This window comes from Sus scrofa, chromosome 16, assembly GCF_054392235.1.
Source record: "Sus scrofa isolate SSC_HxYL_T2T_F1_AM1 chromosome 16, Sscrofa_HxYL_maternal_Yorkshire_Landrace_v2.0, whole genome shotgun sequence".
NCBI classification, from domain to species: Eukaryota; Metazoa; Chordata; class Mammalia; order Artiodactyla; family Suidae; genus Sus; species Sus scrofa.
In genome coordinates, this window is record NC_139398.1 from 13,704,729 (window position 1) to 13,776,817 (window position 72,089).

Sequence of the window (72,089 nt, forward strand, 5' to 3'; positions counted from 1 at the left end):
TTTTTTTTTTCTATTTTTTTTAAACAAAGTTAGTTTTTGGGATATACTACACACACTATAAATTCAGTCTTTTAAAATGCATAATTTAGTATTTTTTTTTAGTGTATTCACAGTCTTGTAATGATCTCTAGTCTCTAATTTCAGAACATTCTCAACAAATTCTCAAATTCTCAAAAAAAAATTTCATGTTCATTAGCAGTCATTCTCCATTTCCCACTATTCCCCGTTCCTCAGAACTGATAATTTATACTCTCTCTAAACATTTGCCTTCCCTGCACATTTCACATAGAAAGTCATCATTCACAGAGCAAGTGTTCTTCAGGGTCATTCGAGTTGTAGCATGTATCAGAACTTTAATCTTTTCATTGCCAAATAATCCAATGTGTGTATGTACTACATTTTGTTTAGCATTTTATTAGCTGATGGACCTTTTTGACTATTTATTATGACTGTTTGACTATTTATTATGAACAATGCTGCTCTGAGCAATTGTGTACATGTTTTTGCATGGACATATTTATCAAATTCTCTTGGGTTCTACCTGGGAGTGGGATTGCTGGGTCCTGTGATAACTTTCTTTATTTAGGCTTTTTAGGGTTGCCCTGTGGCATATGGAGGTTCCCAGGCTAGGGGTTGAATCAGAGCTGTAGCAGCTGGCCTACGCCACAGCCACAGCAACACCAAACCAGATCCGAGCCATGTCTGTGACCTACACCACAGCTCATGGCAACGCCAGGTCCTTAACCCACTGAGCAACGCCAGGGATTGAACATGTATCCTCATGGATCCTAGTCAAATTAATTTCCACTGAACCACAATGGGAATGCCCCTGTGATAACTTTATGTTTAACATTTTGAGAAACCACCAAACATTTTCCTAAGCATCTTCACCATCTTACATTCCCATCAGTGATGTAGGAGTGTTATAATTTCTCTTCATCCTGCCAACGCTTATTGCTATCTTTTTATTTTAGCCATCCTAGAGGGTGTTAAGTGGATTCTCATTGTGGTTTGGATTTGCATTCCTCCAGTGATTAAAGATATTGAGCAAATGTTCTCTGCTTATTGGCATTTCTAGATCTTTTTTGGATGAAATTCTATTCAAATCTTTTGCCCAATTAAAAAATGTGTTTTTTTAAATTATTGATTTGTAGGAGTAATTTATATATTCTGTGTAAGTCTCTAATATGACATGTAATTTGCAAATATATCCCAACATTATGTGGTTGCTTTTCACTTTCTGGATAATAAGCTTTGCTGCACCAAATGTTTTTCATTTTGATAGAGTCTAACAACATTTTGGTAGTATAGCTAAGAAATTTTGTGTAAGCCAAGGTCACAAAAATGGATTGTTATGCTTTCTTTTGAGAATTTTGCCATTTTAGCTCTTATATTTCCACCGATGATCCATTTGTATTAATTTGTATATGGTATGAAAAAGGTGTCCAGCCTCATCCTTTTTCATGTGAATGAATATCCAGTTTCCCAACACCATTTATTGAACAACTATTCTTTCTCCATTGGAATGTTTTGGCATCCTTGTTGAAAATCACTTAACAAAATATGTAAGATTTTATTTCCAGATTCTCAATTCTATTCTACTTATGTCTAGACTTATGCAGGTATTATAATCTCAATTTATTGTAGCTTCGTGGGAAGTTTTCAAACTGGGAGTTATGAGCTCTTCAATTTTGTTCTTTTTTAATATAGGATTGGTTATTCTGATCCCTTGCATTTCCATATAAATTTTATGACAAACTCGTCAGTTTATGTAAAAAAGGCAACCAGGATTTTGATAGAGATTGTGTTAAATCCTTGGGTCAGTTTGGGAAGTATTGCCATCTTAGTATTCGATTTTTCAACCCATAAACATGGGATACTCTTCTGTGTTTGTCTCAGCCTATCCATAACCAGTGATGTGGTTGGAGCAGCTCTTGTGGTTCATATTATAATTGTGAGGTGCCCTTCAGCAATAACCATCAGGAAACTTTGCACAAATAAAAATTTATTACGTACTGGACCTGGAAATTATATGTGTACCTGGAACTAAACAGCAAGGCCAGTAGAGAGAGAGAAAATACACAGTTCTGGGGTTCTGCTTTTATTCCAGTAGAGGGTAGGGACCTAGGGTTTTTCAGGCTCACTCTTTATTGGTGAATTAAAAACATTAGCGACAGAATTTAAAGCATGGGAAGAAGAACAAAACAAAACAAGGGTCCCAAATGATCAGTTATTGAAATGAAACAAGGTCTCTAAAACAAAGGAGGAGTATTTGGCCTGGCTTTCTATGGACTCCTGTGGCTGGCAATGTGTTTATTCCAGCTAGCTGTCTTGGAAATAGAGGGGCCTCTTTGAAGTGTATGCCTCAGCAGTCAAAGCTTAAGTTAGGCACTTGCATTAGGAAAGGAAAAAACAAAAAACAAAAAACAAAACAATACTCAGGGTTTACACTATAGATATTTTCCTATTTGTTTAGGTATCCTTTATTTCTTTCAACAGTGTTTTAGCCTTTCCCATTGTGGTTCAGAGGGTTAAGAACCTGACTAGTATCCATGAAAATGTAGATTTGATCCCTGTCCTCACCCAGTGGGTTAAGGATCCAGTATTGCTGCAAGCTGCGGTGCAGGTTGCAAATGCGGCTCAGATCCTGCCTTGCTGTGGCTGTGCAGCTCTGATTTGATCCTTAGACTGGGAACTTCCATATACCACAAATGGGGCCCTAAAAAAAAAAGAAAGAAAGAAAGCAAACAAACAAAACAGTATTTTATAATTTTTCAGTGCAGAAGTTTTGCAGCGTTTTGGTTAAATTTAGTCCTAATACTTTACTCTTTTTAATGCTTTTTCATGTTTTAAATTGAATTATTTCTTAATTTTATTTTTGAGATGTTCATTGGGAGTGTACAGAGGTACAACTTTTGTATATTGGTCTTGTATTTTGCAACTTACTGAGCTGGATTATTTGTTCTAATAGTGTGTTATGTGCATGTATAAATGTGTATGACTGTCATTCCACAGGAATCTCATATCTGTCTAGATATATAGAGGTTTATTTTGCTTTTTTCTTAAAATATGAATCATCCTTTTATGAATTTTTTTAGAATTTTTGGTAATTTTCCTTTTGTTAAAATTCCACATAGATTCTTGTAACACATCCATGTTAATATGGGTTTATTTTCCTTGATGTACTCTATACCATCCATACTGAAAATACCACAACTTATTTTGTTTTTCTTACTGATGGAATGTGGGTTTTTCAACACTTTTAACATGACAAAATGTTGCATTGAACATTTTTATACGTCACTGAATCTACAATTTTTTTTTTTTTTTTCAAGTTCCCAGTCTAGGGAGCTAATTGGAGCTACAGCTGCCGGCCTACACCACAGCCACAGCCACAGCCACGAGGGATCCAAGCCAAGTCTGCAACCTACACCACAGCTCATGGCAATGCCAGATCCTTAACCCACTGAGAGAGGCCAGGGATTAAACCCGTGTCCTCTTGGATACTAGTCAGGTTCGTTACTGCTGAACCATGACAGGAACTCCTGAATCTATAATTGTTAGCTCCTTCCTGTCTTCCTCCCTCTCGCCTTCCTCCTTCCCCCCTCCTTTTCCCTTCCCTCTCTCTCCCCTTGCAGCCTTGTGACCACTAGTTGAAGAAGTTTCGGGTAGCCTCTTAAGTATGAAATGTGTAGAGACAGAGGCTGAATCGATAGTACTAAATGACAGTGTGAGCGAAGCTCTGTTACAACAGCATATCTGACCAAGTCCATCTATGTGATTCAGGAGAAACCAACAGAAGATCTGTTCAGCTGAGTCCTTAACATTTACCAAACTGCCCCTCCGAAGCATTATAAGCTAACACATGACTGTTCTTTTAAATCACCATTTTGGGGGAATATTTATTATGGAATAATGGAAAACTGATGCAATCTTTTAATTAATTCCAGGTTACTAAATGGTGATATCCTAATTTGGTCAGTACTTTACTTATTATATGGAATACTTCTTCTTTAATAAGGAAATTCCTCACTTTGACTGTTCAGTTACCTACCTTAAGGAAGGTATAGTTATTGTAGAAAAGGAAAAACATGTGGAAAAATAAATTAGTTCCTTTCCTTTATCTACCTACCACTTTTGAAATTAATTGGTTGGTTTCTTAACACACTTTAAAGATATCCAATGCATTTCCCCCCATCGTTATGAACTCACAGATTTAAACATATAAAATGCATCTATACTTCAAGGTATATCTTTTTTTTTATTGGTTAAAATTGTGGACGGGATCTTGCAGCTCTTGATTTTCACTTTCCCAACCAGTTTTTTAGTAATAGGAATAAATTTCAAAAATCCACAAATGTTAACCTTGTTTCTCTGATAACGAGGAGTTAAAGAAAAAGTGCCCTTTGCCTTAATTTAGCAGATTTAAAATAATTTGTTTAGGGAGTTGCCATTGTGGCTCAGTGGAAACAAACTCCATGAGTTTGCTCAGTGGGTTAAGGATCCGGCGTTGCCATGAACTTTGGTATAGGTCAGAGACGTGGCTTGGATATGGTGTTGCTGTGGTGTGGCTGGCAGCTGCAGCTTGGATTCAACCCCTAGCCTAGGAACTTACATATGCAATGGGTGAGGCCCTAAAAAGAAATAATAATAACTTCTGTTTATTGGCCTAGACATGCCTGAATATTAATTTCAGAAAACTTAGCTATTTTCGATCTGTGTGACCTAGAGTGAGTCTCTTTTTTCCTGAGCCTTGCTTCACTCATCTTAAATTAGAATAACTATACCCAGTAAAATATTTATAATCATTAAGTTAAACCTCATGTGGAAAATTCCTCTTGGGATTTCTCGTCCACAGTAGGCACTCAGAGAACCTTAAAACTTTTTATTTTTTATCTTTTCTGCCCCTTTCCCTGTGGTAGAAATTGCTGCAATTCCTTTGTGGTACCAGACAAGTTGATTTGACCAACAATCAAATATCATTCCAGTGGAAAAGAGATGGGGTATGTTTTAATTTCTCTTTAATTTTTGATATGTCCTTATAACATCAAACTCTTTGTAACTGAATATATTCCTAGCAACCTGTTTAGTGTGTGGCACATGAATTTTTAGAAAATGTGTATGTGAAAAGAAAGCATATTTGAATGATGTATTTGGCTGTCCAGTTTACTCAATTAAACATTCTCGAGTACAGTCATTATATTTTGAGCTAATTATCAAGCTTAAAGAATTTAAAAAGAACTGTTGCTTCCTTTCACTTTCCATCCTTGCCCACAGGTGGTACCCTTGCAATAATCTTGGGTTTCATGCCCTGATGGGAGGGGGAGAACACGGAGGTCAAAGTGTACATGCGCCTGCTCAGTTGTGGAGATGGCTTCAATTTCAAAAGGAAGGATGTTGAAAATACTGGTTTAAATCAGATCTCATGAGTATCTTTGGGTTTTTATTCTCTCTGATTTGATGCTAATGCTCTAAATTTTCAGGAGAGAGAGAGAGAGAGAGAGGGAAAGAGAGAAACAGCACTCTGGTTTTTTCACTGCTCCCAGAGTTCCATTAGATCTTTTAGATCTAGTTAACACATTGGACATTTAGAAACAAGACTGAAAAGATTCTCTTTGGATTAGCAGCTAAGAATACCATCAAAAACCCTTTGAGATCAAATAGATTCTGAAAAGCCTGGACAAAGAGCAAAGATATTGGCCACTTGTGTGAGAGTCAGTGTGAGAATGAACCTGACACAGTGGGGGATGCAGTATGCATCTAATGTGGGATCAGTGCTGGCCAGACTCCTCCTTGGCTTCCACCAGCCCTTGGAGCTTTAGCTTCTCACTTTTTGTAGTGTCTTTCCTTCCTTTGAGTCTCCTCTCCTAACATTTCTCATCCTCAAATTGTCTTCTTCTTAAGTCCATATTCTCAAGATAGTATAATGACCTCAGCTTAACTTCGTGTAACAGGTCACATATCACTGAATGACAGTACTTTCCAGGAGTCCCCCTTCTGGCTCAGTTGATTCGCAGAGTCTTGGTGGTTCACAGAACATTGACCTCAGGCAACTAATTAGGGGGATTCCCATAACACGCATAGGGACACCCCTGAAGAGTACGTGAGAAGTGTAAGGAATGACGGATAACCCTGGTAGAGAAAGTGTGGTTCCCACTTTCCAAGGGAAGTAATCATGCTATCTTAGATAAATTCTTAATATTAAATTCATACTATTAAAACATACAAATAATTTGAAATTATATAAAATAAATAGAGCTATCAGTGGACAGCTCTGCTTACCTTACAGCCCAAGCCTTCACCAAAGAGGACAACCCAAAATATCTGTCTAGCATTATCACAAGATGATTTGAGAGACTTTGTAATTACGGATGACTGTGGAAGACCAAGCTATCACTTACACTTCATCATTAATTAAATTAGATCACCTGAGCATTGCTGCGGGACCTTTTAGTCCTGAAAGCTTGCAGAATTGCAAGCTGCATTGGACTGGTTTCCCACTGACTCTCCTGAAGGGCTGCTGTAGAAAACAGCTCTAGTTAAGAGCTGGCAGACTGATCTGCTGGGAAGCACGTCATTCTCCTCCTAGGTCCCATGTGAGACCCATTGGGAGAACGTTTATTACAGGTGGAGGAAGTTTTGCTGCTTCAGGATGACATCTTCTCTTCAATGACAGTAAGAATTAAACAGGTAAACTATCCACAGATCTCTTAATGAAAGATGGAACTGTAGTCAGGAAACTCCAAATCAAAATGTGGACTTTTATTTGGCTTTCATTCCTTCAGTCCAGCCCTTTCACAAACACCAGACATGAGGTGCCTACCCTCAGAAAAAAGAAAAAAAAAAAAAGAGAGAGAGAAAGAAAAAAAGGAAAAAGGATATCCAGATAGAGACATGACATCCTTCATTTCAGTGATGGTCTAACTTTGCAACTGTGTCGCTGCCAGTCTGGCATTTGACGAAACTCACCCAGTTACCACACATTTCTAAGAAGCATTTGACCCCTTCACTCATACGTGTGACTTCATCATCCAGACAAACCAGACTTCTGAGCAAAATTTACCAAATGTGAGATCTATATAAAAACAGATCCTCCTCTAAAAAACTTGACCCTTTCTGCTTGTAATAGACTCTGTCCCCTCCAATATAATAAAGGCCACGGGCTGCTGTTTTATGCCCTGAACCCAGCCCTACAGGGAGGTGATGGATCCGCTCCAATGAGCAGTGCTTCCCTTGGTCACTCAGCCTCTACATCTGTAAGTTTGGCAATGGTGAGAACATTTCTCTCTTCCATATGGTAGGGGAAAAAAGAATAAGAAAAAGGTCCGATGAAGAATGAGAATCAATAAACAGAACTGAGATGAGCCGAGCTGAGAGGAGGAAAATCCGAAGGGATTCCAGTGCCTGTTTTTGGTCTGTTCCAGGAGCAGACCTGCCTCCCTCCTGCTGAGGCTGAGCCCTTGGCTTCCTCTTACTGTGCTCCCTTGTCTCCCCTACACGCATTCTGGTGAGGCCAGGTCCAGTGGAAGGCGGAGATCACTATATACCACCTTGTATTTTTTTCTCTTTTTTATGGCCGCACCCACAACATATGGAAGTTTCAGGGCCAGGGATTGAATTTGAACTGTAGCTGCAACCTGTGCTGCAGCTGCAGCAAACGCTGGATCCTTTAACCCACTGTGCCTGGCAGGGGATCAAACCCACGACTCAACAGCAACTGGAGTCTCTGCAGTCGGATTCTTAACCCACTATGCCCCAGCAGGAACTCCTACACTGCCTCACTTTGATTCTCAAAGCAACTGAATTATAATTAGACTCAGTCTCAGGCATATACACTCAGAATGTGGGTTTTTATTTTAAACCGATCCGAATCTAGCATATTAATCAGCATGTTCTCCCTCTCTCTTATGTATGTAATACCATAAGTTAAAAAAGGACATTTTCTTGTGTCCCCAGGTTCTCCCTGCACTCTGAGGGTCTTATAAATCATTAATTATATCCCTAAAGTCTGGAGACCCGGTGATATGAAACGATTCTTTTGCATCCTCAAATGATTTGCAGCCTTGGTCCCACAGCACTTCTCCACTTGAGTCCCACACGGACCTATTCTACCCCCTACACCCTGACCTGCTGCCAGCCTCCACAGCTGGACTTACTGCTTCTTTTTGTCTATCAGACCTGACACAGGGTGTCAGTCCTCTCCTCCTGCGTCCGCTCTCTCAGGCCTTCAGGTTTCTCTCCAGTCAGAGCCCATTGTCAGCTGTGGATCAGTGCCCTCATGCCATAGAACTTGGTTTGAATCTTCCTGAACAGCAGCCATAGCTCTTCTCCCTCCTCCCCCCAGCCTGCTGCCACCTTCAACTTAGCTCCACCATTAGAGAGCAGAGAACCTTCTCTTCCTTGGAACTGACCTAGGAAAACCAACACTGCTGCTTGCCAGACATTTGTGAATGTCAAACTGAACAAGTAACTGGATGTAAATGTATTTATTTTAGAAAGCTTAACATATGACATTGACCTATATCATGATATGAGTTTTAAAAATGCATGCTAGTGTACTGATCAATCTTTCAGTAAAATTTAGCCTGGAGAGGGATGGTTACGCATAAGCAATAGGCCAGTTTAGAGGAGAAAATATTAAAAATGTTGCCAAAGGAAAAAAATGAAATTCTTAACAAGTCAGATAATGTTTGAAAAGGTAAAAGGTGTTCCCATCACAAGATGTTAATTGTGGCTGCTGTGTACAGTGAGAAATAGAAGGAATCTGATGTATTTTTTTCTTTCTTAGGCTGTGTTGTTTGTTCCCTAGGACTCTGCTCTCATCCAGGTGTTTTAAAACTGACATTTTTAATTCAAATGTCTTGTGTAAAGTATGTAAATAAGTTGAGCTTTCTAGCCCCCCCCTTCAACTAGAATTACTGCATTGTCTCTTTTATAATGTCTAGGCATCTTGCCCACCTTTCCAATTCTTAAAATTGTAGCTAGAAGCCTTGCAGTGACTTTTGTCAATACCCTAAGTACCTTATTAATTGGGTTTGAAAAATTGTATCCAGACTGGACATTCAATTCATTCAATTAAAATTAATGAGTATCCATGGGGCTGCTAGTCCAGAGTTGAGATTTTGCCAAACTACTTCTAACTGAAAGTAAAATATTCTTCCTTTGGATAAAGCCTCTGTCACAACCAGCCAATCAACATAGAACTTCTCATTGCCAGTGATTGCTCAAACACCACTTCATGCTGTTTACTGCTATTACCCCATGGAACTGGTGCAGATACCTCCAACAGCCATTTCTTGGTCATGGTGGTTTTAACACACAGGATAATATGTATATTTTAAGATGACATGATGCCTATTCCTCTGCAGATGATGAGTTGGCTCTGGGCTGGCTGGAAGATTTATTTGAAATTATGGGTAATACATGTTTGAAAAAAAATGTTTAAAAGGATGGATCAGAGAATGGAATTGGGGAGCATTTTTCATTGCTCTTTTTGATATTCTTGAACACCGAATACTCCCAATTTAGAAATTACTTCTGTGGTTCTAACTGAAGACATGATTTTATGGAAAGGAAAATACTGAAAGAAAATACTTGAATTGTGACCATTAATAATGTAATTTAATGTTATTAATTAATTCTTATGTAAGTAATAATGGTTTTCTATTCTTGCTAGGCATATGGACAATGTCTATGTGAGCTCAAAAGGGTATAAATTAATTTTTGAAAAGGAGGAAAAAATGTGTAACATGGCATTATCCTTCCCAGACTATAAGATGACTTGGGCATTGGGACTGTGTCATATATAATGTATAAAACACACACATATACACACAAATAATGTTATATATATATACACCCACATATATGTCATATATGCATATACATACATATAGATAATATACATATTTTCTTTCACTCATGGGTCCTATTTTAATACTTTACCTGAATGTTGACCATTCCGATATTGCTAAAATAATATAAAATAATTGAGGTAGAATTCACAATTATACCTATGGATATAATGCACACAGAAGCAAATATACTCTCATCCCTGAAATTCTGAAAGTCACTGATCTAAAGTACATTAGGATAGGCATTTTAGACTTTATCTAGTCTGGGAAGCTGACTCTATAACCAAAATGGGATCGTTATAGGTGAAGTTGGGGGAATGCCATTTATCACATTAGTCTAGAATTCCTTCTATTCTGAAACAAATACCCAGACATTATTTTTAGCTTTTATGATACATAACTTGCAAAGAGCTATACTTGGATGGCTACCAAATGAAAAATGTAAGCATAACTATGCAAACATTCTTTCCACTTACGAAGAATAAAGGCATATCATCAACATTAAATTGAATTACATGGTTTTAACTAATTATGATTTAATTAGCAGAAGCAGTTTTTGTAAAACAAGGGCTTCTACTTCTCATCCCTTTAAAAAAAGCTGAAAAAAAAAAAAAAAAAAGCCCTAACAAATGCTAATAGGCTTTTGTGATATTTGGTGTAAAATTTGGTGAAAAAGAAGTTGACAAGTCCCACCATATCCATAAAGTCCTTGTTTATCTGAAACAAAACACTGAGCTCTCTGGCTTTTTTTTTTTTAGGGCCGCACCTACAGCAAATGAATTTCCCAGGCCAGAGGTTGAATTGGAGCCACAGCTGAAGCCTATACCACAGCCACAGCAACTTGGGATCCAAGATGCCTCTGCAACCTACACCAGAGCTCAAGGCAAAACTGGATCCTTAACCCACTGAGTGAGGCCAGGGATTGAACCCGCATCCTCATGGATACTATTTGGGTTTGTTACTGCTGAGCCACAGTGGGAACTCCCATCATCTTTGTTTCATAATCGTATTCTGTTGCTCCCTCCTCTCATGTGCATGGGCCCTTGGAAATGCCCAAGTCAGCTCTCACTTCCCAATGAACAACTTTCAACGTACTTACTGTTCTCAACCCTGTTTTGAAAATTCTCCACAGAGGATACTTTTATTTTTTCCATGTGAGTAGATCTCCTCTGTTGCCATTTTTTTCTAACTTCTCTGTGGAACTGGTGCTGTTGCACTCAGCATCCACTAGATGCTTTCAGGAATCTCATTATTTCTCAGCTTCTCTACTTCTTTCCTAGTTACTAGCTTTTTAAAAGGAGACACTATAAACTGAGACTCTTGCAAAAGTGAATTCCTGCTTCTCTGATTAAATCGCTCATTCCTCTCAACTTTATTTATCCAGCAATATTTACTGGGCATCTACTATGAGAAAATAGACACCTGCCTTGCTTTTTCTGTGGTTTCCAGTCTAGTGGGAAAGATACATTTATGGACATTGTCATACAATGACTGTTTACTGATAGGTACTCCTAAGGGAAGGGTCTCAGTTGTATGACAGCTGTCTGAAAGGAGTCTGACTTTGATGCAGGGAGATTTAATTCCAGGTTGAGCAAGTAGGCCTGTGGTTGGGAGTAGAATGGTGTGTTTTAGGGACTGAAAAAAAAGAAAAAGGATTTGTAGGTATAAAAAAGGGGAAACTGTAAGATATGTGTGAATTGAAGTATGATGCTTTGAATGATTTATTAGGCAGCTGCTTTACTGTGATTCACAGGATCTGATGTCCATTCACGTGTCTATTGAGAGAAAAATGCAACAGGTCTCTAAAGTTACCCTTGGCTGGGGCATTTCCTTACCAGTGTGGACAAGTGTGTCTCTCCCTTTGCTTTCATTCTTATGAACATGGACCACTAGAGAGATAAGTCACCACCACTTATAAGATAGATAAAGGCTTTGGTTTGGCAGTTCCACAAGTTTCATCTCTCTCTCGCTCTCTCTCTCTCTCTCTATCTATCTATCCACCTATCTACCTAGTACCTATCTAAATTTTAGTATGATGACTGTGGTGTATATGTGTGTGTTTAGGAGATTAAGGAATCCTAGATTAAATAAATAGGTAAATTAGATAAATTAGGTCTTACCAATATCATCACGATTACTAATAGTGTTTGTTTAAGCACAGAATAGTCTTTTCCTATCCTCTGAGGAAGACAAATATGTATAGAAACACAGAGAACACAGGGGAGCCGTATTAGCCTGGGGGAAGAGGTACTGAAAGCAGTTAAAAGGCTATTCAATGCATTTTTTTCTACAGTAGTCCTCAGGAAGGACTTAACGCTTGCTAAGGCTTGTCCTATAAAAGAGGGATGTCAGATTGCCTTTCCACATTTGCACTTTGTTCAGAGACCATGACTTTAGCTTCTTAAGAAACTCCCAAGTAATAGGCATATACATATATGTACACACATATATATATGTATATACACACACATAGTAATACATAAATTTATAGTAATATATATATGAATTATGAATATAAATCCTTTTAATCTTGGCCAGGCTTATCAATAAATTTGCAGTAACAAAATTTTCTTTGGGTGAAAATGTGAAACTCACCTATTTATGAAAAGAAATTTATCTTAGCAGGGTAAATGTAAATAGTATTTTGGGAGTCTCATAATTTATAGCAACACTGCTAGTTCTGACCCACTAAATCAGTCCATCAATATTCAGGCAAAACCCTGAAATGTGTAAACACGATTTCCATTACACAGAGAAAATTTATAATGGTGCTATAAATAATGATCTGCTCTTTACAAGCCAATGTGAATTTTCATTCAATGTGATCTTTCTAACAACTTCCGGAAGATGATATATGCAAAAAATGGTTTTCTTATGCCAATTTTAATTCCAGTAAATATTCCCAATTAATTCTATATTCTAATATTTATACAGCACTTCATCACTTGCAAAGGGTTTTCACACTTGCACAATCATTATTTCATTTGAAATGAACAACAATCCTTGGTAAGATAGGTGGGTATAATAATTTCAACTTGAGGGCTGAAGAAGAGATCTCAAAGGAGTCAGTCATTTGCCCAACATCCAATAAAACATGATTTGCAGAGCTAATAAGAGTCATCAGCATTTGCTAAGCAACAGACAGCCTGGTCATGAAGATAGGTGCCCTATATTCATCCAACTGTAATGCTGGCATCAACCTTTCAAGCAAGGCACTATGACTACCAATTAACTGATAGCTGCGTAAGTGGCAAAGCTGAGAGCTAAACTAAGAACTTTTCATTCTGAGTCATAAAATAGTTTTTCCTCATTTGTATTTGCTTCTTTTCTCCTCATTTAATAGCTTACATCAATGAATTTTTTATGATAGCAGATTAAGTTGGGTCTATATTTTTCAGGTCAAATGATTAAATGTAGAATAATTTATAGTTGTTTCCTGGAGATTTCTGGAGACAGTATCATTTTTTTAAGTAACTGTTTTGAATAGTAATTTTCTGTCAAATTACCAATTTCTTCTCCTCCCTGCAGAGTGCTTTAATAGGAGAGTCAGCATATGGCAATGTTGCTTTAGGTGCTGCCACAGAAATGAGCTGCAAATGATTAAGTCACATTCATGCTTATTTAAATCATTTTTTTATTCAGGTATTCCTCTTAGTCAAGATTTAAGTAAAGAACTAGAGAAGAAATCCCGTGGAGCTTTGCCATCTTCATCATAATTATCATCATCCACCATTTCTTTCTTTTTCTTTTTGATCTTTTTTTTCTTTTTGGCCACCCAGCAGCCCATGGAGTTATATCTGACCTACACCACAGCTGTGGCAATGCCAGATCCTTAACCCACTATGCCAGGCCAGGTATCAAACTTATGTACCTGCTGCTGCAGAGACATCACTGATTTCTTTGCTTTACAGTGGAAACTCCTCCACCATTTATTTCTAAGCACATTACAAAATAAAGAAACTATTGTATTTAGAATGGATTAGCAATGGGGTCCCACTGTACTGCACAGGAAACTATGTCAATTCTCTTGGGATAGAACTTGATGGAAGATAGTATGTGAAAAAGTAGAAGAAACTGGCACAAAATTGTAAGTCAACTGTACTCTAGTTTTTTTTTTTTTTAAAAGAAGACACAATCCTTACTTCCTAAATCTAAAATCTGAAAAAGGGCAATCTAAGGGCTAAATATCCACAATGAAGTTGCTTTCAATAATTAATTCTGTTAACATTTACAAATATAAAAAAGCAAATCAGTTTTAAAGAAATGATTGAAATAAAAAAAATCGTGGAAATGTTTGAATGTAATCATTCTACCCAGGATGAGCTGCCCTAGTAATTTTTAGTAGAAAGTAAAAGCAAATGAAACTGTATAAAGTAGAAAAGACCTGATGTTGTTTTCCCCTAAGGATCAAACACACTGCCAGCTTCTGGTTTTTTAAAGGAAGATACTCAAATGCTCAAGAAATCATTTCTTTATTATTTCGTTATCTTTGAAAAGAAGGTTGATTAGGAAATATTACTTCAATTTGGGAGTGTTAGACTATTGATGATATCATAAGATACATAGTGAGGTAGAACAGGATCATGGATCATGTTTTTGGGATTTCTGATTAAAAAGAATAAATCACTGACTGTGGAGATTCGAGATGGAGCAAAAACTTCAATAGCTAGAATTTACATCATACCATATTATGATATCTCCAGAACATTGGTCTTTGATGACTTTTGCTACCTTTTTTTTTTTTTTTTTGGTTGGTTTGTTTTTTAATTTTATGGCCACGCCCATGGCATATGGAAGTTTCTGGGCCAGGAATTGAATTGGAGCCACAGCTGTGACCTGAGACCCTGCAGGTGGCTTCTTACCCCACTGTGCCACAGCTGGAATTCTGATTTTTGCTATCTTCATTCTGGTAAGCAAGAGGAAAATTAAAGATGATTTATATATTTTCTGATACTCTTGACTATTAATTCTAAAAAGCTGTCTTATGTCAGACTCTCATGTACATATTTATCTGCTTAATTATTTGCAAACACTTCTATACCTCATATTAAGCAATAAAAAACAATGTTATCAATGCAGCCTGGGTCTGTAGCTATTGCTTTGCTATGTGCATTTTACTTAGCTATATCTCTATTGCCACTTATTTCCTTTGGATTTGGTTTTCTGTTTCAAGAAACCGAATTAAGCAATTCCAGGCGTGGGAGCTAAAGGGGTCAATTATTTACTAACTGGAAGAACCTAGTAATATATTGGTTACCATATGTAGCACTGCCCTCTACTGGGTGAAGAAAAATCTGGTGCTATTAATGGATTTCTAATTACTTGAGTAGAGCATATATGAAAAGTTATCTCATATTTAACTACCCTGATTTTTTTAAACCAAAGAGGCTGAGGAATATAATCATAGAATACGAGAATCTTTGACTTCTCCATATAGACATTTTTACTTTATGTTCTTGTTTTAAGTAAATATATTCTTTGATTTGAATGTGAAAAGCCCTCACTTTGACCTTAGATCCTTTGGGGGCTTAAATATGTGAGAGATAGCTGGTATATTGTATTATAAACCAGTTGAGTAATAAGGAATTTAAAGTCAGCATGGCATTAATTTGAAGGATTTTTTATTTCAGTTGGCACCTGAGGAAGATAGTAATAGTATCTTTCATTTTATTTATAACTTTATTTTGTTGATAACTTTAGCTATGTTTATGATTAGTTTATTTTTGGATGGTGACAGAATGTTGTTTGCTTTTATGCATACTTTCTGTAAGATATCAGTGAGGAACTGTGAAGTATATATTTTTATTTTTCTCCTTACTCTGTTACAATGTAGGGGAGGGGTTTTAGAAATTATCATTGAACCAAATTATGTTAATTACCCCATAACCCAAAAGATAATTGTTTGATACCAGTATCAGAGTGCTTATAAACTCTAAGTAATATTGAATGACTATTTAAAATGTTATTAGCTATATTAATAAGTTAAAAAAAAACATGATTTGAAACAAACTGGGAGGAGATATGGTTAGCTATTTATATACATTAAAGATTTTTTTCAGAACGCTCAAAAAATTTTCATAGCAGAAAACATTTATGAAAATATTTTCTATGTAAAAAATACATAGAAATACATAAAATCTAATCAGCTTCATGTCTTCATTAATCTTGCCTATCATATTAATATGTTTTTCTCAAACTTTTAGAGGATATAGAATGGCAGCCAGTTCTATATCATATTCCCTTATGGTTACCTATAATGATATTTCATGGTCCTTGTTAAGTACTGAACACACTTGAAAAAATTAGTTAAGCTAAGGAGAAATTGATACCCTCCTATGAAAACTGAAGATACAGCAAAAGTATTTGCCAACAGCAACAAAGTGGTATCTGGTGTCAGGACCAATTTCTTTGAAAATTGTTTTTGGTGACTCTTTTCTTGATAAAATTCACTTTAGAACCTAAAGATGGAAAGCCTCCTAGATAGTGTTCAGTGAGAATAATTTTCCCTGCAAGAATATTTTATAGAAAAAATTCAAATAATGTCAATCCAATAAAGTTTTATCATAAATAAAACCGTATTCATAAATATCTCAAAGAGCAACTTCTTTTAAAAAATCATATGATCAGCAAGGATGTGGTGGAAATACTTTAAATTTTCACCTGGAGAAAATTTCATCTATTGAGGTTTTCTGGGGCTATTGAACACTTAGCCTACCTTCAGAGACCTTTCTAAAACTAAAGAATCCATGACATCACAAACACAGAGTACTTACATCCAATGACTGAACCATATCAAACTGTCCTTTATTTTACTAGAACAGGAATGCTTTATGGTTCAAAGGGGGTCATGAAGAGAACTTAAGGGATCTATATCCAACTTGAATAGAGAATATATACACTGTATCTTTTTTGAAATTTTTAGCACTTTTTTCATTTATGAATTTAAGTAGAAAACCATAGGAACAATGAGACGTTATCACTAATGCAAATCATCTGTTTCATATCATACTTGTTGCAGATACTCAGATTGAAACTAATACTCACCATTACTTTAAAATCATAGCTTTTTTTAGAGCCACTACTAGATCCCATTATTTAATACCTTGATAATAAAGCACATATTTCACCACGTATTTTTGAAATGATTTGACAATTGTGTTTATAACTGATTTTATTTGTCAATTTTTATGTCATGCATTTAAAAATGTTAATATTTAATTAATATTTTCCTTAAGTTTTGACTTTTCTTCTAGTCTAGAGTAAGAGAAGAGACAGAAATAAAATGTGTGCTTGTCTGGGGTTGGTGGTTGGAATGGAGATGGACACAAATGACATGACATTTCTTTTGGGGATGATGGAAATGTTCCTTATTAGATTGTGGTGACAGTTGAATAGTCCTGTGATTTAATAAAAACCATTGAATTGTATATATGAAAGAGGGAATTTTGTGGTATGTAAATTACCCCTCAATAACGGTGTTTACAAAAGGAGATGGGCTGGGGTCTAAAAACAAATGAACAAAAAATTGCATACATATGGACATCAACAAGGATATGAAAAAACCCTAAATCTAACAGCATATCACATTGGCAATAATATCTCAAAAAATAAATACAGAACCAATCCACCTGTGGTGAACTCAGGTGTGGCTGCTCACTGCTTGAAAATCGATACCCAAGAGAGAGGCAAGTGTTGGTAGAAAGGAAAGTTGCATTTAATCAGAATTCTGGCAATCTGGGGAGATGGTAGACTCACTGTCTGCAAAAGCCAGCTCTGAATATTCTGTTCAGCCTTGAAAGTTTTTAAAGGGAAAAGGGGACATAATCTTGATCAATTGCTAAGACAGGGGGTCAGACTCATGACCATCTCACCCTGTGTGCAGACTTGTCTCTGTCTTTTGATCTTTCTTTGGATGCTATCTTGTTCACAAAGTTTGTTCATGGGATTACTGAAGGGGAAGCGAAGAAAGAGATCTGGTCAGTTGTTGATTACTTATTCTTCATTTCTACTTCTTTGATCTGTGGAAAGAACCAACAGGTTAGGTAAGATATTGCAGGATCAATTTTGAAACATGTGCTAAGGCCTGAGATGAGTAGAACATGGGGGCTCCTGATTTAAAAGTTAGTTACAAAGTAGCTTTGCTAAACTGACAAGAAAAGGAATCTCTTGCTGAAGGCTGTTCAGAGAGCTGCTTACAAAGTTACTTTTGAACCATACCTTCCTCACTTAGTCTCTGGGAGAAATGTATTTTAAAGACAGAAAAGGAAAAAAAAAAAAAAAAAAGAAAACACTGGAATTTATTTAGTAAATCTTTGTTATTAATGACATGGAGGTAGAAATTCTTCAACAACATTAAACAGATGCAGAGTAGAAATGAGTACATGAGTAACTACATACACTCACTGCGGGAGGAGTTTATATATATAGATTAACTGAGTTGTTGCCCTGCATTTGAATTAGATACATTCATATATACAGTTGCGATTTAATACTTTACTCACCATTTTCTGATCATTAGGATGCAGTGACACTCATTCTAGGAGGATTTGTGCATCCTAGGATGAAGAATTTACTCAAAGTGATTATTTTTAAAATGTCAAGTTTGAAAGAAGGGAAATGCTTATGTGCAGAAATAGAGAGAGATGCAGAACAATAAGTGGAAAAGATACCATGGCCACTATTTATATTGGTTTGGTGCCTAGATAATGTCCTGGAGCTGGTGACTGTTAGTTTATTATTCAAATAAGAGAAGAGAAAAATGGTTGATTCCTTCATAGGAGGGGAATTAAAGTAAAACTCTTCATTAAAGCTAGATTTCTCTAAGTGCTGCCCTGTTTACGATGGAAAGACATGAGAAAATACATTCTGGCTCAGGGAAGTCTTTAGGATGGCTGCCACCAAACAAATCCTTGATTGGAATGGAGGGAAAAGCCAAATACAAGAAATCAAAAACTTGGAGTTCCCACTGTAGCTCAGCACGTTAAATACTCAGCTAGTATTCCCAAGGATGCAGGCTCAATCTGTGGTCTTGCTCAGTGGGTTAAGGATCTGGCATTGCTGCAAGCTGTGGTGTAGGTCCCGGATGTGGCTGGGATCTGGTATTGCTGTGGCTGTGGCATAGGCCTCAGCTGCAGCTGTGATTCAACTCCTAACCTGGGAACATAAGAAGAAGAAGAAATGGAAAACTAAGTGTGAATTTCTGCGTGTCAAATCAACATAAAAATAACTGAAAGGACCAAAGAAACCACATGGCTCTAAAAGGGGGAGGGAGGAAGAACACCTCTACAAGGACATGTATAGGCCAATCAGTCAATCAATCAACCAAACCATCCTCCATTGAAAATGAACTCAAAACAAAAAACAAAACAAACAAAAAAACAAACCCAAACCAAAAAAAAAAAAAAAAAAAAAATCCAACAACTACCACCACAACAGCTTAATGTGGAGAGGCATCAGTCAAACAAGAACTGGAGATCGTAGACACACTTCAAAGGAAGTTCTAAAATAGTCACAAAGTGGGTGAAATGATAAAAGGAGACACAGCTGTTTCACTGATATCTATGACTAAGTAAAAATAGACCCCTCCTATAAATCACTGTCTCAACATAACCCTTTTGTTCACAGGTTAAGAGTTGGAAATTTGGGATGAATTTGAGGTGGACACTGTTTACCTCTGATCCAGGTTGGGGGGTTGGAGGACCCACTTCCCACGCAGCCTCTCTTCCATTGTGCAGTGTCTCATCTCCCAGGACCCCCCATGGTCCTTATACATGCAACATGGTGGCTAGCTAGTTTTTCACCCTTTTAGGCTATTTTTGGGGTTTGGAAGACATAGCCTGACACAGCAGGTGGGATAGATGTTTCCACCCAGGGAAACAGAGAATTTGCCAAGCATGTGTGGAGTAAGCATGTAAAGAGTTGGAAAATAGGAAACCTAATATGATAAAGGAAAAGCAAAAGGAGATGAATGGTGTTCCCTTATACCCATTGGGAATTTCAGTAGGAGAAGATGTAAAAATTTCAGCAGAAACAGTGCTCAAGATCAAACTCTAGTTTTCCTCAGATGGGAAAAAGGACTTGGTTGGCTTGGTCAAAGTGTGCTTTGAATGGAGAGCAAGAGAAATTAAAAATTCATCCCCAGATGCATTGGGGTAAAACTGCAACATATCACAGACAAAGCAAATCATTAAACATTTGTTAGGCAGAAAAGCCAGATTACCTACAAAGAAATCACAGCATATCACATGCTAGGTTTCTCAGACGGGGATGAGGGAAGGCTGGAATATCCAAAGTAGGTTTCCTAGGAGAACTGGGAGCAGATTAGTCTATATAGTATCAGATTTGAATAGCAGTTAAAAATTATTCTGCCCAGAGCATATGCATTCTCTAAGTATATGATTTGAAGGTGGTAGAATTATATCATTGTTTTTAAAAAGTTAATAATAATAATATAACAACATGTGGTGCAGCGGAAATGAATCCAACTAGGAACTGTGAAGTTTCAGGTTCGATTCCTGGCCTTGCTCAGTGGGTTAAAGTTCCGGCCTTGCAGTGAGCTGTGGTGTAGTTTGCAGACGCAGCTCGGATCTGGCGTTGCTGTGGCTGTGGCATAGGCCAGCAGCTACAGCTCTCATTAGACTCCTAGCCTAGGAACCTCCATATGCTGCAAGTGTGGACATTAAAAAAAAAAAAAAAAAAAAAGACAAAAGTTAGTAATATTACTAATAATACTTAAGAGGTATTCTTTTTTTTTTTTTTTTGTCTTTTTGCCATTTCTTGGGCCGCTTTCGCGGCATATGGAGGTTCCCAGGCTAGGGGTCGAATCGGAGCTGTAGCCACCGGCCTACGCCAGAACCACAGCAACGCGGGATCCGAGCCGCGTCTGCAACCTACACCACAGCTCACGGCAACGCCGGATCGTCAACCCACTGAGCAAGGGCAAGTACCGAACCCGCAACCTCATGGTTCCTAGTCGGATTCGTTAACCACTGCGCCACGACGGGAACTCCGGTATTCTTCGTTTTAAGTACAAGATTTTTGTAAAGGGCTTTAGAGGTATTATATCATTTGACCCTTGAAACAATGTTGTGAGATGACCATTACTTGTCTTATGAACAAAAAAAAAAAAAAAGAAAAGTTAATTGCCAAAAGTAGCAGAGAGTAAGAGTGAGTATTAAAACCCAGATATGTTTCTTGCTAGATTCTGAGGTCTATGGCCAATCAATACTTCCCTAAAGGGCTCAAGAAATGCACCTTTCATAGCATCTATACCACGACTGCTTTCCATGAGGTTAGCAAGATTTTACTATCAGCAAATAGGCACACAGGGACAGTGGCTTCTCCTGAGATATAACTGTTTTTGGACAACAATAAGAACTTTGCTTATGGGGTGGTGGTAATGGAGTTTTGCTTTTTATCTGACTTTCCTAATAACAGAAATCCTCTTAAAAATGATCTCAAATGAAATTTTCTTTATGGAACAGGAAGTGTCTTACTTTACTATTAATTAATTAATTAATTAATGTTTTTACCTCTCAGTTTTATCCACTCTTCTTTCTATGCCTTTGAAAAAATAGTGGGTACAGAAAATTGTTTTTTAACAGTTCAGGTTAACCCAAATTGTAGTCTTTGCAACCAACCCTCCCTTCTTACCAGTCATGAGCTTTGCAATCAAATCTTTGAAATTCTTCCATGTTGCTGAGATTAATGTTTTATACACACTCTTAAATCCGCCCACATGGATTGGATTTTAAACTCTTCTGTACTAAACTGATTATTTTTTTGATGATGTTAACCTTATTGAAAATATATACATCTACTTATAATATAATAATGTAATATATTTAGCTATTCTTATACTTTGCAGAATCTGGGCAAGCGTTCAGGTACAGTGCCCTTTTAAAATTTCCCTTAATTTACTGCTGGATGGTGGTAATGGTTCAAAGTATTTATGTACTTTCATCTCCTGACTGGTATGCAATCCATTTAAAGTTGGATATGAAGGGAACCTCAATTTTTTTCTCTAATCCTGCATATTTTTTTTTTTTTTACATTTTTTCCTCCTTGAGGTCTCAGATTTATTGACTCCATGCTAACTGGTATGATTTGGAAACTCACTTTTTCTGGGTCTGGGTAGGGTACTTACCCCTGGCTCCGTTCTGGAAGGTTTGTGGTAGTCTCTGTACTGTTCAGAAAGGAGCACATATAAGAAGAATGGTTCTCTTCACCCATTACATTATAAGCATCACTCATATAGTTTATTATTATACTACCATTTGTCTTTTCCTTCTGGCAGGGAGAAGAAAATCAATTTACAATTCATCGTTGAATGAAAATACTGCAGTGTGTTATATGCATTTCATACACACACACACACACACACACACACACACACACACACACACGGTGGAGGGAAAAGAGTGAATCAGAGTACTAGAAAGAATATATCAGAAAGAAAATAAATAGATTCTTGTCCGCATTGTATGCCTGAGAGGCTGGCTGCATAATGAAGGGCAATTGACAGTAATTTGGGATTTCATGTATCTCTTCTACGGAAGCAAAATTTAATAACAAAGTAGGCAGTATTATTGACCATTTACTATGGGCCAGGCACTATTCAGACTGTCACATGCATCCACACGCATTTCACGGTTGCATGAAATAGCAATAATATTGCCACTGCAGTTTGAGAAACCTGAGACAGAGAAATTTAAGGAACTTTCTAAGTCAGGCAAGCTTTAGGGAAGAATGGAAGACAGGCACTTTAGCTTAGAGTCTAAACTCTTAACCTCTGTATCACAGCTTCTTCTCTTGAAATGTAGGTGATATAACTACACAGTCTTTAAATTCTTCCTAACACGGCAAAATTCTTAATCTCATTGAATGTCAACAAATAGAATAACATAGGATAGAAAGTAAAATCTCTAGAAGGTAAAAATTCTAAAAAAGCAGGATATCCAGCTGGGACAAGTCTGAAATGATTATCTTGTAAAGATAGTACTTAAAAAAAAGGCAATTTATTTTTTTTTTTAATTTTTTTTGTTTTGTTTTTTTTTTTTGGTCTTTTTTGCTATTTCTTGGGCCGCTCCCGCGGCATATGGAGGTTCCCAGGCTAAGGGTCCAATCGGAGCCGTAGCCCCCGGCCTACGCCAGAGGCACAGCAACGCAGGATCCGAGCCGCGTCTGCAACCTACACCACAGCTCGTGGCAACGCCGCATCCCTAACCCACTGAGCAAGGGCAGGGACCGAACCCGCAACCTCATGGTTCCTAGTCGGATTCGTTAACCACTGCGCCACGACGGGAACTCAAAAGGCAATTTATTAATTAAGAAATAGCATTGACATGGCAACAGTTTATCCTTCATCCTCATGTATTCAAGTAAAATCCATCTGCCAACGTCCTTTCCTTTTTCAACACCAAGTATGTCAAATGCAAGAATAATTAGAAAATATAAGGGAATCATGCCCAAAAACAATGTTCTGTTTTGGTCGGTTAAATCCTAATCTAATGCTGGCTGACTTTCATATTTGCTAATTTTTGAATAAGTAACAGCTCATCTCTACTCTCCTTTGGCATTTTCTATCACCAAGCATAGCGCCATTGTTCATGTATTTCTTCAAGTGAGAGCACTGAAGACATCCATCATACATTGCTTTCCCTCACCAAACCTAGCCACCCAACCATGGTGTCTGTCTTACCTCCTAAATGAGGAATTTATCTCTGAGGTCACCACTTTAATGCCAGCTATAGTCACCTCTCAACTGGCTATTTTTCTTAATGGTTTACTCAAATTCGCTCTTGGCTTCTCTTTGGCAGTCATAGTGATATTTTAAATCTGCAATCTTCCCTAAAGGGAAGAAGAAAGAGTTTAAGGAAGTTGTCCTCTAGATATAAAGTGTTGTAATTAAGACAGTTTGTTGTTGGCCTAGCAATGGGCAAATTTAAAAATAAAAAATTTTGGAGTTTCCTTTGTGGCTCAGCAGTTAATGAACCCAACTAGGATCCATGAGGATGTGGGTTCAATCCCTGGCCTTGCTCAGTGGGTTAAGGTTCCAGGGTTGCCGTGCGCTGTGGTGTAGGTTGCAGATGCGGCTTGGATCCTGTGCTGCTGTGGCTGTGGCATAGGCTGGCCTGGGAATTTCCATATGCTGTGGTTGTGGCCCTAAAAAGCAAAATATATAAATAAATAAATATTTTTTTATTGTAATATAGTTGACTAAAAATTTGTATAAATCTCAGGGATACAGCAAAATAAATCAGTTATACATAGACATATCCTTTCCTTTTCTGATTCTTTTCCTGTACAAGCTACCACACAGTACTGAGTAAATTTCCTTGTGCTATGCAGTAGGTCTCCATTACCTGTCTACTTCATATATAATAGTGTGTATGGGGAGTTCCTGTTGTGGTGCAGTGGAATTGAATCCGACTAGTATCCATGGCCTTGCTTAGTGGGTTGGGGATCCGGCATTGCTGTGAGCTGTGGTAGAAGTTGCAAACACAGCTTGGATCCCTCATTGCTGTGGCTGTGGTGTAGGCAGCTACAGCTCCTATTTGACCCCTTGCCTTGGAACTTCTGTATGTCACAGGTGTGGCCATGAATACCGGAAAAAAAAATAGTGTGTATATATTAATCCCAACACTATAATTTGTCCCCTCCCCTACATATTTCCCCTTTGGTAAACATAAGTTTGGTTTTGAAATCTTTGAGTCTGTGTTTGCTTTGTAAGTTCTATTATATAATTTTTGTTAGATTCCACATATTACTGATGTCATATTTGTCTTTCTCTTTCTGACTTACTTTACGTAGTATGATAATTTCTAGGTCCATCCTCGTTGATGCAAATGGCACTATTTCATGCTTGTTTGTGGCTGAGTAATATTCCATGTACCACATCGTCATTACCTATTCCTCTGTCAATGGACATTTATGTTGCTTCCATGTCTTGGCTATTGTTAAATAATGCTTCAATGATCATTGGGGTGCATGAATCTTTTCAAATTATTGTTTTCTCTGGATATATGCCCAGGAGGGGATTGTGGGATCATAGGGTAGTTCTATATAGCAATAAACAAATTGATCAAAGAAATATAGTAGGCTCAAAGTGTCACAGATATACACAAATGTGATACGTGACAGATTTGTTCATATAGATCAAGTAGGAAAGGATGGGTTACTTCATAAAGAGTCCTGGGGCAATTAGTAATCCTTATGTAAAGAATATAATTGGATGCCCTCCTTATATATTAAAAAAACAAAACAAAACACACTTCAGCTAATTCAAATATAAGCACAGGGAACCATGTCTAATCACTTGTGTTGAAAAATGATGGAGGATAATGTGAAAAAAAGAATGTATATAATGTATGGCCAGGTCACTTTGCTGTGCAGCATAATTTGACAGAACACTGTAAATCAACTATAATAAAAATTTAAAAATAAAAAACAAAAAATATATAAAAAGCAAAGCTTAAACAGTTTTAGATAAAATAGGAGAATCCATTCATGGCTTTAGTTTATGGGAAAATTTCTTGAACCAGAAACACAAGGCAAAACAAGAAAGGAAATGATTAATACTGCCAATCACATTAAAATGAGGAAAAACTCCAAAACTGAAAAGTGAAAGAAAACATTAAAAAAAAGTTGTAAAAAGCCAAATAATAGGCCAGAGTTGGGAAAATAAATTTGTAAAACATCAATTCAATGTACAGTATTCATGTAAGAGGTTATCAAATGTCAAGGAGATGCAAAAACCATCATAAAATACCAGTTCGTGTTTATCAGATTGGCAAAAATTTTATAATTAAATAATGTCAAGTATCAATAAGGATGTGGAATCATGGGAATGATTGTGGAAACGTAAGTATAAATTGGAACGCACCATTTGGAAACTAATTTGGTAAAATCTAGCAAAGGTGATATATACATGCATAGCCTGAAACCCTGAAATTACACCCGTAAGTACTTTACCAGCAGTAATGCTATAACATATACAAGGAAAGTTGTATACCACATTGATGGAATACTGTTGGTGATAGGCTAGAAAACAAGGAATACCATTTCTCCACTCCCCATTTAATGTCTCTTTCACAGGGAAATCCTGCCTGAACACCACACAAGAGGCATGCCCCACTTTTAGGAACATTACGACCCCAGATATTTTTCCTTCCTGGTGGTTACAACATGCATTTTTTTAAAAAAATTCATTTTGGTGGTTGTTTTAGTGGTTTTTTTTTTCTGACACCCTATAAAATAAGTTCATGAGTATGAAAAGTCTTATTGAAAGATTTGCCTGTGTATTAACACCATCAAATCACTGTTTTGTAGTTTTACACAGAATTTCCCCAGTAATTTTTTTTTCTGCTTTTTGCTTTCAAAAATATTAGTTTCTCTAGGAACTGGTGTGCTCCAGAGAAAAGAGGAAGAAATATTGATTTTTGCTATGCTTAATTTAGAAGAAAAGCAAATTATTTAAGAGAAAGTGACTGGGAAGTATAACCAGGACAAAAGTTATTTTGCCCCAGTTTAAGAGCAATTCCTGTAGTCCATGCTGCCTTGTGTTTTGTAGTTGGGGTGCATGCTCAAAAATTACAGGCACAGAAGCTTTTTTTTTTTTTAAACAAAAAAGTTTCATTTATATATTTTTAAAACAGTAGTGTTAACTGTGGAAAATGCTGTAGTTGCACAGCATTGCTTTCTTTTTCTTTTTGTCCATTGTTTAGTTCAAACTCTTGATGGAATGAACCATGTAGTAATAAGAAAAACAACCAAGAAACACATAAATGAACAAGAAAGAAAATGCTGTGAGGGAAATCATAGAAATTATCATTATTTTATGTTTGACATTTATATATTTTGTAGTTAATATTTGATGCAAGTATTTACCTTTCATGTTTTGAAAGAATTCATGAATTTTATAATGTACACATTATAAAGAATTAGACTGGGGAGCACCTTTGTTTTCCCAGTTTTGTTGAAGAATAATTGACATACATCACTGTCTAAGTTTTAAGTGTATAGCATGATTGCTTGATTTACATATATTGCAAGATGATTGCTACAGTAGGTTCAACTAACACTCATCTCCTCATATACATACAATAAAAAGAAAAGAAAGAGGAAGAAGAAATTATCTCCTTGTGATGAGAACTCGGGATTTACTCTCTCAACTTTCCTACATATCGTATAGCAGTGTTAGCTGTATTACACCCTTAGTATTTATCTTATAAGTGGAATTTTGCATCTTTTTGACCATCTTCCTCCATTTCCCCCCTCCCAACTCTCTGCCTGTGGTAACCACAAGTCTGATCTCTTTTCTGTGAGTTTGGTATTCAGATTTTTTTGGGGGATGGGTGGGGAGAATCCCACATATAAGTAAGTCATACAGGATTTGTTTTTCTCTGATTTATTTCACTTAATGCCTTCAAAGTCCATCTGTGTTGTCCAAATGATAGGATTTCCTCCTTTTTTTTAAATGGCTAAATAATATCCCATTGCCTATCTGCCTGCCTATCTATCTATCTATCTATCTACCTATCATCTATCTCATAACTTCTTTACCCATTGATCCTTCAGTGGACACTTGGGTTGTTTCCACGCTTTTGCTATTATAAATAATGCTGATATGAATATAAAGTTGCAGATATCTTTTTGAGTTAGTGTTTTCCTTAGGTATATTCTCAGAAGTGGAATTGTTGGATCATGTGGTAATTCTATTTTTAATATTTTGGAGGATACTTCATACTGTTTTCCATAGTGGCTCTACCAATTTACAATCCCACTGACAGTGTGCAAGTTTCCTTTTTTTCCACATCCATGACAGCATTTGTTTTCTCTTGTCCTTTTGGTGATGGCCATTCTAACTTGTGTAAAGTGGTATCTCATTGTGGTTTTGATTTGCATTACCCTAATGACTAGTGATATTGAACTTTTCATGTACCTGTTGGCCTTTTAAGCATCTTCTTTGGAGAAATGTCTATTCAAGTACTTTGCCCATTTCTTAATTGGGTAATTTGCTTTTTGCTATTGAGTTGTAGGAGTTCTTCATACATTTTCAGTATTAACCCTTTATCAGATTTACAAATATGTTTTTCCCATTCTTTTTTTTTTTTTTTTTTTTTTTGTCTTTTGTCTTTTTGTTGTTGTTGCTATTTCTTGGGCCGCTCCCGCGGCATATGGAGGTTCCCAGGCTAGGGGTTGAATCGAAGCTGTAGCCACCAGCCTACGCCAGAGCCACAGCAACGCGGGATCCGAGCCGCGTCTGCAACCTACACCACAGCTCACGGCAACGCCGGATCGTTAACCCACTGAGCAAGGGCAGGGACCGAACCCGCAACCTCATGGTTCCTAGTCGGATTCGTTAACCACTGCGCTACGACGGGAACTCCATGTTTTTCCCATTCTATAGATTGTCTTTTAACTTTGTGGATGGTTTCTTCTGCTGTACAGAGGCTTTTTAAGTTGATGTAGTCCCATTTATTTTTGATTTTTTACCTGGGATTTAGATGTCATATCCAAAAAGCATTACAAAGACCCACATCAAGGAGTTTTGTTCTACGTTGTTTCTAGTAGTTTTAATGGTTTTAGGTCATATTTTTGCATCTTTAATGTATTTGAGTTAACTTTTGTGAGCAGTGTAAGAAAACGTGTCCAGTTTCATTCTTTCACACATGAATATTCAATTATCCCAGCACAATTAATTCAAGAGACTAACTCTTCTTCATTGAGTATTTTGGCTCCCTTGTCAAATATTAGTTGACCTATATGCCTGGGTTTATTTCTGGGCTCTCAATTCTATTTTGTTGGTGTATTTGTTTTTATGCCAGTATCTGAAAATTTTGATAAGTATAGCTTTACGGCATAGATTCAAACCAGGAAGTGTGATGATTCCTGCTTGTTCTTCTTCTCCAGGATTTCTTTGGCTATTTGGGGGTTCTTCCGTGGTTCCATACCAATTTTAAGAGTGTTTAGATACTTATGTAAAAAATGCCATTGGAATTTTGATAGGGATTGCATTAAATCTATAGACAATTTTTTTTTGTGGTATTGACATTTTAACATTCATTAAAATGAATATGGAAAATATTTCCATTCCATTTTTTACACTTTTCAATTAGAGTTGTAAGTGGCTTATGCATTGCTATTACCATATTGCAAAATCTAACTAGTGCTATGTATTCACCATTAGTCGTGAGATTCACAATACCTTTTTTTTATGATGTTAATTAGTGTTCTTTTACTTCCATTCAAAGAACTCCTTTAGCATTTCTTGTAAGGCTGTCCCGGAGGTAACTCCTTCAGCTTTTGTTTGTGAGAATCTTTACCCGCTCCTCCATTTTTGAAGGATAACTTTGCCAGCTATGGAATTCTCTGTTATTTTCTTCCAATATTTTGAATGTGTCCTTCTATTCCCTTTTGGCTTGAAAAGTTTCTGTAGACACATCCACTGCTAGCCTTATTTTGTTGCTCTTAATTTTTTTCTTTTGTCTCTGACTTTTGACAAATTAATTATAATCTATTGATTGCGGCCCTTTTAGGGCCTGTTTAGGAATTCGTTAGACCTCATGGATTTGGAAGTTGATTTCTTCCCCTAGATTTGGGAAGTCTTCAGCCATTATTGCAATATATATATATATATAATACACTTTCTCTCCCTTTCTCTTTGTCTTCTCTTTCTGGAATTCCCATAATTCCAATATTGTTAATTTTCAGAGACTCAACTCACTTCTTTTCATTCTTTTTTCTTTTTTCAACTCTGACTGGATAATATCCAATGTCCTATCCTTCAGGACACTGATTCTTTCTTCTGTATGATAGAGTTTACATTTGAAACTATTGAATTCTCCAGTTCAGTTACTGTATGTTTTATCTCTAGGATTTCTGCCCTTTTTTTCATGGTTGCTATTTCCTTGTAAAATTTCTCATTTTGCTCATGTATTATTTTCCTAATTCGGTTATCTGTCTGTGTTTTCCTGTAGTTCTCTAAACTTCCTTAAGAGAATTAATCTGAATTCTTTTTCTGATGGGTTACAGGTTTGTACTTCTTTAGGGTCAGTTATTGAATCTTTATTAGTTTCCTTTGGTGGTGTCATATTCACCTGATTTGCTGTGGTCTTTGATTTCTTATGTTTGTATCTGCACCTTTGAATGACAAGTCTTGACAAGTTTTCATTGGTGGAGGCATTTCTTCCCCAGTCAGCTTAGTTTGGGTTTCTGGGTGTGTCTGCTGGTAATTTCCATGGGCACGTGGGGCCTGACTTTAAGGTCTCTTTTTTGCTAAGACAATTGTTTGAACTCTGAGGACAGGGTGGGGGTGTGCCATTGGCTTAGAACAGTTGGGTAGGACTGCTGGCGTGGTCCTCACCCAAGCGAGGCTGTAGGGCAGGCTTCCTTCTTGCCTGGATTCTCTGGTGGAGAAGCCACAGGCTGTGCTCTCTGTTCAAATGTCCCAGTGGTTGAACCTCACAGATTGCCCTGCAATAAACCCTGTGGTGCAAGGCAAGAGCAGGGGCTCCCACAAAGTGACCCACAAGCTGGAGGGTGATCTAGCTTGTTCCCCCAGATTCTCTTTTCCTCCTAAAGTAGCAGGAGGCTCTGGGGAGCCCTCTCCATGTGAAGAGGTGCTGGCCTAGGAGAGAGGCAACCTGTCAATTGTAGCCACTTCTCTTACCTTCTAATGCAATCTGTCTTGGTCTCTGAGGTATAGGGCATGCTTCAGCATCAATCCTGTGTTCTGGAATCCTCTCAGTGGCGTCTTGTTCTTGGAAGGTTCTTAGTTCTTCTCAGTTCATCACTTGGTGATGTCACTCCCTCAGGAGCCTCTTTTTAAATAATTTATGTTATATTATATATTGAAAGAAGTTATATTGTCTTGCAACAGGACATGAAAGAATTATCACTCAGTGGGGGACAATGAGATGCTACTGCATTTTGAATTCTCATTCCATGGCTTTCTTTTGTCACTGAGAAATGAAAGTGAATCCCAGCTCAAATATCTTTTTGTAATTTTTATGGCAAGTAGTACATAAATTGCAAAGTATTGATGTACTTATCTCTTTCCCTAAATTTTAATAAGTTTTTTACCCTTCATCTGTATATTGAAATATACATTGTTCATATCAGGCTGGATACTCCTAGAAATTATCTCAGTACATAAGCAGTATCCAGTAATATTCTTGAATAAATGAATATCTATTACTGGCATTATAATGTGCTGATTTAGAGGAGAAAATGAAATACTGATTCAGTATTCACAAGAAATCTCATGAATAAACTTGTAATCTATGAGATTTAGTTCTCTAAATTTGAATTATACTTATGTGACTAATTATTATCCAAAACTTTTAAAATTAATCACATCAATTCTTCTCAGAGGGAAAATATCATTATTACTGAGAATTGCCATTAAAACAAACTTTTCCAAAATTTTAATTTGTATTTCAATTTGTTATAGAACAAAGGGTAGCAGAACTCATTTTAAAAAGATTTTAGAATATAAATAATGTACACATAATGAGACATGATGTGTTAGGGCACTAGCAACTGAGGATGGTCAGAGGTCTCAGACTAAGAAACCAGACAGCCTGGAATCCAGGCTTGGCAAACATAATAAAAGTGTGAATTCACGTAAACAGATAAAACTTCCCAAATTTCAATTTCTCATCTGAAAAATGGATATACCAATATTGCCTACTTCACAGTGTCATTGTGAATTCATATGTCAAGTGTTTAGATTAGCAACTATCAAAAATATATGTATTATCTGTAAAAATGTCATCACTACTCTTATGGCACACTAAGTGTTAGAATTTAGCATTAATCTCCTTAATAGGCACTTATTATATAGATATATCCATATTATATATGATATAATAGTATATAATATGTCTAACGTATAGGCATATTATATATAGATATAGGCATATTTGGTAAAAATAGGCTTATTGTATTATAAACTAAATATAAACTATGACGAATTGCATTCCAAAGTTTTCTTTGAAGCATCATATTTAAGGTTCTAATTAAAGATACTTGTTTTGTAGCCTTGGACAGTCATTTAAAGCATCTGCATTTTTATTTATGTTTTCTGCCTTTGTCAAGGTTCTGTTCTGTGCATCTGAGCCTATGTGTGAACCTAAACGCTCAGAAAACAGAAACAGACATAGAGAACAGTTGTGGTTGCCAGGAGGGAGCGGGGAGAAAGTGGGATGGACAGGGAGTTTGGGGTTGGTAGATGTAAACAATTACATTTAGGATGGATAAGCAATGAGGTCACACTATACAGTAGAACAGGGAACTATATACAGTCCCTTGGGCAATAACAGGATGGAAGATAATATAAGACAAAGAATGTATATGTATGACTGGTCACTGTGCTGTGTAGCAGAAATTTACATAACACTGTAAATCAATTATACTCTAGTCAAAATAAAATAAAAATTTTAAAAGTCCCTGGCTCCCATTATGACTAAAATTATGAAATGTCAAATGGAGAATCTAGAAGAACTTGTTCACTATTAATACCTTTTTTTTTTTTGGTCTTTTTAGGGCAGTACCCTCAGCATATGGAAGTTCCCAGGCTAGGGGTGGAATTGGAGCCATAGCTTCCAGGCTATACCACAGCCACAGCAATGCAGGATCCAAGCTGCATCTGTGACCTACACCACAGCTCACAATAAGACAGGATCCTTTAACCCACGGGGCAAGGCCAGGGATCAAACCCACATCCTCACAGATACTAGTTGGGTTTGTTTCCACCGAGCCACAGTGGGAACTCCCTATTAATACTTAAAAAAAAGAAAATTTCCTGTAAACTTATAAAGCTCAGTTAAACTGCAGTAATTTGAAATATAACCTTGGACAGAAATTGGAGAACATAAAGACTGACATATGGAATCATACATTAAATTATATCTATTCAAATAGTCATGTGATTATCTAAGTTTCTTTTTAAAATTCATTAGCTTTATTTTAACTGTAGACCTCACCAGTTCTCAAAACCGATAAAAGATTTTTAAAACCCCCAAACCTTACATTTCATTGTATGCACTCAGAGAAAGGGGAATTCTCTGACACACATTAGCAGGCAGTTTCTTTCTCCTGATTTAAGGTAGATTTTTAGCCACATGAGAGAATGAGAAAGTTTCACCCTTGAGGCTCACTTCGCAAGCCTGGATTATAAGAGCCTGGAAACCCCAGCTTTTTGTACCAAGCATCTACCCCAAGAACACGCAACAGTTATTTTCTTTCCTTGTTTTTGCTTCACATTTCCTACATTCCCTTTTCTTTTCCGTTGCTTCTCATCTTATTCCTTGGTAAATTTCAGTTATCATCCTAGTCACAGCAGGTGAAACCTTGGACCCCCTCCATAGTTGATTTTGTACGTCTACGAGATGCTCTCTTCTCTGACAGCAGAGGCCTGGGGACAAGGTTTCGGGGTGAAAGGCCTGTGCAATGATATTTACTCACAGGAAATAATGAGTCACTTGCTGGCATTTCTGGCCCAATAGAAACTTCATGTTGGAGAAGTGGGATCCTGGAAAGAAGATACCTTTGTTATTGTTAAAGCAGAAAGGAGGAAAAAAGAAAGCTGTTTAAGTTTTTTTATTTTCTTCCTTTTATTTTCAGAGTTTATTTTTGTTTGTTGTTCTGAAGAATAAATATTCCAGAAGGTTTTGGTTCTAGACCCCAAACATGAGACTTCTGGAGGAAACTAGGACCTGATAAAAAGAGACAAAAGTACTTGTGGGAAGCTGGTGTTGCAACAAAGATGGGTACTGGCCTGTGCAGTTTCCCAGCACTCACCCTACAACAGTGTCTGCATCCACTTGAAAAAGTCCAGCAGGTTCTAGCTCAGGACAGTGGTGCCTATACTATTTCTTGTTCTCACTCAACTGTCACCCTATCTTAAATTACATTCTGTTCTCCCAGCAGCACCATCTTTCTACTCCTCTCTTGCTGTATTTTTTCTGATCAGTTCTAGCCATACCAGACCATTTATTAACCCTGGATCTACCACGCTCAGCCACTCTGCCATTTTTTTTTTCTGCTGTTTTTTTTCATCTCAGAATGTTCTGCCATTCCATCTCTACCTTGACAGTGAGAGAAGCTCTGATCATGCTTCGTTCCAAATGTACCTTCACCACGAAGTCATTTCTGATCCCAACTGTCAGAATTAAAATTTGTCCTTTATGTGGCCCCAGCAAGTAAGCTGGCACTCAGTGTTACTTAGAGGCCGTTATGCAAATATTTACGTCTGCCTGCCTCACAAGAGTTCATGCTTCTTAATAGTAAATTACTCTTTTCATTTTCTTCTCTCTAGAGTCTAACACTGTAGATTTCATAAAATATTCACTCAGTATTCTCCTGATACCAGTTCATCAGTAAAACTTTAGGTAAAAATTCACCCCCTTCCCTGAAAATAAATGCTTCATTTTGAATGGAACATAAACATGTGGGTTGGTGAAGTTGATACAAAAATCAATATTAATAAATCAAATCTACCAGTTGAAGCTCTGCTTCCCAAGCAATTGAACAACAATTCTCCAACTCTATTTTGCAAGCTATTTTCTAATACACAGAAATGGAGAGCCTCTAAAATTTAGGTCAGTTTACCTTCTGCTCAGCAGGTATACAACTGCAGATTTCGGTAACTTGCAGAACAAAACTCTCACATTTTTTTTAGGAGTTGTTTCAGATTATAAACTTTTATGCTTTCCAATTTATAGTTAGACTCTCACTTTCCTGTGGTATGGTTTAAGTATTTCTTCTGATTTACCATTGCCTTTCTAAAATATATTTTTGGAAATATAGACTATATAAATTTTTATAAATAATATTATAAGTTTTAACTAGGTCTAATTAAGTATCTGTCACTTACAACAAAAGTAATAAAAAAAAACAACTGTGAAGTAGAAAAATACTAGTACTTATAACTTCATTATTATTAAATCCATTTTATTCATTTAGATGTCTCACATTTTCATTCAGTTACTTCTAGAAATGTGTTTTATTATTCAAGCCATAGAAAATGGAATAATTGTTCCAGTTAATCTCATTTTCACACACAAAAAGAAAGAAATATATTTCAATATGTTTGAAAGATAACTAATTTTGTAGATCCATTTACACAATTAAAAGGTTCATAAAAGAGAAGTTCCCACTGTGGCTCAGCGGTAAGGAATCCAACTGTGATCCATAAAAATGTGGGTTCGATCCCTGGCCTTGCTCAGTGGGTTAAGGATCTGGCATTGCTGCGAGCTATGGTGTAGGTCACAGACAGAGCTGGGACCTAGTGTTGTTGTAGCTGTGGCATAGGCTGGTAGCTGCAGCTCTGATTTGACCCCTAGCCTGGAAACTTCCATATGCAGCAAATGTGGCCCTACAAGAAAAATAAAGGAAAAAAAAGTCCATAAAAGTTAAAACTTTTACACATAAAATGGAATCTGATTTTTTTCCTAGTCATAAAAATGCAGTTATTCAGTAATGTTATTAATCAATATTAAATATTTTACACTAACCAGACTTCTTTATCTAAAAAACAGTAACTCATATTTAAAAAAAATAATAAAGCACCTCGCTATAGAGAGTAATTGCTTGGATATTTTAACTTTGCAGTTTATTTTGAAAATTTCAGTGAGAAAAAAGTACAACATGCCAAAAAGGTGGCTTTTAATTTTGAGGAAGGATGAGGTAAATTATAAGACTGGCTATTCCTTTTTTTTCATCTTTTTTTTGCCATTTCTTGGGTCGCTGCCGCAGCATATGGAGGTTCCCAGGCTAGGGAACTTCAGATGTCGGCCTAAGGCAGAGCCACAGCAACTCGGGATCTGAGCTGCTGCTCGACCTACACCACAGATCATAGGAACGCTACATCCTTAGCCCACTGCAAAAGGCCGGGGATTGAACCTGTAACCTCATGGTTCCTAGTCGGATTCATTAACCACTGAGCCACGACAGAACTCCTAAGACTGGCTATTCCTTAGTCTTTCAGAAGATCATCCATTATATAACAACAATAATTTTGACACCTTTGAACATTTAGCTTTTCTCATGAAATTGGAAGTATGTTTAAAGTAAAGACACAGTTTTACTTAAAATTTTTTAGATTGGGCAAGTATTTATAGGTTTTAATTAGGGTATTTTGCAAATTTACATTTATTTAGAGGACATACCATTACAAAATTCAGAGATCATTGGATTTTATCAAACCGTAATAATTCTGTTTTTGAATTAACCCTACCCCTTTTTTTGGCCACACCCATGACATGCAGAATTTCCTGGGCCAGGGATCAAATATGTACGGTAGCAGTGACCCTAGCCACAGTACCAACAACTCTGGATCCTTAACCTGCTGAGCCACCAGGGAACTCACAAATTAATACTCCTTTTTACTTAATGTATTAGTTAATAGTTCAAATAATCTCAATAAGTTTCTGAGTACTTAGTTTAGTTTTAAGGAAAAACTTACACAATAATATATGCTACTGAGCTTTGTAAAGAATTGGGAAATGTATAATGCATTTTCTAACAGAACTGTCCAGCACAAACTGAGAACCCCAAACAGACTTAATTAACCTCAGATGCAAAATAAAGCAATTACTCATGATAGCATTCCATCATTAAAAAAAATAGAGTAATTGTAAAACATTTAATTATGTAAGAGATAAAATTCCCTAGGTATAATTGTTTGCCGGGAAATATACCAAGTTTAGAAATCTGTCTGCAAACATTCTTTGATCCTCTAGATAGACAGTCAATTAAAGTAGCTTCCATGTCCAAGCAATTCCACTGCAGTGGATCCACCCTCTTGAACATGCTGGCCTTCACACTACTTCAGGCCACTCAAGACCTCTAGATATAAAGAATGGGCTATACCTAGAATGCTTTTCTCAAGGCCACCTGAAGCTATGTTAATGCAGGTCAAATGCTGCACGGATACCTATTACCTAGTAATATGAAGCCCAAGTCACTGCTGATGGTGGTGCCCAAAGTGGAAAATGAATGAAAGTCAGATAGCAGTGCATGGACGCTTATCTGAACATAAAATGAACGTAAAACACCTTGTCAAGAATGCCAGAGGTGGGGGTTCCCATTGTGGCTCAGTGTTAACAAACCTGACTAGTATCTATGAGAAGGTGGGTTCAATCCCTGGCCTTGCTCAGTGGGTTAAAGAGTCTGGCTTTGCTGTGTCTGTGGCAGCGGCCAGCAGCTACCGCTCCAATTTGACCCCTAGTTTGGGAATATCCATATGCCGTGGGTGTGGCCTTAAAAAGTTAAAAAAATAAAAAAAAAAAGGAATATCATTGTGGTAGAGAAAGGTGGGTAGTTTGAAGATCAAGGATAATTTATTTTTGTTTATTTTCTAGGCTAAAGGATAGGGATAATGAATCTCTGGAATGGCAAACACACAGAACACACACAGAGGGTAAACTGACTATATTTATCATATATCAAAATTTTTTTGTATGTGTGGTAAAGTAGTGGATGTTTTGGGAGATGCTACTTAGTCTTTTCTTTCAGGTTTAAGGCTTCAAAAGCTTGTACACTGATGCTACTTGTTTAAATGTCTTCTCTGTATTCTACATAGTCAACAAGATCATTTTCTAGCATTTTGAATCAATATTTTTAAAAAAGTGAATTCAGATCCACACTACAAAATTATACAAAAACATATTTTTTTTTTACACCAAGCCAAGATTTGTTTCTTGTACCTGTAAATATTTAATCATGATTTTTTTTCTCCCTATGAAATAATTTGGAGACAGCTTATAGGAATAGAAGCATTATGCTGTAAAAAAAATGATTCCTATATTTCATAAAATCAGGATTAACTTAGGTATAATAATAATGGTGGTTAGATTTATTTAATAATGATGTTGGCTAAATTTAACTAGAAAAGTGTTAACAGGCATTTAAAGAAAATATGGTTCTCCTCCAATATGTTTGATGAACATTGAAATCAGCAGAAGTAAACTAGCTTGTTCACTGAATCTATTAGTTTCATATTGCTGCTGCAACAAATTATATTTCAAAAGTGATTTTAAACAACACAAATTTATCATCTTAAATTTCTGGATGTCAGAAGTTCAGAGTGGGTCTCATTGGACTGAAATCAAGGTGTCCACAGGTCTGCCTTTATTCTAGAGGTCTAGGGAAGTATCCACTTACTGCCTTTTCAAGCTTCTAGAGGCCACTTTCATTCCAGGCCCTTGGCCTCTAACTCCAACTTCAAGGCCAGCAGATTAGCAGACAGGGAATCTTCTGAATTTTAACTCCTCTTTTGCTTTCCTCCTTGTCTTTGAAGGACCCTTATAATTACATTGGGCCCAGCTGGGTCATCCATGCTACTCTTATTTTATGATCAACTGATTAGCAAATTCCGTCTGTAACTCTAATTCCCCTTGCCGTCTGATATAACAGATTCACAGGTTCCAGGACTAGTGTATGAATACTTTATAGGGGTTTAAATTTTTTTAGGTCCTTTAATATGCTAATATCAACCCCTAAGCATTTTGCGGGAAGATTAAATTATATACTGTTTCTGAAGAATATTTGACTAGGAAAACTAACTTTCTTTCTTTCCTCTTTTTTAAAACCTTTTTGACACCTTCAGAAAAGTTGAGTGGAACCAATACAAAGGCCATTCCAGGAGTTCCCTGGTGGCTTAGCCATTTAAAGATCTGGCATTTTCACTGCTGTGGCTTGGGTTCCATCTCTGGCCTGGGATCAGAATCTACTGCATGCTGTGGGTGTGGTAAGAAAAAAAAATTCCATATTCAAACGTTTCTTCTGGTTCACAGAAATTAATATTGAAGCTCGAAGTCTGCAGCCTTCATTAACCAGGCTTTCTCAGCCATAGTCATTCACTCAGGAGATATTTCTTGAATGCTGTTTTTTTTCAGGTTCCCTAGAAGCAAGGCTTGAGATCCTGGTTCTATTTTAAGTGATTTACTGTGGGCATGTCCTCAGAGTGGGGGATGAGGAGAGTAGAGCAGCAGGGAAGAGAAGAAGCTAGGCAAGAGTGAGGTTTGGGACTCTAATCCCACTGGTTTGACTCTAAACCCCACAGAGAAACTGGAACACAAACTGAACTGAATGTTCATCATCTTAGGTGGTTGATGCAAGGTGGACACACCTTTGTCAGCCATGTTGCACATTATTGGCTAAGTCCCACATGTGCTAAGGATTATGTAACCTCTCAGGTAAGAGTGAAGGAACTCCTCGAAGATGGCCAGCTCTTTGGTCAGCTGGGGGATGGCTGCACTTGCCAAAAGAGAGGATAGGGCTGCTTTTGTTGGCATACACTGGGTGCTTCTTGGAGAAATCAACCCTTGTTCAAGGCATTGGTTATTTCATAAGGAGCAGGACAAATGAATTGCTGTTTTCTTGGAGTCTACTGTCTAACAGTAATATGGTAAATATATGCAAAAATGGTATAATTTCAGGCCATGATAATTGACATAAGGAAATGAAACAAGATAAAAGGATACTGATCACACGGATGTTTGGAGAGCATTCCCCCCCCCCCCCAGAAGTTGTTTATGGACAACCTATCTATAAAGAGAACATGTGAGCAAAGACTTGAGGATGAGAAAGATTCCAGCTCTGGGGAGATGTCCAGGGAAGGGTGACTTTCAGAGTTTGCAGCAAATGTAAAGGCCTTGAGATGGGGATGAACATGCCCTATTGATTCATCCTGAGAGGTCAATAGTGATAGAAAACAGAGCTGAGGGTTTAGCTGGGTAGATGATGTGGCCCTTTGTTGGCCATGGGTATGTATTTGGGTTTTATTTCAAATATAAAGTTGCATGTAATGGAAAGCCATTCAGGGGTTACAAGCAGGAAGATTGCTTTGTGCATGAGAAGGAGGCAGTGACAAAAATCATAGAGTGCTGATTCTTTTAAATTTTAACATTTATTTAATTTACATTTAGAACGTCCCTTTGTAGTTGTATAGAGATTGGACTATAGTGAGTAAAGAGTGAAGGACAGGAGAAAAGAAAGGAGGCATCTAGAAGAGGCTGAGTGAGAGATGATAAGCATTGGCCAGGTGAGGACCAGCCTGGTAACGCGTGACAGGTGATCTGACGAGGATGTATTTTGAAGGCAGGGCATTCTGATATTTTGTGTATTGGAGATGGGGATTCAAATACTCAAGTTATTGCAATAATAATCATCTCTATTTGACAAGATTTAGAAGGCTGAGCTTGAGCAGGTTTGGTGAGCAGGGCTGGGAACACAATCTGTGTTACAGGACACATACATTTATGTATAAAATATACATATTTAATTTATGCTTTTGATTAATTATGAATGTGTAATTGAGAGATGAGCTACTGAGGTTGTTTTGGATTTCCTCACAAATAGAAATAAAGGCAGATATCTTAGATTTTGGATTATCTAAACTATTTTTGTTTCATCACCATTCCAAAATTAACCCTTGATGCCAAGACATTGCCTTCTGCAGGCCATCCATCTAAGGCCCTGAAAAGCACCATCTATGTTAAATTTAAAAGAATCAGCCCTCTATGACTTTTCCACTCCTTCCTTCTCATACACAAAGTAAATTAAATGTGGCAGCACAGACATCTCAATAATGAATTAATTCTACATTAAGGATTAGCTGTCTGTGTTTCCAGAATTTATCAAACAAGAAGCAATTTGGCTAAGGGGAAAGAACACTTCATTTGAAGTTCAAAGAACTGAGTTTGAGCTCTCTCTGCATCTGGAACATATAACCTTGCTAAACAAGAGAGCCTCAGTTTCTTTGTCATTCATTGGTGGTAAGAATATTTGCATTATTTTGCTCAATGTGCAATATTTGTAATAGCAGATATGATAAAAATTATTCTTTATATATATGTATTATATATGTATGATACCATGCAACCCTTAATTAATTAGAAGTAGGAAAGCTCAAGGACACCTGGACCAGTCTGAGTTCTCCCTTTGTAGAATTCTTCTCGACTCATAAAACTGGCCTTCTTTGTGTTTCTAGTCAGCCTCCAAGGCTGACTGCTTCCCCACAGGCCAGGCTCTTGGCAGTGTCTCTTGATTCTTGAATTGGCTCTTCCACCTTCTTGCACCACTTGATTAATTAACCTTCCCTAGAATGTTTTCTAATGACCCATCCCCAGTTTATCCTTAATGAGTGTGATTTGATATGTATCTGCCTTCAACTCTAGCCCCAGAGGGTCAAATATCAAACAGCATTCACAGATTGATTTCTAAGTATATCTACATGAAATTTCACAAGTGAGTTTTCCTTAATGATATTTCTGTAGCCTTTAAGGGGGAAGACTCTATATTCAGGCTGCCTGGCACCATTACTAATTATTACTAATTATCGATCTTGGTAAAACTTTCTATGATTCATTGTGTTCTTTTGTAAAATGTAAAAATCAAATGTAAAGCACAAAATAAATGATTCTCTTAATCATTTATTTTCTGCTTAAGCAGAAGCAGAAAAATCATACGCCACTTGAAATACATATAGAAATTTTGCAAGGGTGGTAAATGGAGATCAGATCATGAGTCACCCATAGGAAACATTGCATTTAATACATAATGATTTTCAGGATGTGCCAGAGCATTTTATTTAAATCCAATATTTTTTAGTTAGCAATATTGAGAAATCGCTCAGTTCCTTAAATGTCTTGGAAAAGTTCCTTAAATGTCATTGGATTATGCTAATTTCATTTTGTTTTAAATTAGAGTTACATCCTTTTATTTTATTTTCTCTTACTTAACCTAGTTTAGTTGATTATAACTTGTCAGTATTTACTTCGGCTTAAAAATCACTATCTTAAAAAGCTCATAAGGAGGAGTTCCTGCTGTGGAGCAATGGGTTAAGAATCCGACAGCAGTGGCTCGGATGCAATCCCTGGGCCGGGAACTTCCACATGCCAAAGGTGCGGCTATAAAATTTCACAAAAAAACTCAAGAAGTCGTGAGAAAGATATGTCAAAGATGAATGCATATCTCCGAATCTTTTTCATTTCTATCTATACATCGATCATCTTTCCATCCATTGACGTAAATAATTTTTACTTTCATTGATAACATCACTGTTTGCTCAGTTTACTTAATAGTTACAATTTCTGGCATATAATTGGAGCATATACTTCAAAAAAGCCAAATAAAATGTTCACGTTACAATTTCATCTGTGTATGAATACTGTTTGTCATTCATGAATTTTTCCCTTTTTTTTTAAAAATCAAGGTATAATTGAGATACAGTAAAATCAGGCTTTTTAATTTATTCCTGGTGTTTATAACAAATTCATATGTTGAAATCCACATGATGGTGGTAGAAGGTAGGAGCCTTTGGGACATGATTAGGTCATGAGAACAGAGCTCTCATGAATGGGGCTAGAGTTCCTATTAAAGAGACCCCACAGTGCTCTGTAGCCCCTTCCACTATGTGAGGTCACAAGGAGCAGTCAGCAACCCCAGAGAGGGCCTTCACCAGAATGGGACCATCTGGGTGCCTTCATCTTCAAGGTCCAGATCATAATTGTAAGAAGTGAAATAACCACCCTGTCTGAGATATTTTTCCCCAGCAATACAAATGGACTTGGAGACCTGAGATTTTCAAATAGACACGGGAGTTCCTATTGTGGTTCAGCAGTAATTAACCCCACTAGTATCCATGAAGATGTGGGTTCGATCCCTGGCTAAGGATCCTTAGCTCATTGGGCTAAGGATCTGGCATTGTGGTGAGCTGAAGTGTAGGCTGCAGATGCGGCTCAGATCTGGTGTTGCTCTTGCTGTGGCTTTGGCATAGGCCAGCAGCTGCAGCTCCAATTTGACCCTAGCCTGGGAACTTCCATATGCTCCAAGTGTGGCCCTAGAAAAAAAAATTCACATGAACACTTGACCGGAGACTTCATTTTCCTTCCTAGTAGCCATGTTGTGCAAAGGTGAACAGGGAGCTGCTTAGGGTCCTGTTTCATGAGATATAAAATATTTTAATTTAAAATGCAGACTAGGAGTTCCCGCTGTGGCACAGTGGGTTTATGATCCAGCTTGTCTCCGTGAAGGTGCTGGTTTGAACCCTGGCCAGGCATATGGGGGTTAAGGATCTGACATTTCTGTAGCTGTGTTGTTGCAGCTGTGGCTTGGTTTCGATCCTTGGCCAGGAACTTCCATATGCTGTGGGGGTGGCTGAAAAGGAAAAAAAAAATTCAGACTAAGTCAAACCCCCAAATTTTTAGAATTATGTATTATGCATAAAAATTAAATGATTAAATGATATTTTGTTATTCTATGTAATTCCACGGACATAAATTTCTAGAATAGGTGCAAACTTTATTTTGATGCAAAGTAGATCTGTGAAGGATTGACAAGCGCTACTCACATGAGCAAAAAAAGAATTAGCACATGGAGTTCCCTTATGGCACAATGAGTTAAGGACCTGGCGTTGTCACCACAGAGGCTTGTGTGGCTGCTGTGGTACAGGTTCTATCCCTGGCCCAGGAACTTCCACATACTGTGGGAGTGGCCAAAAAAATTGCATAGCAAGCCTGAGATTCTGCCCCTTGGCAAGGCCTGCTTGCAAGTTTGTCACTTGTGTGGCATCTGGGGATTTGCTTTCTGGGAGGGTCCCAGCCAATCTCTGATAAGAATAGATCCCTGGCCTAAATTGTTCACACAAATAGTTGGTTGATTCTGAATATCTGCTTTCTTTCTCAGAGTGTTAAATGTTCATACATACTCAACAGATTGCATCTATGTGATCAACCCCAATAAAAACCGCAGGCACCAAGTCTCCTGAACCTCCTGAATTGGCAGCTTTCTGCGTGTGTCCTCACAACTTGCTGCTGGGGGAGTGAAGCTCATCCTGTGGGACCCCTGAGAAGCCCTGAGGACTCTTGAAAGCTCTCACTGGGTTTCCTCTAGTCATCCCTATGCACGCCTTTTCCCATTGCTGATTGTCCTTTGTATCCCTTTACTGTAGTAAATCACTTGTGTGACCATAGGCTGCATCCTGGGATCCTCCTAGCAAATCACTAAACTGTAGGATAGTCTAGCGGACCCCTGGCAAGGAAAGAAAAAACTTCTACTTTTTCTAGGAATGTAGTTCATATGAGGTTATTAACCTGTCAACAATAGTATACTTAAAAACTATGTATTATACCCAAATAAAAGGGAAGATAATAAAATTTAAAAAATTAATTTAGGAGTTCCCATCATGGCTCAGTGGAAACGAATCTGACAAGCATCCGTGAGGATACAGGTTTGATTCCTGACCTCACTCAGTGGGTTGAGGATCTGGCATTGCCGTGAGCTGTGGTAAAGTTCGCAGACACAGCTTGGATCTGGCATTGCTGTGGCTGTGGTGTAGGCCAGCAGCCACAGCTCCAATTTGACCCCTAGCCTGGGAAACTCCATAGCTGCAGGTGAGGCCCTAAAAAGACCAAAAAAAAAAAAATTTTTTTTTTGATCTTAATCTTTAATTCCATGATGCTCCATCAAAGGAAGAAGTGTGATGGCATGCCAAAAAGACAGGCCAGAGTTCCCAAGGCAGATTATTGTGTTATCTGTACAACAAAGTGAGTAGTTTCAGAGAACTCCGAGTTTTTTAAACCAACACACCCATGGACATGACAGCATTCTAGTGGTCCTGATAGACTATTCCATTTGGGAATATGGTTATTTAAAGAGGCACTCATGTAGCATTGCATTCGAATAAAGGGCATTTCAATTTTTTTTTATTTTCCATGGTTTTTTTTAAGGTGGAAGATAAGAGAGGTTAGATATGGGAGTTCTTTAATAGCAGAGTGGGTTAAAGAGCTGGCATTGTCACTAATGTGGCTCAGGTTGCTGCTGTGGCATGGGTTTGATCCCTGGGCCTGGGAACTTCTGCATGTTGCTTTTTAAATTTTTAGATTTTAATTTAATTTTAATTTTTTCATTTTTTAAAGTTTTATTAAAGTGTAATTGATTTATAAGACTGTGATACTTTCTGCTGTAGAGAATGTATATATACTGTTTTTAGATTCTTTTCCATTATGACTTATCACAGGATTTTGAATATAGTTCCCTGTGCTATAAAGCAGGACCTTGTTGTTTATCCATTCTCTATACAAATAGTTTGTGTCTGCTAACCCCAAACTCCTAGTCCATCCCTCCCCCATCCCTCTCCTCTCTTGGCAACCACAAGTCTGTTCTCTATGTCTGTGAGTCTGTTTCTGTTTAATTGGTAGGCTCATTTGTGTTGTATTTTAGATTGCACATATAAGTGATATCATGGCATTTGTCTTTTTCTGACTGACTTCACTTTGTATGAGAATCTCTAGATCCATCTATGTTGGGGCAAATGGCATGATTTCATTTTTTTTTTTTTTTTACAGCTGAGTAATAGTCCATTGTATATATGTACCACATCTCTTTTATCCATTCATCTGTCAATGGACATTTAGGTTGTGTCCAACACGTGGCCTAATTTGATCCATATCTTTCATTGCAGTTTTCCGGCTGCCAGATGGGAATTTCATGATTTCTCAGCATATTGTCCTAAGCATGAGAGTCCTTCAAATGGATGGGAAATTTGTATCCCATAGGGGCTATTTAGCTTTCCTATATGAGATGCTTATTTGCAAATACTAAATGAAATTTAAATAAGTGAATATTCTAGGATGGATTGTATCAGAGTTTATTCTTTTAAAACATATTTTAGTGGGAAAGTGTTCTGTCATCAACAGAGGTCTTCACTGCAGCAGTTCTCGGAGACTAATATGTTTGTATGAAATGTGGCCATTTAAGATAGATACTTAGTGTTCGCCAAACCCCTTATTTGTCAATAAAACACTTCCCCCCTACCCCGGCGTAGTCTCAAGTACAGAGTTGGTGTGACTCTTTTTGGATTATTTTTCTTGAGGAAAAATAACTGGCCTTATTTCTGATTTTATTAAAAGTCAAAGCCTAAAATAGTGTACATGTGAATAAAAAGTTACATATTGAATTTAACAGCTACATGATCAAATTAGTATGCAAAATGTGGTGTATTTTTGTACATTAAAAGATTAGAAAATGAAGTTAGCACCAACTTTTAAAAGTAAAGCTAGACACTTGAAAGTCTATATTTAAACACAAAGTAGATTTCTCATTTTACTGACTTTCATTAGGTTTGGCAGTAAAGGGTAGAAGCAGGCTTTACTAATGTCTAAAACCTTCATCTCATTGGTATGTGTGTTTTAATGAGGAATTTGCAGGTGTCAGATGGGTGAGCAATAAGGAGATTTTTTTTCCTGCTGTGTTTGCTTAATTAGGGTTGGTACTTCCAGATGTTATCTATGGGTGTGTAAGAAGTTTCACACAACATGAGAGAGGACATGAATTTTACAGCATCCCTTAGCTGATGTGTTCAATTTAAACCACCCCTTATAATACCTCTCTCTACCCCAAATTGTTATACAGAACATTATGTTTCAGTATTTTACCAAACAGAAATCTCTAGAACCCAATACTTTTGTATAAATCCACAGGAAAAAAATTATTAGTCTAAACACCAGCTCACCATCCACTGTAACAATGTATGTTTGAAAGAAGCCTCATAAAAATTCAAGTTATGGTTGCGTATTGGGCAGGCAGAACAAATCAAGAGGAAAAATAAATTTTTCTTCCTCAGAAAGCATTAAAAGTCAGTGGAAAATGACAGTTTTGATTAGAAATGTAAGAACCTAGAGATGTCCTGTATAGTAATGGCTATAAACTGTCATGTTTTAACATCGTATTTTTAAAGTCTTAGGAACTTTGGTGATCCCATGATAAAAGGAAATGGACCACATTACCTTTAGGTAAATCGCTTATTTTATGGAGCGGTATATATTTTGAGCACAGTAAGATCACAAATCTATTTTAATAATCATATACTCCCTAACATTTCAAAGACATATAGGTTTTATATTTTATTACTGCCTTTAACGTCCAAAAGATGAGTGTACATAAATTTTCATCCAGGTGAGAGCTGTGGATTTCCCGGGTTTTATAGAATAAGTAGTTTGCTGGATTTTAATGGTCATGAAAGGAGGAAGTGACATATAAAATAACCAAAATGTATCAATTTGGAGCTTTCAGAAACCCATGCAATCTATAATACACAGAAATCATGCTTTCCATTCAATTTGCTAATTCTTTCTAGAATCATGCAACTGCCTGTGTGACACAGCCATCAGCCTCATCTTTAAGGCACTGAAATGCTTGGAACTGATGATCCAGACACTTTGCCTAGGCAACGCTTAACTCCGTTTAATAATTATGCATAGAGAAGTGATTATGCAATTTAGCGATTATGGAAATTAAGCTATCTTAATGATGAGACAGGTGATGGATGGTTTTGGGTGACAGACTCATTATGTTACTGCCTAGGTTATAACTGTCTGTAGACAGGCACATATTCTCAATATGATACTCATCCCTTTCTCTTTCAAGCAATGAAACTTGCAATATACTTCTGCAGTTGGTTAGATATAAATCAAAACCCACATGAGGAGGCAGACACAATCACTCTTGGATTCTCAATATGGAAATCGGGTTGTATTGTCTTTTATTAATTGTGGGAGAGGCTCTTTAATCCATCATTTGATTTGTTTGATAAGATAGAGTGATATTGCTAAGCCTAGGGTAGCCTTTCTGCTACTTGGTGAAAACATCTATACTACCCACTGGGAGTGTAAGTCCTGGAGGTGGTCATTGCATAGGCAAATTTACAAGATTACAATTCCCCAATAACGAAATCAGAATCTGTTCTGTCTGAGTGGTACCTATGATGAGCATCAATTTAGTAGGAACACATCCTCGCCTAAAGGAGGGGCCTACATTTGGATTACCTCATATCCTATTAATTAGCTATGGTGTGTGGTTATAGGCACATTGAAACATTTAAAAGAATTATGTAATTAGATAAGTGTGTTTGTATCTGAACAAGAATTTAAGACAATAGATCAATCCTTCTAATGTCAGAAAGTTGGACTATAGCAGTGATAAAACATCTTTTGCAGCTATCTCCATCAGACACACTGAAATGTCCAAAAAAGTGTTACTGCATACAAATTCCTGGAGAAAACTCACAGATTGTTTAAGTGTCAACTCGACTGTAATGTGCTCTCATATTACACAATGTATGATTTAAAATAAAGGACTTTTTAAACCACATTTTGATGATCAGTTTGTCTGTTTTCCTCCACAACTTCCTTGTGAATTATTTGAAAGACAAACTGACTTTTATTTCATTTTTTTGTGTTTCGGCAGCCAAGACAGTGCCTGGTGCCTAAAAGATGGAAAATGAATGTAAATAGCAAAATGCAAAGGTGGATGAATAATGATAAAAGGGTCAATTGTCAATAGCATTCATGCATGTGTAAGTGCCTAATCATATATTCGTGAGAATTTCAGAATACCTTATTAGATGAAGAATAGATTAATTGGTTTTAAGTAACACCACCGATTTTCAGAGGATATAATTCTTAAAATTTGGTTTGATTCTGAATTTTTCTGAATCTCTTTTGTATTAGACAGTTTCTGCTTTCTTTTTCTTATTACCCGAAGCTCTTCTAAAAACTCTCATTATTACGAGGTACATAAATGAACAAAGAAACAAGAATTCCCAAAACCTTTAGTTTTACAAAGTGGTATAATAGAGCACACAGTATTGATTCTGGATGTAAAGAAAATAATTCCTCTATTGTCTAAAATAATTCTTATGAAGAGCTTTTAGCATTTGTTATTCCATTGATATTCAAGGTACATTCTACATTAAGACATTTAAACTCGGTCACAAAGAAGAGCAGTACTCTTTTTTAAAAAAATAATTTTTAAAATTATGTAAAGATTATTGAAGTATAGTTGATTTACAATGTTGAGTTAGTTTTAGGGGTATTGAAAAGTGATACAGTTATACATATATTTTTTTTTTCAGTTTTTTCTCCCTTATGGGTTACTATAAAATATTGAATATAGTTCCTTGTGCTATGCAGTGGGTCCTTGTTGGCTACCTGTATTAAATATAACAGTGATTCTCAAAGTTATTGCTAATCAGTATTATCCAAAATTTCAGAGAAGCCAAAATTAAGGGAAGCCATAATTAAGAAAATTGGATTGAAATAATCTAATACTCCAGATGATTTAAAACATAAATCTTATATTAAACCCAATTAAAAAAAACGAGTTATAGGACAATTTCATTTTGAATTTCTTCTGTCCTATATAAAGAAACAAATACACACACAGACACAGACATATCCACACATGCAAGGGCACATACTCAGAACTGTTTTTACTGAATTAATGATGTGCGTAAAACCGTAAGTTTATATTTTGCTGCATTTTATAATTGACCCTAATCTGAGGATATTTTTAAAGGACAGCTGGCTAATTAAATCTTTTTGGTGGTTGTCACTGTTCCTGTATGTAAGGCATGGTTCTGGGCGTGTGGAATTCTTCAGTGATTAGTTCTAGTCCCACAGGACCTGTTCTTTATTAATCCCTGTGTCTGGAGAAAGACCCCTTGTTATACTAAAGATATTGTGTATTGTCCAGCTTGGTGCAATTTTGAGAGTTAAGTGGGGCAGTATTAATGAGGGGTAGTTGATGTTCAGTGAGATATAAAATCGCATTACTTCTAGTCAATATTTAATTATAGGTTAAGTAGGTCTTGGGTCAGACTGCCTTAGTTAATATATCTGTTCCAGTACTTAATAGCTATTTTCCCACAAGCAAGTTACAAATGTTAATTAATCCTCATTTTTCTCATAAAATGCAGGAATAAGATAATATCCAATCTTAGATTTTGTGAAGATTGAAGGTGATGATACATGGAGCAATAGAATGCATATTAAGAATTCTATGATCATTACTAGTGGTTATTTAAGTCAAAATCATGGTTTTACTCACAAGCAATACTTACTTGTTTTGAGTTTTGTTCTAACAGAACCGTGAATTTGTGCTATACCCGTATTCGATATAAATTTACAGATCCTTCTTTAAAATTTTTGTTTTCTTTGTCATTTCCATAAAATTTAAATAAAATCTATATAATTTGATTGCCTCTATGTTTTGTTCCCTACTTAACATTTTACAAAAGGACATCTTTCATAAATAGGTCTTCTCTGCCTTTGTGTAATATTTTTATAATAGCTGTAGAAAATGTTTAATTGTTCAAAGAACTGATTCTGTACAGTACATTTTATTAACTATTTGATCAGTTACTACCACCACCACATGTTCTCTCTCTCTTTTTTTTTTTTTTTTTCTTGGTCTTTTTGCGATTTCTTGGGCCGCTCCTGCGGCATATGGAGGTTCCCAGGCTAGGGGTCAAATTGGAGCTGTAGCCACCGGCCTACGCCAGAGCCACAACAATGTGGTATCCGAGCTGTGTCTGCAACCTACACCACAGCTCACGGCAACGCCGGATCCCCAACCCACTGAGCAAGGCCAGGGATCGAACCCGCAACCTCATGGTTCCTAGTTGGATCCGTAATCACTGAGCCACAACGGGAACTCCCAATGTTGTCTTAATAGCCATTAATATTTTAGGTATCTATAATTTTTTATCTATTCAAATTGTGGTTATGATGTAGATAACAGTAACTGTCTTTTTTCTCATCTCACCCAGAATGTCTGCTCCTCAGTTAAATGCTACCTTCTGGGAGAAGCTCCACTGTATATATATATATATATATAAACATATATTGCTTCCAGAATGTCAGCTTCTTAACTGAAATGCCTTTGTCTCTTGTCTATGTTGTATCCATATATTGTGGAAGACTGCTTGGTATCCAGGAAGAGCTGAATAAATTTGTTAAGTGGGTGTTGAATAAATTTCTTTTTCTTTCATCTCAAGGAACAATTTGTTATTCCCAGCCCTTCACTTTGTGAAACACAATTTTCTACATAATATGGAGAGTTAAACACTGTATTTTTAAAATATACACAAAGGACAACCCAATGTTTTCAGAAATTAATAAATTCAGTATTATGCAATGTTTCAAATTCTAATAATCTCTATCTCATGCTCTATCCCAACTTTACCAACACAACCAAATCAACTTGCTTTGATCACAAAAACATAGCTAATTCTAATTATCCAAGATAATGAGATATGAGAGTAGAATGAATTGAAATTCACAAGTAATTCCCCAGTTACAATTTGGTCAGTATATTAAATATCACTACCTCCCAGCCTTTAACTAGAGCTGCTGGAAGGCAAAGAAATGTCCTCACCTTTCCAAGTATCTCTGAGAGCTTGAGATGTCTAGATGGCAAACAAGCAGAAGAGGTGCAACAAGGGCATTGCCAATCCACAGAAAATTCCTAAAAAATTAAATATGCAATTTTGAGTGAAAACAATTTATGTCACAAGACATATTTTACACTGCACTGTATTTTCAGCAATTTGCTATAGAACTTAGATTCTGTTTATCATTTCATGTTTTTATACCTATTGTTTAATTTTCAACTCAGATTATAAGTACTTTGGAAGAAGAATATAAAGGTATAAGAATATAAAAAAGATAAGATATATATATCTTCTAACGTCTTTACTATATTATACATTTGCTTACAAAATTTAATATATGATGTATGGTAAGGTGATAATAAATACTATATAATATATTAATAGATTTAAACACTAAACAGATACTCTCTGTTTCATAAACATGTGACAATATGATGAAGAAGAACTGACATTTATTTTACCAAGTGATGAGATTCTCTTCTTTGGAGTTCCTATTGTGGCCCAGTGGTTTAAGGAACTGCATCACCTCCGTGAGGATTCAGGTTCAATCCCAGGCGTCTCTCCGTGGGTTAAGGATCTGGCATTGCTGCAAGCTTTGGCTTAGGTCACATATGCAAATCAGATCCCGTATTGCTGTGGCTGTGGCTGCAGCTCTGATTCGACCCCTAGCGTGGGAACTTCCTTTTGCACAGGGAGGCTGTAAAAAGAAAAAAAAAAAAAGTTTCTCTTTATTCATCATCTTTGCCTTTTTCACATGAATGAGCTAGTGTTGCAGATACCAAGAGGAATATCACTGGAATGCTACTGAAAGGCTCTCATCACCAGTAACATGTGTGTTTCAGGATGGAGAGAGGTGGAATTTTCACTGCTCTGCCTGAAGCATCTGAGTCAGTATCTGGTAGAGAATAGAATGAATGAATTTAATAAGGGAGAAATATCCAAATGTATTTAAAATACAGTACAATAAGTAAAACAATAGAATTACGTGTACATGTAGAGGAGAACAAGTGACTACTGCTATCTTTAAAAAGAGTTAGGAAGAGTCTCATACAACAGATAACATGGAGCAAGATTACTAAAGAATAAAGAAGTATACATCAGCTCCCAAATGGTGGATTCGTTATTCTAATAAATCGAGTTTCATGCACAGGTAAAATTACAGAAACATGTAATAGTAAGTTCCGATCTCCTCTTAATAAGGACAAAAAGTATCTGGGAGTTTCTGGAATACAGTTTCAAGGTTTAGAATGATTCCATTAATATGGCTGCATGAACTCAATGGAGTTTGCTTTTAATTGGTTTGTTTTGTTTTGTTTTTTGTTTCAGGCTAGAAAGTGACAATCTTGAAGGCTGGTTCTCTCACACCTTTCTTTTTTTTCTTTTAAAACTCTTTTAGTTACTTTGTGTTGTTACATTTACCTTGTGGTTTATACAATCTGCTTCCTCTCTTATATTCATAATTCCCTCAGTGATTCCTGTTTATCAACTTAAAATATTTAAGTAGATCTGAATTTACTGTCAGTTCTTTGAAAAAATATTTGCACTTATTTTTTGCTTGGGGAATATTGCCCTTCACTGTTTTTTGCAAAATTACTGCTGAAAACCATAGTTTCTGGGTTAATTCATGCTTGGAAGTATTTGTCTTTTACCAAATATTTTAAGATTTCAACCCCCAATTTAGAAATATAGAAAATTCATGAAATGTTTTTTTTAAAAAAATGTCTATAAATATTCCAGGGTTTTGTACTATTTGGTGATGGTGCAGAGAAGGCTGGAGTCAGTCTGATTTTTATCCTTTTGCAGATTCTTAAATTTCATTTGTTTTTATTTATTGCCTTGAGATTAGTAATGATTTTTATTTTACTTTTGAAGTCTGGTGACTATCATAAGACATGATAACTATGCCTTAGTTTTGTGGGAGATATTGGAGGACTTTTCAATCTAAAGTTGTTTTTAATTTAAAAAGATTTTCTTTGCATTGTATCATTTTTGGTCTCATTTATTCTGTATTCATTGAAGATATCAGTTAAGCATATGTCAAATCTCTTTTATTGTATGTTCCTTTGCATTTCACTCACTTTCTTGGTTTCCGCTGCCATGTCTTTTTAAAATTGATGTACTCATTTTCCTTGTTACTGGTTCCAATGGGGCAAAAAAAGTTTTCTGATAATTTTATTTTTCGATTAGACTTCTTTCCTGAGCTCTGTCTGCTTGTTTTTAAATTCCTTTTATTGTTTTATAATTTCCTTTTTTTTTGAGCTCTATTTACAGAGGTAATTTTTATTATGTTTTTGCCTTCACAAATTGATTAATCACTTTTTTTGGCACCATGATGAAGTGTGGTATTTTTATCCTAAAAAGTGCCTCAATTTTTATTTTTTCATTCATTATCATTTCTCTTCATTACAACATAGAGTTCCTGTTCTATTTCCTATTTCATTCTTTTTGTGTTTGAATGAAAGGAGATCTTATTGGAACTGATATTTAAAGAATAATAATGTACAGGGATGCTTTGCAGGAAGATTTCCAGCCTTTCATTAAAACCCAATCAATGTAAGTGTTTGTGTGTGTTTGGGGCGGGGGGGAGGGGGAGAGATGAGGGAGGTAGAGATATTTGTCTGCTTTATCCATTTATGTCATCCAAAAGACTAAAGCTTGGCACATAATGCACTTTCAAATAAGTCTATATTGAGTACCCAAAAGAAGGGAGTTAGATTTGATAAATTCCGCTGACCAAGATTAGAAGTGAAATGCTATACACCACCACCTGGGGGCCTTCTTGCTCTGTGTCTTGCACAGTTGTCTTGCCCATAGATTTCTGTGCTCTTAGCAACATCCCTAAAGATGCCACACCATCCAACTAACTTCCCAGTAGCTCCCAGGGCACTCCCTCTATCCACACGGGTAGCTCCCAGGGCACTTCCTCTATCCACATCCTGTTTCAAGCAAAAGGTCTTTGCTTTTGCCCGTCAGATGAGGCCACCTACTTGGAGAGCTCTGTTCTCTAAGATTCTAAAGGATTCTGCAGGACCAAGGATCCTCTCTTTTGTCCTCCATCCCTCACCCATAATTTCAATGACCTTGGCCATCCTTCTGTATAGATATTGAAATTTTGGTTATAAATTTCCCTCTTTTTATTCCCTCATAGTTTTTGTTGTTTGCAGACAGAAGAAGGATAAATAGATAATAATTTCTTTACTATCTCAAGATTATAATACCTCTTCTTGTCTGCATTTTTTTGACATGCGTCTTTGTCCTCTGAAGTGGCTTAGGGTTATGTGGCTGTTCATCCCAGTTTTATTGCCATTAGAAAGATAATGGTATTTTATATGTGGATAAAAGAGGAATGTCCTCAATAATTAAATAACTTTATCTAAATATTTCCAGCTAGAATAAAGTAAAATTAAGTCCCAATGAATAGCATGGTAAAAATTGCCCCACATTTTCTACTTTATGTCTAGTAGAAGTACATTTGCATAGTTGTCAATTAAATTACACTGGTGACTTCCTCTTGGAACTACAGTGAACAAAATCAGAACTTAAATGAGATCATTAATGAGATTTTTCTAGTCCCAGGTCTCTTGATAGGTAACACTTGCTGCAATGCTTTCTAGGTCCAGTGCTCCGAGTAGTGATGTCAGGTGCGAAACCTTAGAGATTTTGTCATTTTTCCAGTTGGTATGAGCCCAGAAATTTTATCTCTCTATCCCCTTACTCAAGGAGGATATCATGGTTACAGCTGTTAAATATTGGTGAAACAATTTCAACCTTATTAACTCTACATCTTTGCGACGTTTAATATATGAGGAATTGTCCTTAACACCACTGATGATCTTGACTCCATACCCTTGAAAGAGAACATGATTTTTATCCTATACTTGAAATTCTGTCAAACATATCAAACATGTTGAGAAGATTACTGCTTTTCTGTGAATGTTTTTAACAAAGTATTAAGCAAAAACAAGAAGTCAGATTTTGCAGAGTCATGCATAAGAGAGGTTCAATATTTTTGAGGGCAATGGAAAGTTAATGGAGAAGGTTTCCTAAATAATAGATGGGGATCTTAGAAATGGGTTGAAATGAAAACAGTCTGCAGATGGATTGGAGTCAAGTGAAGTAAAGATGCAAAGGAAGGAAAGGGTTATCACAATCACCTTAGAAACACAAGACTGGTGCTCAGCTAAGCAGTGGCCATAGTGATGATGAAGTAAAAAGAATAGATATGAGATAATTAGACGTGAAGGAAAAGCCAGAGGTTTTGGCGGGGGACTGGGGAAGCTGAAAAGTGAAGACATTAGAATGTTTCCAGGTTTTCGGCTTTGGTTACTGAAACCATAGTGGTACCATCAATAGTAGTAATTATATGGGTAGTAGGGAGTGAACCCAGATTTAAGCTTGCTAACTTTGTGTTGCTCATGGAATATTAGTGTGGAACTCCACAGCAACCAGGCAGATATAAATCTGGGGCTCTTGGAAAATGTCAAAGATGACTTAGGCCACCAGGGAGTCAGTTAAAATCCAGGGACTCTGCAGATGGAGAACAAAAGGATGTGATGATGGAACTGAAAGAAGCCTGACCACCTTGGGGGTGGGTGAGCTATTATTTGACATTATAATTTTCTAAAATAAAACGTAAAAAATATATCTCCTATTCACTAAAATATGACCTCAAGTGGTTTCCAAATAAGTAATTCTGATAAAATTTTTTTTTTTGTCTTTTTTTGTCATTTCTTGGGCCGCCCCCGCGGCATATGGAGGTTCCCAGGCTAGGGGTCCAATCGAAGCTGTAGCCATTGGCCTAAACCAGAGCCACAGCAACGCGGGATCCGAGCCGCGTCTGCAACCTACACCACAGCTCACGGCTACGCCAGATCCTTAACCCACTGAGCAAGGACAGGGATCAAACCCACAACCTCATGGTTCCTAGCTGGATTTGTTAACCACTGAGCCATGACAGGAGCTCCAAAAATTTGTTTTATAAATATTAACATATATAATGGATTTTTGGAGGGTAATATGACCTTTGGGCAGAGCCTGTCTGGGGACCACTGGGGAAGGGAAGAGTATTTTTGATGAAGGGAAGAGTGGAGAAATAAACACAGGCATGAAGTTACAGGGAGTTGTCTGAGGATGATTGCTATTTTGATGGATTGTAGGTTTGCTAAAATACATAAAATGGGAAAAGAAGATAGAGATGGAAAATCACATTTGGAGAAACCAATGGAATTTGAACTTATGTTGTTTATCATTTATTTTTTATGTATTTATTTTTATGGTGATTGGTGAAGCTAGGGTTTTTGTGTTTTGTTTTCTATTTTATTTTCTCTACTTTTTAAAAATTAACATATAGTTAGTTTACAATGCTGTGCCAATTTCTGAGGTACAGCAAAGTGACCTAGCCAGATATACACACACACACACACACACACACACACACACACACATATATATATATATATATATATATGTACATTCCCTTTCTTACATTATCTTCCATCATGGTCTATCCCTAGAATGGATATAGTTCCCTGTGCTATACAGTAGGACCTCATTGCTTATCCATTCTAAGTGTAATAGTTTGCATCTACAAACCCTAGCTCTAGACATTACTGCACTTTAAAATCTGCTGGTGTATCTGCATTCAAAAGACACTCAGGATCAATACCCCAAACTCCAGTCCATCCCACTTCCTCCCCACTCTCTCTTGGCAACCGTAAGTCTGTTCTCTATGTCTCTGAGTCTGTTTCTGTTTTGTAGAATGGTTCATTTGTGCCATATTTTAGATTCCACATAGAAATTATATCATATGGTATTTGTCTCTCTCTTTCTGACTTACTTTACTTAGTATGAGAATCTAGTTGCATCCATGTTGTTGCAAATACCATTATTTGAACTTGTTGTTATTTAGACACTAATTAAAACCAATATATATATATATATATTTGCTGCATGTTGTAATTTCAGATAATTTTAAAACTTGTTTTGGTAATTAATTTAACCATTGCCTCACTTGCAGGTGCAGAAAACCCTTTCTAGCATGCTATTCATTTCCATGTTAATACCACTATTTAAAAATCTTAGAAGTGAGTTATAACCTAAATTTACTTACATGGAAATCTTATTTTGACCTACATCATAATGTTTGTATTCAAAGGAGAATTAGGAATAGAGTTTTATTCCCTATAGATCAGTTGGTTTGGTATGGTGAATGATATTCTCAAGACCACTGAAGAATAGGAAAAGCAATTTAGCTTATTAAGACATTGATTTTTTTAAAAGAACAAAATATATCTTGGAAAATTATTCAGTGTTCAACATTGAAATGTGTGTCACTTTTATGAATTCCTTACATACTGTTTTTAAAAATGAAATTCTACTTGAGCATACTTTAATAGATTGCTTACATACTTATGGAAAGAGAAATCAAATTTAAAAAGTGTCGCATTTCCATTCCTGAAGCTTTAAATAGAGAGGCTTAATAGTTTGAATAAGTTTTTTTTTTGTCTTTTTGCCATTTCTTGGGCCACTCCCTTGGCATATGGACGTTCCCAGGCTAGGGGTCGAATCAGAGCCATAGCCGCTGGCCTACTCCAGAGCCACAGCAACGTCGGATCTGAGCTGTGAGCGTCTGCGACCTACACCACAGCTCACGGCAACGCCAGATCCTTAACCCATGAGCAAGTCCAGGGATCGAACCTGCGACCTCATGGTTCCTAGTCGGATTCATTAACCACTGTGCCATGACGGGAACTCCCAAGTTTTAATTAGTTTTTAAGACTCAATATATTCTTTTATCTATTTATTGATGCTATGGGTCTATAACTAGGCCATCTGAAAAAGCATGTCATTTTTAGCACAAAATTTTAGATAAGCAGTATATTTGTTTGTGCATTAAATCTTACATGACCTGGAACCAAGCCTAAGTCACAACTTCCTTTGGGAATATGTACAAGTGAAGTAAATCAGTGAAATGTGTTAAATGGATATTGGCATGCATTTTGAGTGGCATTAACATTTAATTTAATGTTTTAATTTTTTTTATTAAAGAATAATTGACATACAGCATTATATTAGTTTCAAGCTTGCATCATGATTCAATATTTGTATACATTGCAAATGATCACAATGAGTTTAGTTACCAATTGTCACCATACGAAATTACACATTTTTTTTCTTGTGATGAAAAATTTTGAGATTTACTTTCTTAGCAACTTTCAAAATTGCAATACACTATTATTGACTGTAGTCACCACACCATACGTTACATCCCTATGACATTTTATAACTGAAGTTTGCACCTCTTGGTCCCCTTCATCCATTGTGAACACTGCCAGGCCTCTTCCCCCTAGCAGCCACCAATCTCTTCTCTGTATCTATGAGTTTTGTTTTGTTTGTTCTTTTTAAAAAAAATTTTTTTTATCTACGTATATGTCAAATCATACAGTATTTATCTTCTTCTGCCTGACTTGTTTCACTCAGCATATTACCTTAAAGTTCATCTACGTTGTTGCAAATGGCAAGACTTCTTTTTCTTTTCTTTTTTTTTTTTTTTTTTTTACTATGAGAAGTTTTCCAATACATAAACACATATACCACATCTTTATTCTATCATCCACTGATGGGACTTAGGTTTTTTTCATATCTTGCCTTTCATTCTTTTGCCTGTGGTTGCTCAGTTTTTCCAAAACTATTTATTGAAGAAATTATCCTCTTCCCATTGTATATTCTTGCCTCCTTTGTCATAAATTAGTTGACTTTATGTGTATGGATCTATTTAGGGGTTTTATCTTCTGTTCCATTGGTCTGTTTTTATAGCAATGCCATGCTGTTTTGATTATTATAACTTTGTAATATAATTTGCAATTACAGGTAGTGATACTTCCAGTTTTGTTCTTCTTTCTCAAGATTGTTTTGGCTATTTGTGATCTTTTGTGGTTCTATATAAATTTTAGGATTGTTTTTCTATTTCTGTAAATTATGCCATTGGAAATTTTGAGAGGGATTACATTGAATCTGTAGATTGCTTTGAACAGTAGGGACACTATTAATTTTTCCAATCCATGAGAACAGAATATTGTTCCATTTATTTGAACTTTCTTTAATCTCCTACATAAATGTCTTATGGTTTTCAAGTCACAGGTCTTTCACCTCCTTGGTTAAATTTATTCCTAGGTATTTTATTCTTATTGATGCAATTGTAAATGAGATTGTTTTCTTATTTTTTTTCTTTGATAGTTTGGTGTTAGTATATAAAAACATAGCATATTTTAAAATATTGATTTTGCACCCTGCAGCTTTGCTGAATTTGTTTATTAGATCTAAAACTTTTTTTGGGGGGGTCTTTAGGGTTTTCTATATGCAATGTCATGTTGTCCACCAACAGTGATAGTTTAACTCTTTTCTTTCCATTTTGGATGTCTTTTATTTCTTTTTTCTTGCCTAATTGCTCTGGCTAGGACTTCCAATGCTGTGTTGAGTAACAGTGACAGGAATGGTATCCTTGTATTGTCTCTGACCTTAAAGGGAAAAAAAATGTCAACTTTTCACCGTTAAGTGTGATGTTCGTTATGGTCTTGTCATATATATCCTTTATTATGCTTAGGCACCTGTATATCCACTTTGTTGACAGTTTTTTTTTTAAGATAATAAGTGGATGTCATATTTGGTCAGATAACTTTTCTATGTTTATTGAGATGATCATATGATTTTTATCTTTATTTTATTTTATTTATTTCTTATTTTTAAAATTTTTTATTTGCTTTTTAGGGCTGCACCTTCAGCAAATGTAAATTCCAAGGCTAGGTGTCGAATTGAAGCTACAGCTGCTGGCCTATGTCACAGCCACAGCAACATGGGATCTGAGCCATGTCTGTGACCTACACCACAGCTCATGGCAATGCCAGATCCCTGACCTACTGAGCAAGGCCAGGGATTGAACCCTCTTCTTCATGGCTATTTGTTGGATTCGTTTCCACTGTGCCACAACACCACATTATTTTGTTAATGTGGTGTCTCACATTAATTTATTTGTGAATGCTCGACCATATGTACTTAACTAGAATACCACTTGATCATGGTATATGATTCTTTTAATATATTGTTGAATTTGATTTGTTAATATTTTGTTAAAAACTTTTGCGCTTATGTTCATTGGTAATATCAACCTGTAATTCTTTTCTTTTCTTTTCCTTTCTTTTTTTTTGTGATGCCCTTGTCTGGTTTTGGTATGTGGGTAGTGAGGCTCACATAAAACAGCCAAATATATATCAGCCTATTTTAATTTGACAGCAAGTCAAGCTTGAATGCATTCTAAACGGTCTGCATTTTTACTTCCCTCCAGCAAATTTTGTGTTTTTAATGTCACATTTTACATATTTTTATTTTGTGTATCCCTTAATTATTTGAATAATAGTTATTTTGTTAATTTTGTCTTTTAACCTTCATACTAACTTTATAAGTGATTATTTCCTTTACTATATACTTACATTTATGAGTAGGATTTTTACTTTCATTCGTTTTCTTGTTACTAATTAGTGCCCTTTCTTTTCAACTTAAAGAAGTTCCTTTCACATATATTACAGGGCTGTTTTAGTGGTAGTGAACATTAGCTTCTCCTTTCCTAGAAAACTCTTTACCTCTCTTTCAATTTTGAAGGATAATCTTACTGGTAGAGTATTCTTGGTTGGAAGTTTTTTCCTTCCAGCACTTTGAATATATCATGCCACCAGATCTCAGTGCTCATGGGGTGTCCCCTGTGTGGACTGTGCATGCCTGCTGGCTTTGGGAGGGCATGGAGGGACAAGGCTCAAGCTGTCGCTGGCATGGTCACCAGAGTGATGCATGGAGTGGAGTGCTTACTTGCTACCTCTAGTTGGTCAAAACAACTGTGTGGTGAAGCATCTGCTAGCAGGTTAGAGAGAGAGTACAGAAATGGTGCCTGCAGTGTTGGCACTAACAAAGTAGAGTGCGAACATAAAAAAAAGTGGTGCCTGCCAGTGTCCCATCCCTGGAGAAGTTCCCAACAGGTCTTTACCCCTCTGGCTTCTGCCCCTTAATAGGCTTTAATGTTAGCAAATAGATCTTTATGTATGGCCCAGGTTCTTGACAAACTGCTACTTTTGCACTGGGTCCTGGGGTGGGTGAGTGATTCTGTGTGCAAGCTCTTTAAGAGTGGAATTTCCATTCCCTTTTGCTCTATGGTTCTTCCGAATGTAGCCCTGTTGGCTTTCAAGGCCAGACATTTTATGGGCTCTCTCTCAAGCACATGTTCTGAGTGTTGGGATGCCTGATGTGGAACACAAACCCCTTGTTCCTGGGGAGATGTTCTGTATTTGTGAGAACCCTCCTACTTGTGTCTTACCACCCCAGGAGTGCTGTTTTGATCAGACGGAATCTCTGCCTCTCCTACCCTCTTGATAAGCCCCTTTTATCCTTTGTTGCGGGAAAGCTGTGCAGCAAGTTCTCAGGTTCTTTTAGGGGGAATTTCTCCACGTGTAGCTCTAGATTTCTTGTGTCCACTGGAGGAGGTGAATTCATGAACTTTTCTATGCCACCATCTTGAATCACCTCCATTTAATTTATTTTTATTTAAAAAAACTTTAATGACCACATTGATGACATATAGATGTTCCCAGGCCAGAGACTGAATCTGAGAAGCAGCTGTGATCTATGCCTCAGCTGTGGCCATGCTGGATCCTTTAACCCACTGCACTGGATCCAGGGGTTGAACCTCACTTCTGCAGCAACCTGAGCTGCTGCAGTCAGATTCTTAACCTGCTGCCCCACAGCAGGAACTCCCTAATTTTAGAGGTCTATAAAATTAATAGAAAAAATGTAAAAATACTTAGAATTTTTGATCAAGTATCTTATCACTTAAGGTGTAATACAAACCATTTATTACAGTTATATATATATGGAAAATAAGAAGGATAAAATATAAATAATTCTCATACTTTTCAACAAATATTGGCATGATATTCTCAAGATGATAGTGTACTATAGGATAAAGTTTTGCATGCATGAATTAATTCATTTTCATTAAACAGTTGTTAATAATTGTAGAGAAAACTATAAACATTTCCATTAAGGGTAGAAACAGAATGCTAAAAACCATAAGTGACTTTAGTAACTATGAAACAGGATAATGAAAACAAAAATCATTAATATTTTCATCCCAGAAATAGTTAATTAGAAATGCAGTAATACTTTTCTTTTTAAGTTTCTCACCAAGAGCAACAAAAACTGAGCGGTCTCTTAAAAATGTATGTAAATCATATGCATATATGATTTATGCTGAAAAGATATGTTATTGAAGGCTTTAAACAAGCTGAGAATATGCACTATTTTAAAGATATAAACTCTTTACAGATGAGTCTAGAAATTAAATGCAATTTTGAGCAAAATCACAATAGAACATACTTTGAAGTTTGAAAAATTGATTCTAAAATTAATTGGAAATTTTCAATACTGTAGGAATGCAGGTGTTGTTATTTCAAGGCTAACTATAAATCTGTAACGGCTGAAATGGAGCAGGTTCAAAAAGAATATAGATAGATACCTTCATTTAATATAATCTGGAAAGATATCCATGGATATATGTGAACTTCACATGCAACAGAGATAGTTTCACAAAACAGCAGGAAAATGTCACCAGTCTAATGACTGTTATTGGAATAATTTGCTTTGAACATGAGAATAAGTAAATGAGATTTGTACTTTACTCATATACTCACAAAAAGTCCTAACTAAAACAATAACTAACATTTAAAACATCTCAAAGAAAATATAGGAAATTTTTTTTTTTAATCTCCAGGCTGAAAAAGACAGATTATAAACACAAACATTAAGGGAAAAGTTTGATGTATTTGAGTTAAAACAAATAGAACTTCTGTATGTGGCACTGATTATAAAATTGCTTGTGATAGCAATAAAAATATGACCATTAATCTGGAAAAGATGCAGATCTTTAAATGTTGCTCTATTAACATAAGGGAAGACTGACCAATAGTTAACAGAAATGAATATATACAGTTGACACTTGAATAGCACCCAGGATGGGTGTAGTTAGGGATGCCCACCCTCCAGGTAGTTCAAAATCCTTGTGTAATTTATAGTTTGCCTTCTATATCCATGATTTGGCATCTGTGGAGTCAACCAACAGAGATCACGTAGTACTGTGGTATTTACTATTGAAAGAAATCTACAAAATGAAATCTACATATATGTGGACCCGTGCAATTCAAACCCATGTTGTTCAAGGATCAACTATAATCCAGGGTATATTGCATAAACATATTAGTAAAAACAAATAATTTTCAGAATGATGAAAACAGCTGGATGGCATTTATACAATGTACAAACAAAAACAATGATAAATAATTATTACTTTTATATTTCTGTGTGAGCATATAAACTTGGACTGGGTAGTTTATATCTGCAAAGTGGGATACAAAATGAAATTGGTGATTGCAGATTAAATGACTTCAACTTTATCTATAATGTTTTATATAAAAAAACCTTAAAAGAGGTAATATAACAAAATGTGAACAACTATAAACTGGGGATTGTTGGTACATAGAATTTTTTCTTTTTACTTTACAGTGTTTTTCTTAGTTTTCTCAAAACAAAATCTCATGGGGTTGCTAGAAATAGTGGTTGCATAAAAGAGGTTTTGTGATTCCTAGAGCAGGAAATCTCTGTGTCCTCCTCTCCAGAATAAAAAATATTCAGCAGCAATAATTATGCTCAGAAGAAACACTCATAAATCAGATGATAATGAACAGTGCCAAGACTGATGGATTAGAAAAAGAAAAATGCACCCATCACACACATAGCATGCTGCTTCTCAGTTATTTGTTAGGTTTTCCAGAATTTTGGCAGGATGGGAAGGGTCTAAATTAACTAAAATTATGTCCCTTCCACTCTCCAAGATAAGGATCAAAACAGAACTTAAGTTCCATTACAGAAAATTATGAAATAATATTTTCGTAGAGATGAATTGCTATCTATATTTATATCTGTTGCAATTTATAGCCTTTTCCTCCCCACTTTTATTCCAAGTTGGATTAGCTATAGCTTGACTTTTTTACCTTAGCGCTTAGACAATCGGAATATTAATGATCATGGCTAAAATTACATGTGTGTATATACACATGTAAGATATCATATGTATATCATACAGGACAGTTCACTTCTTCTCAGGCTGAAGATGGAATGTATTTAGAAAATATTCTCTTTGTTTAATCTAAAATCTGATTCTTCATGGACATATTTATGGCTGCTAAGTATAGCCAACATTTAATTGTGTGAGCTACAATTTTCATCTTTCAGGGTCATGTTTATAATAGAAATACTAATTAATAGTTAGCACTTATAGGCTTTTATCTTCTAAGTACTTTACCGACAAGTAATTTAATGCTCTCAAGAACAATGGGGACCCTAGTTTTAGTAGGATATTAGGGAAGGAAGGTTATATTAGGCTCTTTGGGAAGGAAATTAAATCAGAATATGTCTTCAAATACATTTGAAATATTCATCAACATAAGTAGGGGAAATAAAAGGGAAAAATACATGCAACTCAGCTTATCTTTATTGTGGAGTTGTTGACTTCCAGGAAAACAATGCCCCATTTTCCATTCCTAAATTAAGGTGCAGTAAATTCAACTTTAATTAAGGGTAGAATTTAGTTGTTTGTGGTGATTCACTAAAGGAAAGCCCCAAGTCGAGTATGAATTTACTTATAACATTATTGGAGTTCATAATTATTTCTGGTATATACATTTTATTTTGAGATTATTCCATATTTTATTAAGCTAACATGTATATGCTATTTCAAGATTATTCTGTACTCGTTTCTTTTGAAGCACAACTTTCATATTTTGAATTTTTTATAGTGATTGTTTCAACCACTGAGACCATTGTGGTACCTTTGCTATGATATAAATTTCACATAATTCCATTGCAATTTGGAACTTTCTATTTGCAATTAATTAAAGCTAAATATTTAATTATATAAATGTAGGTCAAAAAGTGACTCACCAAGGTCTGTCTCCAAATTAACGCTGTATCTACCAAATTTGATAAAGTTGGTGTCCTTGGGGAAAAAGGTAATTGGAAAGAATTGTATTTATTATCTTTCTTTTTTTAACTTTTACATGATCTGAAAGAATCCTCATTTTAACTTTCGATTCTATATTTCTGTTTTATCAGCGTTAATAGAGTTAGGATTCATGCAGTAAATGCACAGGAATGATTCACCTAAATATTTTAATTGGATTCACCTCCAGAATTAACTTGGCATATGGAGAATATGAGAAAAACAGCTCTATTTACTCAGTAGAGAGTAGGATGTCTACCATCCTCATAGTAAAAAGGTCTTCTTCTTTGGGGATTTTGTTTTCTAAAGCCATTAAAGATACCATCATTTCTTGTAAGACTCAGTTAATTGTGTTCTTGGAAGATTCCAATTGACTTAAGTACATGGTAAGGAACACCACTTTGTTCCCTTCCTCTCTTCCTCCCACCCTTCCTCCTTGCCTCCCTTTTTCTCTCCTTCCTTTCACCTCTTTCACCCTTCCTCTTGCTTCTCCTCCTCTTCCCTCTTTCTCTTTTCCCTCTGCCCCTTTTTAAAAACAGCTACTAGTGTTTGGTTGATCTGCTCCCACTTCCACCAGTGCAATTGTTTTGCAGGAGCTATAATAGGACTCTGCATAGAAATCTTTGAAAAATACTTTCTACGGAATCTGCAACTGTCAATGTGAATCTTCTTCCTAGCTGGGGAAATGTTCCAAATATCTTGCTATGGCTGTGCCCATGTGAAAGAGGTGCAGCATATTTCCGTCAAATAAATATTCTTAAAAAGGAAAGTTATTTTCTCTTGGAATAATCATTTGTAGTTCTCAATAAATCTAAATTTGATTCATAGTCTATCAGTTATTATAATACTTCACTGTAAAGTATACATGTCTAAAATAAGTATCTTTTATCTTTCACCCATCCACACCATCAAATCTTATAATTTCTTGTTGCTTTCATTAAAAAAAAAAAATAGAATAGTCAGTATCTTCTGCCATTGATCTAATTATCCAAAAGCCTAGTTTATCTCTCAGTCCTTATTATCTGTTAGCTGCACTGGCCCAGCATTTAGGGCTTAGTGTTTCAATCCAGGAATGGTTACATGCCAATAATGAGTTCACTAATGAAGAGCTTCAAAGATCAATGTTAGCTTTCTCTTAATGTAGTTTAAAATTTCCTCCCAAGGGCTTGGCTAGGAAAAGATTCACAGATAAATAATCTACTCTTTCCCAGACAAAAGCTGTTTCTAGTGATGTTACAGGTTCAATAAATTATTGACACAAACCTAAGGAAATCTTTTTTAGCATTGCCAATGCTATTGAGGACAGAGTGTTAAGACTCACTACTAGTTTAGAGATTATTAGGGAATTCTAACTTCATTTTCCAACCTGTACACTAGGAATAATTCCAACATTTCTGTGGTGGGCTAAATAATAACTCATAAAGTATCTAATTAGTACATCCTAATTGCTGGAACCTGTAAATATTACCTTATATAATATAACAAAAGGGACTCCATAGATGGGATTACGTATTTTGAGATGGCGTGGCTATTGGTTTCATTTAAGTGTACAAATGCAATCCCAAGTGTCCTTTTCTAATTTTTTTTATTAAAGTATAGTTGACTTACAATATTGTGCCAATTTCTGCTGTACAGGAAAGCTACCCAATTTCTGCTATACTGGAAAGTGTGAAATATATATACACACATTCTTTTCTTATCTTCCATCATGGTCTATCCCAGGAGACTGGATATAGTTCCCTCTGATGTACAGTAGGACCTCATTGCTTATCCGTTCTAAATGTAATAGTTTGCATCTACTAACCCCACACTTCCAGTCCATTCCACTCCCTCCCTCCCCCTCCCCCTTTGCAAGTGGCCTTAAAGGAGAGAACCAGAGGGATATTTGGCTACAGTGGTAGAGGAGGCAATATACCTAAGTAGACAAATTATAGTGCTGCAGCAGGGGGCCAAGGATTGTGAGCAGCCTCTAGAAACAGAAGAAGCAATGAGCAGATTCTCCTCTGGAGTCTCTAGGTAGAACCAGACTTCTTGAGATCCTCACTTTATCCCAGTGGAAAGTCTAATTTCAACCTTCCCGCCCTGAGAATTGTAAAAGAGTAAGTTTGTGTCATTTTAAGCCTCCGAGTTTGTAGTTCTGTTACAACATCAGTAGGAAACCAGTACAATATCCTTTTCAACCCCTTAACCCTAAAAGTTTACACTAGTCACTTTAAGCCAGTGCATAACTAATCAAAAAGGTATGAAACACTTATCTCCATTCATGTCTATATGTTAGTTATAATGACAATTTATTTTAGTGCACTTAATATATTTTTAAACTTGCATTTACTCTCATTGCAATTTTCACAAAGCAATCACCAACATTTTTCTATTTACCTGCAATGCAAACAGCTTACCTGGCTTTTAAGCATAATTCATTTACTAAGTGACATTGTACAGTTAAAATTCTTTTAGTCATGTATTTATAACAGACATTTGGCTCTGTAACAATCAAACTCTTCTGTTTTGCAGATAAGATACTTAAAAAATTCAGAGAGGGGATGTCTCGGTTTTAAAATCTGCTTGACATTTCACTATTCATATTTGAATGGGTAAATTGAAAAAAACATACAAGCTTTATAAATCCCAAATTACCATCTTAGTAGCAGATTGCACTGGACATCACAGATCTCATGTGTAGAAAACCATTGTTTTAACAATTTACTCTGCAGATTCACAGGCTGAAATGTTTGTACCTCAAAAACATGAAGAAAACAATGTAACAATTATGCAAAGCATGGCAATGTGTATGAATCAGTCTAGATGTGTGCCTAATCTTGTTTTACAAGGATTGCCGACCAGTCATGGAGAAAAAGGTCAGAGAGCCTGTATTCAATACAGTTGAATTGAGTAAACACAGTATCTGAGTTTTAACCATAAGTGGGAAGATTAAGCTGTAATCCCCTTCTTGGCTGTAAAGATTCTGTAGATTTATGGTCAAGTTAATTTAAAAACAAAACAAAACAAAAAAACCCTCTTTGTGCCAGCCCTGGAGGGCTGGTTGAAATCACCAAGGAACTATTCATCTGGTTCTACCACCAAAAAATACAGCTGGCCTGTTATTCTCAGAAGCGTGATGAAGGGTGTATTTCTTTTTAATTATATATTCAGTTGGTTATTCTCAAAGAGATGGTTAATATATTAAAATATTTTTTAAAAGTATTGTGCAGGAAATAGAAGAAATGAGCACATCTATATAAATGACCTGCAATTACAGCTGGTAAGAAAAATGCATACACTTAATGACCCATGAATGTCCTCGTGGGGCTCTGGAGGCCCTTGTGATTTATTCACATCCCGTCCAGAAATGGAAGATTAATAGTGAGTTGCCTGGCATGGGTCATGTAATCCTTAGTGGTTTTGGCCCTGAGAGAAAATCCAAGCAATTGTCCTGTGTGTACATGTGTGTACACACTGTGTGTGTGTGTGTGTGTGTGTGAGTATACGCAGGGTGTGGGAGGCAGAAATGGGAATGGGAAACTGGTGTCATATCCACAAATCTATGCCAGGAACTCTGACCTATATGCGCTCTTAGAATCATGTATTAGATACTATTTCTGATTACATGAGCATTTCAAGTCGAAGCATATTTTTTTCCTTGAGATTTATATACCTAATGCAAGTCAACATTCCCACAGAATTTTTTTTAAGGGCCACACCTGCACACTGAGGCATATGGAGTTTCTCAGGCTAGGGTTCGTATCAGAGCTGCAGCTGCCAAACTACGCCATAGCAAGAGTGGGGGATCCAAGCTGCATCTGTGACCTATACCAGAGCTCATGGCAATGCCGGATCCTTTAACTCATTGAGCGGGGCCAGGGATGGAACCCAAGTACTCATGGATACCAGTCGGGTTTGTTGCCACTGAGCTGCAATGGGAGCTCCCATTCCCACCACAGAATTTTAAGAGTTGGTTTGGGTAGAGGGCCAGAGAAAGGAGAGTAGAGCCTTTGCAGGGAATTGGATTTCAGGGATTAAGGAGACCCCCAAAGATGAGCTGCTGACGACTTTTCTGCAAAGTGTCACATGAAAACACTAGAGAGAGGTGATTTAAGGTGAGTCTTTCACCATGGCAGAGTTCTGCCCCCATGTATTCATCATCCCTGATGGATTCAGGTCCTCTGCAAAGAGTCAGAAGAGTTCCTGTACCTTCCACTCCTTCCCTCCTCTCAAAACTGAACATTTCTTCCCTTAGGCTGCAGACCACGTAGCAACCAAGCCTGGCCTCGTTTACATCAGGATGCTTAAAACTATCAATAAGTGGTGCGTGCCTAATCTTTCCCTTTTGAATTGTTCCAACATAAAAAAGCTTTTACTGAAATGTGGGAGAGGGGTGTGGTGAATCATTGCATTCAACAACCTTTGATTTTGCATGCAGCAATCAGGGACAGGTAAGAAATACAAAGCTACATAGGACCAGCGCTGTGCCCTTATAATCTGGAAGAGTTCCCATAGTTCATCTTTTCCAGTGTTTGTTTATTATCTGAGTGTGTGTCCCATTCAGTGGGTCCACGCAAGCCTGGAGTTACCTGCCTCTTTTCTCAGTCTTTCCCTGCTCTCTTATGGAGGACAGTATCCAGTTTCAGGGTTCACCTGGGAAATTCATGAAGTTTTAACTAACACTTTTCTGCCTTTGCCTTAAATGAAGCAAATGCAAGCTATAGTCAGGGAGGAGTCTTAAGAAAGAGATAGAGCATAATGAGAATGGGGTTCACTTCAGCTGGAAAGATAAAAGCAGTCTCTGGTGTAGGAAGATGGTGTTTTAGGATGGAAATTCAGCAACATGCTCCTGGGGCAGAGAAGTCAGCCAGGGCAGGGAGAAAAAGAAGGTTTAGCTTTATAAACAGAGGAACAATTATGGGGTCACAAGTAGGGAAGCAGGCAAGCTGAGGTGCTTTCTGGAGCAAGGGAACTCTCAAGTTTGAGTACTGTTTGTCACGGGGACTCCCCTCCTCCCCTGCTTTATTGAAGTATGACTGATAAACAAAAACTGTGTATATTTAGGTTGTACAGTGTGATTTTTTTTTTTTTTGTCTTTTTGCTATTTCTTGGGCCGCTCCCGCGGCATATGGAGGTTCCCAGGCTAGGGGTCAAATCAGAGCTGTAGCCTCCGGCCTATGCCAGAGCCACAGCAACGTGGGATCCGAGCGGCATCTGCAACCTACACCACAGCTCATGGCAACGCCAGATTGTTAACCCACTGAGCAAGGGCAGGGACCGAACCCGCAACCTCATGGTTCCTAGTTGGATTCGTTAACCACTGCGTCACGACAGGAACTCCAGTGTGACTTTTTTAAAAAAAAATTTTTTTTGGGGTATAATTGACTTGCAAAGTTGTGTTTGTTTCTGGTATATAGCAAAATCAATCTGTTATACGTATACATATATCCATTCCTTTCCAGTTCTTTCTCCATATAGGTTCTTACACAGTATTGAGTAAATTTCCCTGTGCTATATATTAGGTCCTTGTTACTTGTCTATTTTTTATTTAGTAGTGTGTATATGTTAAGTCCAAACTCCTAATTTACCCTTCACCCCACGTAGCCCCTTTGGTAACCGTAAATTTGCTTTCAAAATCTTTGTTTCTGTTTTGTAAGTTCTTTTGTATCATTTTTTATTAGGTTCCACGTATTAGTGATCTCTTATGATATTTGTCTTTCTCTGTCTTACTTCACTTTAGTATGATAAACTCTAAGTCCTTCTATGTTGTTGAAGAAGGCATTATTCCACTATTTTTTAGGGATGAACAATATTCCACTGTGTAGATGTATATATACTACATCTTATGTATCCCCTCATCTGTTGATGGACATTTATGTTGCTTCTATGTATTGGCTATTGTGAATAGTGTTGCAGTGAACAGTGGAATGCATGTATCTGTTTGAATTTTGGTTTTCTCTGGATATACGCCCAGGAGTGGGATTGCTGGGTTATATGGTAGTTCTATGTTTAGTTTGTTGTTTGTTTCTTTGTTTTTTTGCCCATGCCTGTGGCAGGTGGAGGTTCTAAGGCCGGGAACTGAACCTGTGCCACAGCAGCAACCAGAGCCCTTGCATTAACAATGCCTGATCCTTAACTTCTGCACCACAAAAGAACTCCAAATACATTTAGTTTTTTAAGGAACCTCCATACTGTCTCCATAGTGGGTGGCACTAGCTTACATTCCCATTAAGAGTGTAAGATAATACGCTTTTCTCCATACACTCTTCAGCATTTATTGTTCATAGACTCTTTGATGATGGCCATTCTGACTGGTGTGGGGGGTGACATTTCATTGTAGTTTTGATTTGCATTTCTGTAATAATTAGTGATGACAATCATCTTTTCATGTGCTTTTTGGCTGTGTGTCTTCTTTTGAGAAATGCCTGTTTAGATCTTCTTACCATTTTTTAACTGGTGTTTTTTTTTTGGATATAAAACTGTATGAGATGTTTGTATATTTTGGAGATTGATCCCTTATTGGTTGCTTTGTTTGCAAAGATTTTCTCCCATTCTGTGGGTTGTCTTTTCTTTTTGCTTAATGGTTTCCTTTGCTGTGGCAATAGCTTTAAAGTTTAATTAGTTCCCATTTGTTTATTTTTATTTTCATTACTCTAGGAGGTGGATCAAAAGAGATATTGCAGCGATTTATGTCAAAGTGTGTTCTGCCTGTTTTCCTCTGAGAGTTTTATAGTATCTAGTCTTACATTTAGGCTTTTAATCCATTTTGAATTTATTTTTGTGTATGATGTTAGAGAGGGTTCTAATTTCATTCTTATGTAGCTGTCCAGTTTTCCCGGCACTCCTTATGGAAGAGACTGTCTTTTCTCCATTGTATATTCTTGCCTCCTCTGTCGTAGATTAATTGACCATATGT